The sequence below is a fragment of the Impatiens glandulifera genome, chromosome 6 (assembly GCF_907164915.1).
Source record: "Impatiens glandulifera chromosome 6, dImpGla2.1, whole genome shotgun sequence".
Taxonomy (NCBI): domain Eukaryota; kingdom Viridiplantae; phylum Streptophyta; class Magnoliopsida; order Ericales; family Balsaminaceae; genus Impatiens; species Impatiens glandulifera.
This window is the reverse complement of record NC_061867.1, coordinates 1,214,745-1,271,511: the sequence shown is the minus strand read 5'-3', so window position 1 is coordinate 1,271,511 and position 56,767 is coordinate 1,214,745. Positions and strand designations below refer to the sequence as shown.

The 56,767-nt window shown below is 31.7% G+C and overlaps 8 protein-coding genes across 15 annotated transcripts in view; 6 read left to right on the top strand and 2 right to left on the bottom strand.

Moving 5' to 3' along the window:
• Window positions 1-1,325: 1,325 nt before the first annotated feature.
• Window positions 1,326-14,430, bottom strand: LOC124941148. 7 transcript variants are annotated; one of them, XM_047481417.1, is made up of 16 exons: window positions 14,109-14,430; window positions 12,076-12,252; window positions 9,658-11,816; window positions 9,009-9,515; window positions 7,954-8,252; window positions 7,388-7,854; window positions 6,320-6,369; window positions 6,136-6,246; window positions 4,318-6,044; window positions 4,063-4,171; window positions 3,526-3,706; window positions 3,133-3,197; window positions 2,943-3,046; window positions 2,092-2,868; window positions 1,887-1,992; window positions 1,326-1,661 (listed from the first exon to the last, which is right to left on the bottom strand). In XM_047481417.1, exons 3-16 carry the CDS (start codon window positions 11,810-11,812, stop codon window positions 1,645-1,647), a joined length of 6,675 nt encoding a protein of 2,224 aa, XP_047337373.1. In that variant the 5' UTR covers window positions 11,813-11,816; window positions 12,076-12,252; window positions 14,109-14,430; the 3' UTR covers window positions 1,326-1,644. The 7 variants fall into 7 exon arrangements, with proteins under 7 accessions (XP_047337373.1, XP_047337374.1, XP_047337376.1 ...); XM_047481418.1 differs by having other exon boundaries at window positions 12,140-12,252; XM_047481420.1 differs by having other exon boundaries at window positions 14,132-14,430.
• A 7,417-nt stretch (window positions 14,431-21,847) lies between these two features.
• On the top strand, window positions 21,848-22,779 carry LOC124942498 (aquaporin TIP2-3-like). The gene is made up of 3 exons (XM_047483017.1): window positions 21,848-21,974; window positions 22,060-22,310; window positions 22,405-22,779. The coding sequence occupies exons 1-3, from the start codon at window positions 21,848-21,850 to the stop codon at window positions 22,777-22,779; spliced, it is 753 nt and encodes a 250-aa protein (XP_047338973.1).
• A 1,219-nt stretch (window positions 22,780-23,998) lies between these two features.
• Window positions 23,999-24,445, top strand: LOC124942048. The gene is made up of 2 exons (XM_047482454.1): window positions 23,999-24,185; window positions 24,286-24,445. The coding sequence occupies exon 1, from the start codon at window positions 24,030-24,032 to the stop codon at window positions 24,183-24,185; it is 156 nt and encodes a 51-aa protein (XP_047338410.1). The 5' UTR covers window positions 23,999-24,029; the 3' UTR covers window positions 24,286-24,445.
• Window positions 24,446-24,625: 180 nt separating this feature from the next.
• Window positions 24,626-26,500, top strand: LOC124942047 (inositol 2-dehydrogenase 2). Its single transcript, XM_047482453.1, has 7 exons — window positions 24,626-24,869; window positions 25,093-25,263; window positions 25,347-25,511; window positions 25,577-25,741; window positions 25,813-25,947; window positions 26,026-26,123; window positions 26,206-26,500. The coding sequence occupies exons 1-7, from the start codon at window positions 24,693-24,695 to the stop codon at window positions 26,405-26,407; spliced, it is 1,113 nt and encodes a 370-aa protein (XP_047338409.1). The 5' UTR covers window positions 24,626-24,692; the 3' UTR covers window positions 26,408-26,500.
• Window positions 26,501-27,535: 1,035 nt separating this feature from the next.
• Window positions 27,536-28,385, bottom strand: LOC124941746 (NAD(P)H-quinone oxidoreductase subunit S, chloroplastic). Its single transcript, XM_047482098.1, has one exon. It carries the CDS (start codon window positions 28,345-28,347, stop codon window positions 27,652-27,654), a length of 696 nt encoding a protein of 231 aa, XP_047338054.1. The 5' UTR covers window positions 28,348-28,385; the 3' UTR covers window positions 27,536-27,651.
• Window positions 28,386-30,375: 1,990 nt separating this feature from the next.
• Window positions 30,376-35,832, top strand: LOC124941383 (titin homolog). The gene is made up of 5 exons (XM_047481694.1): window positions 30,376-31,238; window positions 31,612-32,656; window positions 33,625-34,867; window positions 34,977-35,060; window positions 35,250-35,832. The coding sequence occupies exons 1-5, from the start codon at window positions 30,677-30,679 to the stop codon at window positions 35,766-35,768; spliced, it is 3,453 nt and encodes a 1,150-aa protein (XP_047337650.1). The 5' UTR covers window positions 30,376-30,676; the 3' UTR covers window positions 35,769-35,832.
• A 1,881-nt stretch (window positions 35,833-37,713) lies between these two features.
• Window positions 37,714-48,315, top strand: LOC124942050. The gene is made up of 16 exons (XM_047482458.1): window positions 37,714-37,802; window positions 38,900-39,054; window positions 39,158-39,254; window positions 39,332-39,414; window positions 39,489-39,552; window positions 39,631-39,748; window positions 39,829-39,983; window positions 40,056-40,109; window positions 41,750-41,751; window positions 45,362-45,426; window positions 47,090-47,224; window positions 47,307-47,344; window positions 47,425-47,475; window positions 47,547-47,714; window positions 47,809-47,921; window positions 48,000-48,315. The coding sequence occupies exons 2-16, from the start codon at window positions 38,927-38,929 to the stop codon at window positions 48,121-48,123; spliced, it is 1,395 nt and encodes a 464-aa protein (XP_047338414.1). The 5' UTR covers window positions 37,714-37,802; window positions 38,900-38,926; the 3' UTR covers window positions 48,124-48,315.
• A 4,594-nt stretch (window positions 48,316-52,909) lies between these two features.
• Window positions 52,910-56,767, top strand: part of LOC124942049 (auxin response factor 9-like) — a 4,349-nt gene continuing 491 nt past the window's right edge. Inside the window, exons 1-13 of one of the 2 annotated variants that reach the window (XM_047482457.1) lie at window positions 52,910-53,130; window positions 53,204-53,307; window positions 53,395-53,490; window positions 53,578-53,634; window positions 53,710-53,862; window positions 53,934-54,018; window positions 54,356-54,446; window positions 54,527-54,691; window positions 54,774-54,887; window positions 54,986-55,058; window positions 55,318-55,468; window positions 55,553-56,013; window positions 56,565-56,752. In XM_047482457.1, the coding sequence (XP_047338413.1) occupies window positions 53,109-53,130; window positions 53,204-53,307; window positions 53,395-53,490; window positions 53,578-53,634; window positions 53,710-53,862; window positions 53,934-54,018; window positions 54,356-54,446; window positions 54,527-54,691; window positions 54,774-54,887; window positions 54,986-55,058; window positions 55,318-55,468; window positions 55,553-56,013; window positions 56,565-56,752 (1,760 nt within the window). In that variant the 5' untranslated portion in view covers window positions 52,910-53,108. Of the gene's footprint in view, window positions 53,131-53,203; window positions 53,308-53,394; window positions 53,491-53,577; window positions 53,635-53,709; window positions 53,863-53,933; window positions 54,019-54,355; window positions 54,447-54,526; window positions 54,692-54,773; window positions 54,888-54,985; window positions 55,059-55,317; window positions 55,469-55,549; window positions 56,014-56,564; window positions 56,753-56,767 lie in introns of both variants that reach the window. The other variant, XM_047482456.1, reaches the window with a different exon arrangement.

The window sequence follows — 56,767 nt, the reverse complement described above, 5'->3', positions numbered from 1 at the left end:
AGGTTGGCTTTACTAACTTATTGGGAAAATGAGATTTTTATAAGGACCTTATACTCTTATAATATTTTTCAAACAAAGTTCATTCGAGAAAAAATTAATTTTATTAAACAAAGTATAACAATGTTCTACATTAAAATTATTTAGATCAAGTTACTATATAAAATTTCGAGAAGACGGATTTAACCCTTATTTTTAAACATAAAAAAATAGTATTATGGTATAACTTTCCTCTCTAATTAATATTTTTCTTTATCCAATAGAGTTTTACAAAACAAGTAGACCACATATCAAATATATCCGGTTGGGATGCATCTCTACAAATTAAAATATAAAGCAAAAAAATATCTAACCATGAATATTTAATTAATATCAATTTATCATTTTTATCCTTACAACTTATTAATTAATATTTACTTTAAATTAGTTATTATGAAAAAAAAAATATACATGTATAATTTATGTAAATTATAACTTAAAAACTATAATTATATACTAATAAAAATAAGCTTATATCAACTAAACAATTAAATTAATTAATTGTTAAATAAGTTAAATTTATTTATTTTAAATAGTTAATGAAATAGATAAAATGAGGGGGTTTAAGTTAGAAGTTAATTAAAATTTAGTTTATACATTATACATCTAATTAAATTATAATGAAAATAATTTTAAATTAGATAACAATAATTGACATAATAATAAATAGTATAATATATTTCATAGGGTAAAACTGTCGTTTCATTATTATATTATATCCTTTTATAATTTTTCCCACACAAAATTATAAATATATATATATATATATGATTCAAATGTATTAAGATAATAAATAAATAATATCACTAAGTTTATAAAAAAATATATATAATTAGAGGTGATTAAATGTGGGGTTATCTTTCAATTTTTAATCAAAAACACTATTTTATCACATTTTATTTTCTTTAAAACCTTTAATAATCATTCAAAACACTATTTTATAAATTTAAAAAAAAAATCAAATCAAAAACAGGTATTAAAAAAATATTTCTTTAGAAATTAAAAAAAAAATTAACCTAATCCAACCCCTTTATCTATAAAATAGGAAGAAACTTTAGAAAAAAAAAAATAAAAACAAAAAAGTATTTAATATAAAGTAAGATTTCCACAATTTGAAATATTGAGCTAACTTCTTCCAAGCAATAAACCCTCCTAATAAAATATCTATATTAAAAGTCAAATAACTATTTATAGACTACCTAAATGTAACTAAAAATAATAGATATAAAAAATAAAATAAAATAAAATAATTCATATATTTTAAGTAGTTGACCTCTTTCACTAATTGCTAAGTAAACAGAATGACATAAAATGTATAAATCTATCTTGCCACAAATTCTAATCCAAAAGTCACCAAACCCTAATAAAATGTCAGATATCACAATTAACAAATTTAACTAAGATTTTGATGTTAAAACATAACATCCACCACCACCAACCACTACACATCTTCTTTAGAAACACAGATCTAACACTCTTCTATACTATAATATAATGGAAAAACGAAACCAAAATTACACAAGGCACATCATAGATCATGTTTATCGAGGATGCGGTTGGGCTGGGCTGGCTTCTCGAACAGAATTCATCGTCTGGAAAAATACATAATCAACCATGTCCATTCCCTGTCAAATATGGAAGACTACCTAGTCAGTCTCATTAGGTCAATCAAATTCAATCGGAAATCCTGATATTACAAAGGAAGACTACCTAGTCAGTCTCATTAGGTCAATCAAATTCAATCGGAAATCCTGATATTACAAAGGAAATTATTTTTGTAGAATCGGGTCCTGTTTAGGTAGTTTGAGAGTTTAATAAAATTTCTAATAAGTTGTTGACCAGAACTATACCTTTAGAGGTAGAACCACCTCCTCTAAGATGGCTTCTGTGACTTTTATCATGAGAAACAGAAGGAAACTTTGAAACCACGTATGAGCTCTGCAATCCTTCCAACAGCTAGATGAATAATAATAGCCACATGCAAAGAAAACAAACAAAAAAGAGTTAAAATATCAACTTAAATCAAAATAATCTACACAAATCAATTGCACTTACTCTTGATGTTGGCTGAATCCTACGATTGGACCTACGAGGCTCAGCCGCTTCAGGATTTGATTTTCCATACTCCTCGTCACTTTCATTCACTTCAACTCTTCCCCCAATCCTCTTCCCTCCAAGAGGGGCAGCTTTGCGTTTATTCTCAGACCTGACACTTGATCTGTTGTTATGTACTCCTTCTGATCCGTTAGAATCACTGCCTGTATTAGTATTATCTTCTTCCGCGGTTGTTGTCAAGACTTTATTATCCTTCTTCTTGGCTTGTAACGTTCGACTAGGAATACTTGGCGGCTTTCCAGATTTTGAAGCTTTAACCTTGGAGGATTCAGCAGCTCCCTTCTTTTCCTTTTCATCAACCTTTATGTTACTATTCCATGGACGAGTTCCTCCTATAGTCTGAGAGCTCAGAGAACTCATATATCTTTTCGGGTTTTTAGTTGAATCATTAGATGATGATTCCTTGACAATCATAGGATCTTTCTGTCCAACGTAATGTTTACTGACATCCATGAACTTCCTTTTCTTTCCAGGTTTAGGAACACCAAATATAACCTTAGATCCTTCCTTTTGCAGACCTGTCCTTGCTGTTCTAAGTTTGTTGACTTTATTATTGTCCTCTACATTTTTACCAACATTGAAAACCTGTTCACTGGACAACAATGGTAGGAACTGTGGCTCCTCCACAATATCAACAGGCTCTGATCTCTTATCGTCCTCTATAGTTATAGTCACTGCGTTACCTATTCTCGGTCGCTTTGCCTGAGGTGTATCACCCTGTTTACAACGTTTGTGAGCACGAAAGTCAATAAATTGTTTAAAACAATACCCAAGTATCTATATCAAAATACCTGGGATAACTCATTATTTCCCATGGTACTGGACCACTTGTTGTCACGCCAAACAAAGGTTGGACGAATATAAGTTTCTCTCACAACCACTGTTTTTTCCTCAGCTGCCATTGGAAAGGGGGAGAATTAAATGGAATTAAATTATCCAACTTCAGAAAGGTTCATTCAATATCTCACTGCTTTTGCATACCTGGAAAACTTATCGTAAATGTTCCCTCCTTTTGGTTCTTCTCCATGACAATTCCCTCTTGCCAACTAAAACAAGATAATTAAACAACCCTCGTCAAAATACATTCCACATGCATAGTACTTAATATAATCAAAGCTGCAACTTAAAACTGTAGATAAACTTTGAGAAAAGATCAAATTATTTCTAATCTTACAATGCACAACCAAGCTCTTTGGGATTTAAAAAAAAAATCAAATTCAACAATTAACAAAAGAATTTGGATAGATGAGTTTGGACTTCAAACTTGTTATATAAAATATCTCAACTGCATTGCCACTGTCTTTGCAATTATCCTTGAACCGTTTAGTAGAGCTATGGCATCGCATGGGTCGAAATGACATAAAAAAAACTTACCAATTATGTACCCATACATCAACTCTATCTCCATTGGAGAACACATAATTCACCATGGCATCTCTGCATCTCTTCTTATCTCCTTCATGCGGTGGAACAGTTATTGGGTGGGGAATGCGTATTTTGGGTGCCATACAACCTTCACTGCTAAGTGCTATCCATTCCTTTAAAGGCCCTGAATCTGAACATGGTACATATACAGTAAACATTTGGCTGCGACTTTGAAAATAATTAACAGTTAAGTTCAAATTCACATCTTAACAAAAAAAAAACTTGTCAGCCAAAGGGTAGTGAAAAAAATTTTAAACTTGAAACTCCTTTATTTTACAAGGAGTTATAGGGACTTGGTAAATTCAAAAATATTGGCATAATTATATCTGCACTTTTAATAAAGTGGAATGTCTTTTCTATACTTTCCACAGTTCTCTATTGTATAACCAATACAAATAAAGAGAGGCTTTAAGACATTAGTTCTCTATATTGAAGTGAACCAATCAATCCCACATCACAAGGCAAGCAACCCAAGAGCTAGTTTACCTTCATCTGATTTGAGTTCGATGTGATGTACTAATGCTTTTGCATCCTTCAAAGTCACCACAGTAGCTAGGAACCAGGCTATTTTGCCATTAACACTTTCTTTACAAACCTAAAAAATATCAAACAAAGATATCAAAATTGAATAGCAATACCAGTGCAGGAGTAAAGAGCCATAAACATTCATTTAATGTAGCAATGATCACTTCTAAGTTGTTGCAAAATAAAGATTAGTCTTTATAAATATGAATCACAGACCTCTACAAGGTATCCCTCCTCGATCCTACCAATACGGTCTTTAGTCGTGCAAGAAGCCAACATTGATCTGATCCCCGATTCAGGAAGAGTAACTTTAGTACTATAAGAATCCCTATGAGGCTTAGCTGTTCCTTCCTTCTTGACACTTATATTTAGTGCTGAATTTCCATCCACAGTTACCACTTGATTTTCCATTGATTCCAAATGTATTTCTTCAGAAGTATGTGTCAATGCATGGTAAGATTGTTTCTCATTAGCAATTTGTCCATCCACTAAATGGGCACCAGAAGTACTAGGAAAAACTTTGGGAGTAACTGCTCTAGAGGGCTCCCTGTATATATCACTCACCAAGGAGACCTGCTCATGAGGCTGTTGGGGAATTCTCCAATAACCACTTGGACCAGCCTCCAACAATTGATTCAAAGGCAAAGGATCACCCATCATAATGATTTTTCCAGCTTGTGATACTGCATCTGCTGCCAGCTCTGCAGCTTTTAATATAACGTCCAAGTTTTCAGCATGTCTCGAGGCCGATGAAGCAGCTTCAATTCTTCTCCGAGCAGCTTCCTTCGCAGCAACTATGATTGATAAACTGGAAGAGCTTCCATCAGTACCTCTATTCAAAATGGCAGCAGCATCCAATTCCCCGAGGTTGTTAACAGCATCAGAAAGAAAAGCTGCACTAACTTGGCCGGAGTCCCTAGTTTCTATTGAGGACAATGCTTCATCGGCCATTAGTTTTGCTTGCAATGCAGCATTTGATGCAACCTGAGCAGCTGCAGCAGCTGCCCTTGCAACAGAAGCAGCTGCATTAATAGCAACTACAGCAGAAACTAACTTGGCCTCAGCTTCTGAAATTATATTAGAACTCTTCTGCTTGGCCAACTGATTCCAAGCACTTACGCTTTCATTAACAGCAGTGGCAGCAAGAGCGGCAGCATTTTCAGCGTTTTGTCTACAGTCCTCCACTTTAGCAGAAGAGTCTTCTGACATTGAGATTGTCTGATGTGGTCTCTTCCACCCACTTTTAGGATCAGTGATTGGTGCGGGAAGTAGAGGCGCAGCAGTGTTATCAGCAATGCCTCTTGATACAAAGTTCGGTGTAGAAATGACTAGAGATGTGGATACAGCTCCTGTATTAGTTTGAGCCGGTAAGAATGTCTGAGCAACATCCTCGGAAATAGGAGCTTTCTTTCTCTTTTTAGACTTCACTTCTCCGGAGCTCTGTGTGGATGATGCTATATCTTTCTTTAACTCAGGCACAGAAATGCTTGGCGAGATGCTGGAACTTCCCATCTTCATACCAGAAGTAACAGGTATGGAAGACTCCTTAACAGGGGTTAACTTCACAGGCTCTGTCATGGGACGACCAGACAAACGAGCATTTGCATCGAGGGTAGAAGATGATGGTTGTGTAGCCAAGGGAGCAGTAAACAGTCTCTGTGACAGCCAAGATGTGCTAGGTCCAAAACTCCTTGAAGAGGGAGATTGATAAGGATGCAAGGGAGTAGTTGTTTGATGATAATCCGGAAAAGGACTTCGTGGGATACCACTTGAATGTAAGCTTTCAAAAGGTGTAGATACATTCCACAGAGGGGATGACAAGGGAATACTGGAATTGCCGACTGAAAGGGTGTCCTTGCAACCTGTTCGACCAACAGGTGAAGGAAGAACAGTTACCTGAGGTATACTCTGTTTCATCTGTTGTTCAAGAGGTCTGGCACCTACTATTTTCAATTCAAAAATACAATTAAGTAGTTTTAGTTAGACTATATACAAAGAAAAGAAAAACAGAGAATGTAACCAATTACAAGATACCTGAATGTGATTGCACAGGGGTTTCAGATTTTATGATTTGAATTTTTTTACCCTGGAGTCTTTCAAGACTAGCACGCCACAGAGGCTCCCATATAAGCCTTCCACCATCATCTAAAGATAACGAGAAAATTATTACACAACCAAAGGAAAGTAAATATATAATAGCAATTCCATACGGACTAACCAGATGCAAATGCTGAGACCATATATGCTTCATCAGGGACAACACCTTGTCTGCAGCAAAAAGTATCAGTTGACTATCTATAACATGTATGCAATGGAATGAAAATATATTAACACATTTATATTCCAATGATGTTTGTGAGCTATAGCACAAGAAAAGGTCTATGTAGTGATTGATAGATATTGACTGCCAAAGCACAGGAAATGTCAACCTCTGAAATTTGTTCGCAATTAAATAAATATATGGTGTCTCAAGTTAACTAGACACTTCAGTGTGTAGAGAAATCACATTTCCCTATGTTGTTGTAGTTGGTACAAACCAACATGATCCAGATAAACCAAGAATATTAAATCTTCATCTAACCTCTAGTAATCCTCCCCAGATTCCCAATGACTAAGGAAGTTTTGAGTTAAACACACAAAATCCATAACGTTAAAAATATAACAAATTTCACCAGTTCCGCTAAAAACACATGAATTTTTCAATCCAAATAAAGCACCATCCCATCATCAATCCCTTCTTCCATCAAATAACAACTAAAAATTACCAAAAATTCCTTATTTTATTCTTTATAACATTTTAAAATATTAAATACTTAGGATATTGTGGTCAATCTACCCAAATAATCTACTTTTTCATCAAACAATATTTTATCCAAAGCAGACTATTTCAAGGGGACCAAACACGCCAATGACAAATGAAACAACACAGTGTTCCAGGGCCAGCACAAATAGAAAGGAGAGGTTATCAGAGTTTTGGGAACATTTATATTTCTGTGCAGACACATAAATAAATTTATGAATGCGTGACTGGATTTTCCATACGTTTATGCATCTGGATGATAAAGAAATATAAATAAAAAAGTTTTTCCAAAAGGGGCCAATGGGCTTACAGATTCGGTCAAAATGAATGCATTTTCCTATAATGTGTTTCGGTAAGATACTCCTGTTGCAATTTGTATCATCTAAAAGTTTAATGAAGACTACAAACAATGCTAAATATGATTTCCACACATTCTTCTTGGTTTTCCTTATATGTCTAAATACAGAAGGAAGAAGAGAGACTCACATTAAGGATCCATAAACAAAAATTTGTGCCCTCAGTTGCACTTGCTGCCCAACTGTAAAAGGCTGCTGGAAAGAAGAAGATGGAGGTGCTGCTGTGTTCAAATCAGGTAATTTGGAAGTGGAAACAGGAGTAAGGCATGATGCACCCCCATGTTCCACCTGCACATAAGATTTCATTCTATCAAAGTGCACCAGCGGACTACCCCCAGAGATGCTCAATTGAGCAGTGAGTGACTTGCTTCCTCTTTCAGATTGTTTGGCAGATGGAGTTTCATTCTCAACACTTCCTTTCCTTGCACCATCTTGCCCTCTGGCCTTAGTAGATCCACGCCTTGTTTTGCGTTCTGTTGTGTCTTTGGGTCCGCATAAAGTCTCTACATCGTGTCCCATAGAAGTGCCAGAAGACACGTCTGATGCCAGCTTAGAAACCATTTGGTTAACAGGTGTTGATGGAGATGCAGCAGCACCCTTCAGCAGGAATTCAACAATCACAGAGGATTAGCGCAGTTGAAAGGGGTAATTTTGTTAAAGTACAAGGATGAGAAAATTAAAGAAATTAAACTTTACCATGGATTTTTTGGAAGCCCTCTTCTTCACTGAAGATGGCAGTGTTTTCTTGTTACTTATTTCCTTTAAAGAACATTCTGATGGACTCGTCAATCCCATAATGTTTGGATCAACTTTAGAAGCACCATTATCACTTTGTTTTTGGAATGTTGAAGCGACTAAAACAGCATCTGGAAGTAAACTAATGTTATCATTGGACTCCTGAACTTCACCTTTCTCACTACGGTCAGTTTGGGAAAGGTCAGGATTATTTATAACAGTCAGCATTCCAGAATCATGTTTGCCAGAACTGTCTCCACCTAAATCAGATAAACATTATATTCAGATATGAAGAAAATTACAAGAATGTTTGCTCATAAAAACAAAACCAGTCTTCATCTCATGAGTGGAGTGCATGACACATTATAACTAGTTTATAATAAAGACCAAGCTAATAATTATAAAGTCTAAACCAATATTGACTAAGAGATTCTGAATTAGGCATCTGGCGGAGGAGGGGTGATGAGTGCGTCTGTCAGAGGTGTGGAGTCGGTTTTAATTCAGTACCCTTCAACAATATTAGTGTCGGAAATTGATTTGTCTATTAGAATTATTCTCGAGGCAGAGGAGCTGATTGAGCCATGTGGTTTTCTTGAGTGCTTGAGCTAACCATATTCATATTTGATTTGTGAAACGAGGATAGTTGAGCTATCCAGATTCATAATTATTATTTTTTTAACAAGGATAGCTATAATGTCTTGGAGTTCTTTGTAACGTTGTAAAGTTTGCTAAACACTTATTCCAATTTCATGATGTTCCTCACCATAACATTCAAAATGTCCAAATAAAATGAGTGTAACTAATAATAGATATGCTCTGAAGGATCTAGGGGAAGGGTCAAGGATCGATGTCTTCAATACTTCAACATGGCAAGCAAGTTCATGCAACAAATAACATTCAAAATAACCAAAACACAACACATGAAAAGACAAACTGTCTGATGGGGAGAAACAATGAAAGTCAGAAATGAAGGCAAATTTTGGATCCAAAAGAAACACAGATGAATACCAACTAACCTGCACAGACTGCTGATGCCACTTGATTATTTCCAGGGGAAACAGGTACTTCAGTAACAGACCCCTCCTTGACTTCTGGATCACACGGTAGACACACTTCAAGCTTGTCAGAAGAAATTTGACTACCAGTTTTAGCATCTATCAGCTGTTTATTCACATTAGCAGTATTGGAAGTGTCAGTAACAGGCAATGATTGATCAACAATGTCGTCTGCATTCTGATGTTTAATGTCAACAGCTGAATTATATGTCTTTTCAATTGCCAAATGCTGGACAACTGTCTCCTGCTTCAGTTCCCCAGAAGAACCATAAGATTGTGTTTTATCAAGTTCCAGAACATGATATATGCTGCCAACCTCTACTGGAGATGTGCAGGGAGATCCATTTGATTCCTGCAAAGCTTCAGCACCAGTCTCCTCTGCTGCATCTATATTCAAGGGTACTGCATGTAGCAAAGATGCTTGCTCTTCAGATGTTACATGCTCCACACCACTAGCAATATTAGATTCTGTAAAAGACAGGAGAGGGTTAAAGAAACAAATTAAGCATACCCAATAGTTATAATAATGAAAAACAAAAGCTCGCATTCCTAGTAACTGCTTTATTCAAGGCATAGATCTCATATTCTGACTCCACAACAACACAATTACCTGATTCCAAGGTTTTTCCATCAGGTGCGGACACAGCCCTGTCCTCACCTCCATAAGATCCAATGTGGTCAGCTTCCACATTAGTAGATTCACCAGGAGACCTGGTAATTTTCTTCTCATTAGGAGAAGTATCATCCTCCTCCACTCCAGATGAATTACTTCCTTTGGCTATTTGCAAATTTTCAGCTTGTTTGCAAAGGGAAACAGAATCTTTAGCATTCAAACCTTCCTCATGAATCCCACAAACATTAATCACACCTTCTCCACTTCCATGTACCTGCTTTTCACCAAGCAATTCAGTCAAATTTGTTGGGGCAATTGAACTCTCTACAGGGGAAGTATCATCCTTCTCCTCTCCAGATGCATTACCTCCTTTGGCTATTTGCAAATTTTCAGCTTGAGTGTCAGGGGATACAGAATCTTTAGCATTCAAACATTCCTCATGGATTCCACCAACATTAGTCACTCTTTCTCCACTTCCATGTACCTGCTTTTCACCAAGCAATTCTGTAATATTTCTTGGGGCAATTGAACTCTCTACGGGGGAAGTGTCATCCTCCTCTCCAAATGCATTACTTCCTTTGGCTATTTGCAAATTTTCAGCTTGTGTAGGAGATACAGAATCTTTAGCATTCAAATATTCCTCATGGATTCCACAAACATTAATCACTCTTTCTCCACTTCCATGTACCTGCTTTTCACCAAGCAATTCTGTCAAATTTCTTGGGGAAGTTGAACTCTCTACAGACAACAGCAAGGATGCCTTACTATCTAGTTGCTCATCTTTTCCCTGCAAAATGTGTTTTTCCTCAGCAGGATAGTTCAGGAAATACTTTGTCGACTCCATCTCTGAAGCAATACATGTTCCAGCAATTGAGTTACTGACATCAGCATAATTGTGAGTTTCTTGGTCATCAGAAGAAAATGCAGTCAAGTGATTGTCTGTGTTCTCTTTATGCGGTGTCTCGGTCCCTGCACTCTCAGTCTCTTCAATTCTCTTATAGCAGGATTGATCGGAGTCTTTGGAACATGCATTTACACCAGAGTCTGGAGTTTTCTGTAACTCGTGGTTCCCATCTAATTGTATGCAGGTTGGTTCCTCACCAGCAAAATTAGTTATACAAACTTCTCCAGAATCGCCCTCTGAAGGAGGATGAGGAATATTATCTGAAGCACACTTCTCTTTGCCAACTGCACCTTCTCTAATCGTATCATCTTTGTCATCCTCCTTATCTGATGGAAGGCATTGAGTTACTTCATCACCAATGTCACTTGATGGGTAGCATTCACCCTTAGGAAGATAACTTTCTTGGTGGTTTACCACCGCATCACTTAACAGGGCTTTCTCCTCGTCACTTGACACCGCTTTCTGAGAAGAAATCTTGCTATTTACTAGTACATCGTCTATTTCCATGTCATCACTGGGATGTTTTCCTGTTTCATCGTGAAGTAAACCTTTAGCAGAGAGTTCAGTGATGTTTGCAGTATCACATTTTGTTTCACCTGCCACATTATCCTCAGCTACAACCGTACCATGTCTTTCGTTAACTGCATTTTGGTCAAGACAACCTGAATTCTCAAGTAAGGAGATTTCAGTTTCTTGAACTTGTGAAATGCCGTCTGTGTCGCTCATTCCAGATAAATTGCCAAAAACATTGTCTGATGGCAATGCAGTTCTTGTATTTGCATTATCCTCCTCGTCACCAACTTGACTTAGATAACAGTCCATTTGCTCGGTTAAGTTATCAAACGCATTACAAGCCTCAGATTCCTCAATGATAGTCTCTACTGTGACTATTTCTTCCTGACCAACTGATTTTAGTAACATCTCAACAGATTCGGACGATGTTGCCTCAGACCACACATTGGTATGTCTCACGATGGAGCAAGATTCAGCAGCGCTAGAACCGAACTCTATTGCACCACCTCCCGGGGAGAAATCCTCAATCCAATGGTTATCTTCTTGACTCGGAATGCGAAGAAAAACCTCGTCCTCCACCAAACTGTCAAACCTTAATTGACTGTGAAGGCTTTCACTGAAATCAAACTTAGGGAGAGCATATGGCTTTGAAACAGGAGAAAATTTGGAGCTTCCTTCACCAGTTAAGTGATGATTTTGGTCTTCAAAATCATTGTCATCATAGTCCATCGGCATATTCCTGAAAAAGAGCGAAAAGTAATTGGCACAGGTGGGACTGGAAAATAAATAAATGATTATAGACACGCCATAGTGAATTACACTTGACACACTATCACAATACAGGTAGGAGAATAGGAGTCCTATATGTGATTAATTTTGCTTCCCATGTCTCCAAACTAATTTAGAAAGAAAAACAAAACTAATTTACAAAGAAAAACAAAACTAATTTGCAAGAACTTCTATATGGTACAGTGAGTGTTGCTTGCAATTTACTTTACCTTAGAGAAAAAAACACAAGGAAAATAGCTGAGAGACCAAATTGCTGTTAGAAGTCCAACAAACCTAGGCTAGAATGAGGTCATTGCACATTACATAGGCTGGTCCATCATCTGCAATGAATACTAGGCTGAACTCGCATCTCCCTCTCGCAATTATCAATCTTGGATATTGTCAACCTATAAATGCCCAAAAATTTATTCTCTAGAGTGACTCATCTTAGCCAATCTCAGCAAGTATTGCAGAATATGCTCCTAAGAATCAAACAATGTGTTAAAACCAACTTGCCAGGCCTCTATTGCCTACAAAATTTGTAAGTTCATTTTAAAATTAATGTTAAACCTGACCATTGGCCTGGAATAGGTAGAACTCAATCCTTCAACTATTACTGTTGTTTCACTTGTCTATTGGAATTATAAGCTGTTCAAATATATCTTTATAGGATTTCCATACTTTTAAAAGATCCTGCTGAGGTTCAAAATGCCATGCAACATTATTATTATTATTATTGTTTTTTGGCTTTATTCTATTGGCCAGATCTATCTATTCTGGTATGTCAGAGTGAGTTTACACTACACACATGATCCTTACCATGCTGCTAATTATTTGCAGCTTCCACCATCCAACCTAGCCAACAAATTTGTGTACCAAAAGCAGGCCACCACCCACTAACTATGTTTGCAACTATCACTTACATGCATGCTTAGTCAAGTTTGTGGTTCATAGTAAGAAAAAAATATATGAAAATAATCTTACTGGAATTATTAGAAGGACAAAATAAACCACTGTAAAAGTCTAATATCCAAATATTTCAACACTGGAACTTCAAATATACATAAACCACATTATATATTCAGAATCTAATAATATTTACATAGGATCTTCAATCAGGACTTGCAGTGGGACTCCTTCACCAAGTGCGGAAAATAAAAGACAAAAGTAGATTGTCAATCAGTCACTGATAAATACAATGAATATTTGGAGATACAATCTGTAGTTTAAGGTTGACTTGCAATCTTCAAAAGGTGCCATATGCCTAAAACAATCTTGGTGACTATTTTGATACAGAGGGTAGAACTATCAAAAAAGATAGATGGTCATATTTATTGATATTATCTATGCCATATCATCTCTTTTGTTGATGCAGGCCCTGACTCTTAACATTAAACTTAGCTAATCCTCTTCAATTTAGCATGATCAAATTGGGTTCACAAAGCACTTACCCATGAGCATAAGCTACATAAATAAATAATCTTCCATCTCTAGAGTAGTTTTAATGAAGTTATCTTTATAAAAACAGAAATAAATAATTTGGAACTCTGAGATCTAAATGGTCATAGAGGTGAATGAAAAGATATGTGTTACTAAGGAATGCTTGCATGTGAAGGTGGTGCCATTACAAACCGATACGAATAAACTGAACTTTAAAAGTAGACCAGTGGATTACTGTGATAGTTTTGGGTATGATTCGAAAGCATGCTACTCAAGGACTAATGAGAATTAACATATCTGCTCAAAAAAATATGTGAAGAGATTAATGTAGAGGAAGATGAGATGCAATAAATTTGATGAGGAGGGGGAATAGGTTTGAAGTCGTTGAGATCAACAAGAATGAAGAACATGATTCAAATAGAGATGTTGAAGGACAAATCAAAGTTAGTAATTGCTTGAAGAGAGTAACTTCCAGAGCAGGTATATCAAAAGATAAAGTGTGTGGTTTAACTTTAAAGGAAGCATTGAACAATACAGGCTCCAATGCTATATGAATCTGAAATCTAAACCAGGCTAGAACATAAACCCAAATAGAAATAGGCTCAAAGCAAGAACCTTTGTTGAATTAAAAGAATATGCAGAAGAAAACACATTTACGTCAATGAAGCTTGAGACTTTATGCTATATCCTCATACAGTCAGTCAATCCTTAACCCTATTTGCTTAAGTAAATACATATTAATCTATCAAACTTCAACATTTCAAAATACACATATAGTTTTAGTTAAAGCACATATCAGACGATTGAGAGAGATGAAAAGTACCAGAAGAAGTCTAGAGACGCTACCTCCCTCCATCCGAGATGAATCCCTAATAGTTGATCAACTAAGCCACCGGTAGTGTAGTTGCATGCTGATTCATAACCCTAGTTATCAAATTGAAGTGCGCAACAAACCCTAGTTGAGATATCCGCCGTAGAATTCAACCACGGAATCACTGAAAGCCCAGCGAATGGAATCAATGAACTTTATCGGTTCCGATTATGAAAAATTGCGCCTCAATCGAACGAATGGAATCAATACAGTAGAGACGGATTGAAGAGAGAAGAAGATGAAAGGGAGAGAGAGAGACCTACGGTTGAGTAATTACGAAGACGGTCTTTTCTTACTTAATATTATTAACCCCATAGTACTTTCTTATATATTAAATAAATTAAATAAATTTTAACAAATAAATAAGAAAATTTAAAATAAATTTAAGTCAAAGAGAAATAAGTTCATTTATTTCCTTAAACTTTTCATGGTTATGATTTATTTTTACCTTAAATCTATTTTTCACAATTATTTACATGAAACTTGAATTGTACAAATTTTCTTATCATATATTACAAAATGTCAAAACTGAGACTCCTTATTTGGTTATTTAGGACTTTTTTTTTTTTTACCAAACTAACCAGTAACAAAAACTTATTATTTACATAACATTTAAAAATAAATAAAATATTTTAGTGTCACTAATTTAAGTACCGAATTTAAACGAATTAAAGGTGTTGATACTGATTGTTCAAAATTCGAAGTCAAATTACTTTTGAAATTTGGTAGTTAAATTATGACATTTATCTTTTATTTATTTAATTGGTTGAAATGTCAAATTGGGCTCTTGATCTATGTAAATTTAGGATTTTGAATCTTTTTTTCAATCTCACAATTTAAGGTTCATTAGTGTTAAAGTTATACGAAATTAGTTTTTTTTTAAAGTTTCAAAAGTCGTTAACTTATTATCTACGTGTCATTTTTAATATAAAAAAAAATATCTATCAATTATTTAACAAGTGGTTTTTCAAGAATTAAGGGCTTGTCTACCGAATTTCAGAAAATCAGTAGATAAAACTCTAAATTTGTTAAAATTTTGTAGTTAAATTTGTGACATTAATCTTATTTATTTATAAATGATACATAGGTAATAAGTTAACGGCATTTGAAATCGTTAAAACAAAATCTCGTTTTTGTATAATTTTAACAATAGAAAACCTCAAATTATAAGGTTTAAAAAATGTTTGAAATTTTAATTGGCCCCAACAAAGAGTTCCAATTTGACAATTATGTCTTATTTATTTATAAATTAAACATAAATAATAAATTAACGACTTTTAAAACCGTTATACAAAATTTCATTTTGTATAAATTTAACAATAAATAGTCTTAAATTATAAAATTTAAAATGAAACAATTTGAAATCTCAATTGATCCATTAAGAGTTTCAATTTAACCGTTTTGAACTATAAATATTAGACTATATATATATATTATAGTTATAGTTTCTTATTTATAAAAAAAAATTACTTTTATTAAATATATATATTTTTATTTTGGCTAATAAGAGAAAATTACAAGAGTAATATAAAAAGACAAAAGTTGAGTTCCAAAATTTTTTGAAAATAAATTTTGGGGGCCAAATCGTGCAATAGTGAAAAGTTTAATTGTAAAAATTAGTTTATTTTCACATATTCCGGTACTTCAAAAAGTGGAGCGAAACTAATATCTGTTTATAAATTTGAAATGCATTTTCAAATTTGAGAGAAGTTACTTTAAATAATGTTTATATACATGGAAAAGTTATTTTAAATTTAGAAACACTTTAATTTAAAATGATTATAACTTGTCTTCTTCTTTTTTAAATAGTATTTTGTATTATTATTATTTTATTTTTTTAAATGATTAAAAATGAGAATTATATTATGCTTAACAAAATATAATATATATATATGAAAATAACTTACCAAATTAACTTTTAAAACTTGATATCAAATAAGTTCATTAGAGCCTAGAATTAGAAGGGGTTGAAATTAAAAATAAAAAATATTATATATTCAAAAAAAATATTTACTTAATAAGAATAAAATCAATAAAAGAGTATTAAGTAATTTATCTTAAAAATAATTAGACAGCTATTAGAAGTCTATACACAAGGATTTTATAAATAAATAATATTTGCATTAACATTAGATTAAATTTAAAACGTTTTTAAGTGTGAAAAAAATTTCGAGATTTAAAAAAGGGACTTATTCAAACCAATATATCAAGTGAGCAACGATAAAGCATAATAAAATTGAGTGAATATCCACGACAGATGATTGTGACCATAGAAAACATTTTGAAGTTGAAATGATTGTGGATAACAATATTTTATTTATTTATAAACGTTTACACGTAAATAATAAGTTAACGATGTTTGAAATTGATAAGACAAAATTTTGGTTTTTATAACTTTAACCATAAAAATGTCCAAATTATAAGATTTGAAAGAAGATGTTTGAAATCTCACTTGGTCATCAATAAATAGCCCAATAACACGTATTTTATTAAAATTCGGTAAAATTCGGTAGTTAAATTAATGACATATATATTTTATTTATTTATATATTAGTTATCAAATTAATTTATTTTGTCATTTTTAAAACTTGATATCAAACAAATTGAAAAAATAATTTTAATCATTTATATATATTGATTTACCCAATTTGCTTTACCCTGTGTCAATTTAAGTAATTGATTTTGTTTAGGATTATTTATGCATATAATTAAATATAAAATTATTTAATAATAATAAACAAATAACAATAAAAGAATATCATATTTATATAATCAATTACATTCATTAAATTATTTGAACAAATAATAACTTTTTTTATAAATATAAATTTATTTATTTTGTTATGTAAAATTGTATAAAAACACAAAATTGAAAATATTTATAATCTGTAAAATTTATTACTATAAATTTAAAAATTTGACTAATTTAAGAGTTTATCTAAATCAAACTTTTTTTAATTTAAAAAAAAATAAAAAAGTATATTTATTTTAATTTCTTAGTTAATAGTCTTTCATTTTTAATCTAACTTTTAGGCTCACAATCCAGATCCAGTATTTTAGATTTTTATTTTTTCACTAAGTCTAGACTAAAGTATATAATATTAATTGTTGCTACATTTTTTTAAAATTCAATGATATATTGTGATTTTTTTCCTTATAAAATTGATGTTTAAAATACAATCTAATATTGATATTGACATATTGTCATAATTTTTTTTAGTTAATCTTTATTTATTATGATTAATTATTTTCCAAAAACCAATAGTTAAATAATAATTCCTTTTGGGACCTCAAGCCTACGGCCATACTCTCATTAAAATAGACATAATAGACTGAAAATTTTACATGATCAATCATCATATATAATTTTATTTTTATTATGGCCATATTGATAGAAAATAAATCATATAATTTTAAATACATGTAACCATTTTGAATCGCGGAGTAATATTCAATATACAATGGCGTTATCATAAAATCGTTATCATAAAATATTGTACTTAGACACAATCTCGTGTTTAGAAACGAATTTAACAAGGTGCCGAAATGGGCTTAAGCCCACCTCTGACAAAAATAAAATATAAAATTTATTATTTTTTAAATTAAAAATATTATATATATATATATATATATAATAAAAATAAATAAAATTTCCAAATATATTAAGTATATTTATTTCAATTTTTTTTCTTCCCTAATTTCAGTAATTTATTTTTCAATTTTCTCCACAAATTATTTATTAGCAAAAATATATTTAGATTTTAATCTATTAATTCTAATTCCTAAAGAGATAAAATTCCTTTATTTTTTTTCTTCTAATTCTCTTGTTCTTAAATGATATTATTGTCAATTTAATTATGTATATGATATTTATAACTGATTTTTTTTGTAAATTTGATTTTGTGTAATTAAGAATTTATCGTGTTAGTATTATTTATTTATTTTTTCTACTTTGTTTTCATTGTATTCTAAGTCTCTACGATTAAACATTTACTTGATTTTTTTATTTTTTTTAATGTTTTTTCAACTTTACATTCCAATTGTTTGATAAAATATTCAATGTGAAAAATTATGTATAAGTATATAAAAAAATAGAACATGAATATGCTGCAAAAAAAACATTGATATCTTATTTTTTATAAAGTGAGATCGTAAAGCTACTTAAACTTTTTCAGGTACGGTTTCTAACAATGGGTACCCGTATACTCGATACCCGTGGGTACCCGATGATCAGGTTCGTATTTTAAATCGGGTTCGGGGTTGGGGTCAGGGATTGAGAGTGAAAAATGGTACCCGATCGGGGTCGGGGTCAGGGATTGAGAGTGAAAAATGGTACCCGATCGGGGTCGGGGATGAAGAGTGTTGAAAACCAAAATCCGATACCCGAATATATTAATATTAATATATATATTAATAAAATTTAAATGACCTATCAAATTTATTTTATCATTTCCTATGCACATCAGGCTTAACATCATTTCCTATGCACATCAGGCTTAACATCATTTCCTATGCACATCTCGCTTAACATTATTTCATTCATTTATAATAAGTGTTTTTCTCTCATAGTATCTTCATTCAACCTTATTTCAAGAGTTCAAGTCTTCATCTTCTATCTTTTTCAACATTCTTTTAGTTTTTGTTCAAAGTCTCCAATAACAAAAAAAATGTTATATTTTTCAACCACTACCACATAAGTTACATAACTATACAAGTTAGTAATGTTTTCATCTACCACATAAGTTACATAACTATACAAGTAAGTAATGTTTTCATTTAATAAAGTTATGCATGTTCTTCAACTTTTACAATCTTATATTTATTTATTAACTTAATTTTCAATCTTTATTTTGTAGTTTCTTTTTTCGTTTTAACAACAAAGTTGATTTTTTTTTTTTTAAATTTTACAAGTAATACTTTCATTATTTTTTAACTTTTTGTTTAATAGGTGGAATTTCTTGATTACTAGACATTTTTCTATTACATATATAGGCATAATTGATATATGCGCACATATTTTCATTGTATATATAATATGTCTATCAGTTATTTGACTCAGATTAAATAAATCACATTAAACATTATATAAATTTATAAGTGTTAGAAGAATTTTCACAACTCACAAATTAGGGTTGTAAATTATAATAGAATATTAATATTATTAAATATTTTTTTATAAAATAATATTTAATTTAATAGAGTAATACAATAAATAAATTAATTTTTTATAAGGCAAAAATAAAAGGTCAAAAAGTTTTGGAAGGAATATTAAAAGTTCCTTATATTTAGTTCAATATATTAGTTTAAAAATAAAAGAGTTTTTTAAATAATATGTTTAACTATATTTTGGAAATAATATTTCAATATATTAGTTATTTATTATTTTTGTTCGAAGATTTGGAGTTTGTTATTAGTTAAATACTTTAATCTTAATTCTATTTTTTGTATTTGTTAATGTTGATTTTTTATTTATTGATTTTGTAGGTTGTAATTTACCTGTGTTGTGTTGAAGAAGTGTATTCAAGAATGATGTTTTTTGTGATAAAACTAATTTGATGATTTTTGAAGTTATTGTGTTTAATTAAGAATTATGTTCTATCACTTCTAAGTTTATTTGTATTTTTGTAGTATGAATGAATTTATATTATAGAGTGTGAATGATTTTCTATTTATTGTTTAAGGATATAATATTTATTAATAGTTTTAGGTTAATTATATTCTTAGTAACATATTATATTTAATTTATATAATTTTAGTTAATTAAAATATAATTTTTTAATATTTAATATCGGGTAATGGGGGTACTCGTCGGAGATCGGGTAGTAATTTGAAAATTGGATTCGGGGATGGGTACTTTACTACCCGGCGGGTAGGGTACCCGTTTCCATCCCTAGTTTCTATAATACAAAATCAATATAGTGAAAGTTTTCAAATTTTTTATTTTAACAATGAACATCATTCATTTTTTATTTGTATTGAATGAGACCCGAGAAAAATAAAACACTTATGTGAATAAGTGAATATGATGTTAATGTACGAGATGAGATACAACACTTATGTGAATAAGTGAATATGATGTTAATGTACGAGATGAGATACGATGAGATACGTCGTTATAGATACAGAATCTATTATATGAGTTTGATGTAAAATTTAGTTGAATTCAACTTATTTAAACATTATGATATTTTTAATATATATTTATATAATTTAGTACATTAAATTGCACTCAAACTCTAAATCATAAATATGTTGTTGTCCGTGTTTATCATATAAAAGAAAATCCTAAGCAATACATAAGTTAATTCATCAAAATAAGTATCAACTAATTTATTTAATTATGAATCTTATATCTCTAAATACAACTTAAGATAAGATAGTTTTAGTGATAATCGAAATCGAATCTTTTAATTTTTAAACTCTCAACAATTGAACTACGTTTGCAGACTCAATTTTTAAAATAGCTTACAGGATAGGATAACATAGATCAGAATGTGAGTTGTTTGTAGGTATATTATTAAGCAATAAACATAATTGTCATTATGCTAATTATTGATATTATCTCAAGTTTAAGGGCGGTGGGGGCGGCTATATAAAATTCTGTTAATTAAAAACCCCAAATAGTTTAATTAAGTGCTCTATTTTTTATTTAAAAGAAAAATAAATAAATTATATAAATAAGTATATCCACAATAAACGGAAAAAAAAAGCTTATCACATAATAAACTGTTTTGAATACTCCATTATGCCTTTTATTTTACATACTTTACAATAATAAATAAATTGAAACATGGTTAATTATTCACATTATCATGTTTAAAAATTAAATCAATTTGAGATAAATTCAAAAGTTTAATTGTGTTCTCTTCTTTTATTTTATAATTTGTCTACTCCAAAAAATAAAATATTACGGTAGAAATGTGACATAATTTCATAATTTTTTAAATATTTTTAATTTAATTTATTATTTTCTTCTTTAATTCATTGAAAATTTGATAAAATTTATATTTATTCACTTGTTTTATTCATAATTTTCATTTAATATATTTTTATATATTTTTTTTTATGTTCGTGGCCTTATATTGCTTTAATTCATCATTTTTTTCTTTTATTATGGTAGATGTGTGACATGACTTCTTAATTTTTTAAATTTAATTTATTAATTATTTTTTAATTATAAAAAAAAGCAAAATTAAGATTATTTACTAGTTTTATTCATAATATCTTTAAACATACATCCAATTTGTTCAAACCTAATCGAACTCTAATTCCTAAATACATTCATAAACTAATCGAATTGACATCAAATCTGTTAAAAAAAAATAAAAAATGTAGTAACTTTTACCTATAACGAAAATAATATTTAGAATTTGGTCCAGTTTAACCTATTCGATTTAAATAAGTTCAATTGGGTTTGTTTATTCAATCATTCCCTTGTCCCTTATATAAGTATATCATGTATTAGTTGAATTTTATTATAATGTTTTAATTATTATTGTAGTTTGGAGAAATTAGTCTATGCTAATTATTTTATTGGTTGTGGGCCAAGGTCGGTGCATTATTTTGTGAATCCTATTATCCTCTTCATTATATAAACCCTAGATTCTAATCATTTTCATAAGACACCAATAAACACAAATTACTAAATTAAGCATTCAATTTATCTCTCTAATTTAAATTTTAATCAAGAAATGGGGAGATTAGCTTTCGGTTCAATTGGCGACTCTTTCAGTGTTACGTCGCTAAAATCCTACCTATCTGAATTTATAGCGACGCTTCTCTTTGTTTTTGCTGGTGTTGGCTCTGCTATTGCTTTTAGTAAGTCACAACTCTAATAAGTTTTTTCTTTATGTTATTTATTTTAAAACACTTAACTATAATTAAATGTTTAATTTTTTTTTAGATAAGTTGGAATCTGATGGAGCATTGAACCCTTCGGGTTTAGTTGCGATTGCTGTTGCCCATGCATTTGCCCTGTTTGTCGGGGTTTCTATAGCGGCTAACATATCGGGTGGACACTTGAATCCAGCTGTCACACTCGGATTGGCTGTTGGTGGCAACATCACCATCATAACTGGCATCTTCTATTGGATTGCTCAATGCCTTGGATCCATTGTTGCATGTCTACTCCTTAAATTCGTCACTAATGGTTTGGTATGCACTCTTTTAGTCTATAAACTCTATACTAATCAATTTTTTAGCTATTTTTTTTTGCAAAAACATGAGGTTATAAATTGGAAAATGACAGAGTATTCCAACACATGGGGTTGCTTCGGGGATGAATGGATTCGAAGGCGTGGTAATGGAGATCGTGATAACATTTGCACTCGTTTATACTGTCTATGCTACTGCTGTTGATCCAAAGAAGGGTTCTATTGGAACAATTGCTCCAATTGCTATCGGGTTTATAGTTGGTGCTAACATATTGGCTGCTGGACCATTTAGTGGCGGTTCGATGAACCCTGCTAGGTCATTTGGACCGGCTGTGGTTAGTGGTGATCTGTCACAGATTTGGATCTATTGGGTTGGTCCACTTATTGGTGGAGCCCTAGCCGGTCTTACCTTTGACAACATCTTTATCGGATCGCAGAATGCATATCCGTCTTCTAATGACTATGCATAAAAAAAAGTCAAAAGCGAACCGGGATCGATTTGTGCTTATAATTCTACTCTTTTGGTTTGTGAATTTGGAGGTTTGCTATTTGTGAATGTTAATAAAAATGTGTAATCACAAGTTATGCTCAAATTAATGAACAAATGGATCAATTTGCTTAGAATTGGGAATATATAGCTAATAACTTGTGTGATACAATATGTGTGACTCATTTCATACAACAAAAATCAAATGTCACCTTAAAATGCCTTCGGCCAATATTCAATTGCACAACCATTTTATCAAAAATAAAATAAAAATTATGTATATGATTTTCCGTATAAAAAACGATTTATTAACGTCTAATATAAATATAAAGTCTACTCAAATAACTAATTAAATCGCCAAGTATGATATGATCAAATTAATATAGGCGAATTTAAATTTACATTTAACTCTCATTTTCGACTCCTCTTCAAACTTGTGTCGTTTTTATCAAACAAGACTCGAGCTTTGAATGTGCCTATGGAGCTTCAACTATCACAATTTTAGCGATTTAAGTTTTGTCACAAACAAATAAATTTCCGTCTTCTTATTTTAACATGATATTTTTATTTTCTTAATTAATTTATCACATTTGTAAACCAAAATTAACAATTATTTTTTTATTCGACTCAATTATTGGGAAATTTGAGGAAATGACATGGGCCTAAATGAGGATAGTGTGAGCGCATAATTTAAATAACGCTGGTGACCCTCTTTTTTTAATGACAATTATATCCTTGCGTAACACAACTCCAGTTGCATGATACAACCAATTATTTTTAAATTATTTTTCAATTTTTTTTAGTCTCGCGATTGCGTGACGCAACTGGGCATTTTCGTCCAAACAAAATTCATAATTAAATTTTTTGAAAAATAAAAAATTGCGTCACGCAATTTCAAGTTGCGTCACGCAATTGACACATTTTCGTCCAAAAACAGTAAAAAGGATCGCCGAACCTTTTTTTATACTCTGCACTTTCCTGACCTCTTCAAATTTCTCAATTATTCCCACAAATTAAACTTTTTAAAGGCGTTTAAATCACAATTTTACAATTTTGAATATACATCCTCAAAAAAATGTTAAATTTAAAATACAAATACGTACAAATTTATATGTTCGACAATTTCAATATAAAACAATCCAAAATTTGAGCGAAAACGAAACGAAGAATTAATCGTGGATCTACTGAAACGAGAGTCTGATCGGAGCTCTCAGTAAGCACATTTGATTTACAATGCAGTTCCATGGAGCGATCGAGGTGCAGGCACCGAGTCCACTGAGGTACCTAATCGGAGCGGCGATCATGATGATCGGAGTCGTATTACCTGTCGCTTTCATGATTTTCCGAAACAAACGATCTCCTTCTTCTTCTTACCCCAAACAGACGTAGGTATGATTTTCCATCAATCTCTTTATGTCATCGTTATACATTATTATTGTTGTTGTTGTTCTTCTCCATATTAGTTCTTCCTGTTGATATGATGATGCAGGAACAAAACTTTTATATAGAGATCATTCTTGAGGATTCAGATCATTGAATACACTCCAATGTATTGACAGATCTAGTGTTTGAATCTCTAGTTTAGAAATGCAAATGCAAATTTCTTGTGTGTATTTCCATTCGTGTTCTTGTCCATGATCATCAGAAAATCATTGGAGGTTAGGTTAATTAGATGCTTCCATTTCAACCTACAGTTTCAAATTTTCAATCATCATGAAATAATAGTTCTCTTTAATGAAAATATAAGGTAAAAGTGGATCATAATTCAAAGTTTATGGATATAAATGATTTTTTGTTTATACTTGTTCTAAAACTAGTGAAAACATCTCGATTGCTCATACATTTGAAGCAAAATCTAAGCGTGTGGATGAATAAGGGATAGATAGATAGTTGAATATGGAGAGAATAGTAAAATATGGAATCATAGGTGCGGGAATGATGGGAAGAGAGCACCTTATCAATCTGCATCATCTTCGTAACGAAGGCGTAGCCGTTGTCTGCATCGCAGATCCACATCTTCCTTCTCAGCAACTTTCTCTTCAATTAGCTCATTCATTCGATCAGTCGCTCCAGGTAATACTTCGTTCAATTTCGTATGATTAGGTTTAGCTTCCGTAACTGTTAGGGAAAGAAAATGTAATTACTGATTTAGTGATTTCTAAAGTTAGTTATCCATGGATGTTGTTCATCTTCATCAATGATTCAGTATTTCAGTCATACAGTTACAGTTATGGAAATGAATCAGGTCTAGTCTTGACCACACTGTTCTTATTATTACATGATCCAATTGTTGAAGGTTTTCTCTGGGCATGAAGAGATGTTAGATAGTGGAATGTGTGATGTGATTGTTGTATCAACTCCGAACATGACTCACTATCAGATCCTGATGGATATAATCAGGCATCCAAGACCCCATCATGTGCTTGTTGAAAAGCCTCTTTGCACGACTGTCTCCCATTGTAGAGAGGTTGGTTACTTGGTTCTTGTTCGTTTATTCGCTTATGAGTTTATCTTCTATCTGAGTATTTATCATAAGGATTGTGGAATCAGGTTATGGAGGCTGCTAAGAATAGGCCAGACGTTCTGGTGCAAGTTGGATTAGAATACAGGTATATGCCACCAGTTGCTAAGCTGATAGAAATAGTCAAGGAAGGGTTATTGGGTCGGGTCAGAATGGTTGCAATTAGGGAACATCGATTTCCATTCTTGGTTAAGGTAATAATATACATGTTCAATTGTCCACAGTTTATAGTAACTTTACTGACAATGATCCGCCATAGGTGAATGACTGGAATAGGTTCAATTGTAACTCTGGTGGGACGCTTGTTGAGAAATGCTGCCATTTTTTCGATCTAATGAGGTTATTTTCTGGTTCAAATCCTGTTCGTGTAATGGCCTCTGGAGGGGTTGACGTGAACCATAAAGATGAAATTTATGATGGCAAGGTGATTTATGAAAAATAGCTCTCGAAACTATATTTATTTGGCTAAAAGATGTATGGACGTGACTTTCTCAGGTTCCTGACATTATCGATAACGCCTATGTGATTGTTGAATTCGAGAATGGTTCTCGAGGAATGCTTGATCTTTCGATGTTTGCTGAAGGAAGCAAAAATGAACAAGAAATCTCTGTTGTTGGTGACAATGGAAAGGTTTATTCGTTATTATTTTTTTAGAACCACTGCATTGACGAAATTGCTGTTATTAATTTACTTTATAATGGGTATCAGGGAGAGGCTTTGATACCAGAGGGTATTGTTCGTGTGGGTGCTCGACTGCAGGGAAGGGACGGTGTCCAGACTTTGAAACCCGAGGATAATAGGATAAAGTATTGGCTATGTTCTCCATTTGTGGATTCCAATTGAGGGTAAAAAACTACAGGCGTAATCTAATGACTTTTTTTCTTAAAGGTATGAAGGTTTGCATCATGGGTCTAGCTATTTGGAGCATCTAAACTTTTTACATGCGATAAGGTCTGAAGGTGCCAAGGCTCCCCCAGTGGACCTGGTCGATGGGTTGATCTCGGTTGCTGTGGGAGTCGCAGCACAGTATTCAATTGAGCAAGGACGGTTTGTCACCATTGAAGAAGTCATGAACGAAAAACGCATTTAATATTTTTATCCAATTGTAAGTATCGTGTAATGTAATGAGATACTGCAATATTATCTCTCGTTTATTTATGTGGCTTAATCTGACTTTTCTATATTTACCTCGTTTTGTTTCGTCGTTGTATAAGCCTTCTTCTACTTAGGTCTAAAAAGCTTTTAGTTGTAGAGTTATCTTCTATACAGGTTTTCCTCCTGTCTATGATTGAGGTTTGACAACACCATCATCTCCTTTATCAAATTGATTCGGTAATTTCTTCCCCAACTCTATCCAATTGTTTAGCCTTATTTCTGTTATTGTTTCTCTTTGACATTCATAACGAGTAAATGTGTATCTTTTCTTCATGTTTACATCTTCTAATAGAATTTGAGATTGTTGATCATTGCATTGTGTCTGGGTCTTCTTCAATTCAAGGTAAGCCTACAATCCCTTGTTGTAAGATTATTATCTATTTGGGCATTAATGTTATAGCATTTCTAATTACCAATGTCAACTTCATTTTGTGCAATTTTGAAATATTAATGTGCTAAACCATTCTTCAAGTTCTTCTGTGTATCCCAAATTATTTTTTTACATTTTACATTTTGTCCTATTCAATACGTTTTTGACTCGTTTAACACGTTTTTAACTCGTTTAACATATTTTTTTACTAATTTAATACGTTTTTAACTCGTTTGAACAAATATCTGTTTAATATATCTTTGAGCCGTTTGACATGTTAAATAATTTTAACCTGTTTATCCAATTTTATGTCTTTTTGACATGTTTAATACAATATTGATCCATTTAACCTAATTTTTATTTATTTAACATATTTTGACTTGATCTCCTAAAGTTAAGGAGATTGGTGAATTTTTTAATAAAGATATTTTATTTGGGTAACAACAACCTAACCCTAAATAAACTAAACCCAAACTAAATTATCTTACCCATATTCATATTCTAGGTTTGACTTAGGGTTTGGGTCAAGCCAATATATGCTTACCCTATCTACAAAGTAGGAGAATCTTTGATTTAGTATCTAACTCATGTTGAGATTGAATAATAACTGGTTTATGATTGAACATACAAGTTTTTAACATATATAGTTAGCTATGAAGTGATTAATTATGTGTAATAATCTTGCTCATCATGTTCTTGTTTCATTGCAGTTTCGCCATTAGAATTCATTTCAGAAATCAAAAGGTCTCAATTACAAATCGCAGACAGAGACAGACATATATACATGCACCAAACAAAAAACAAAGAGATCACGAATCCTTTTCTACCAAACCTTCAAGAATAACCGACCTAGGATTGACTCCAGGTGGACCCTTTTCCCTTCGTTCAAGTTCATCAAGCCTAAACGTGATCAACCTATCCCAAACCCCTCCTTCCAAAAGCACACCAGCTTTCCCATCAGTTATCCTCTGCACAATCCCACAATACATGTAATATGGACTGTTAGAATTCTTCACCAAAGCAATCATTCCAGGCATCAACAATGGCAGCTCCGGTGGTTTTGGTTTCTTCACTTGACTTAGATTGATCCCAAGTTCTTGAACAGGTGGTGATGATTTCTTGGGAGGTGGGTTTTCCTCTATGAATTTCTTAAGTCCTTTTTCACCACCTGGGAATCCACCTGTTAAACCTAACATCTCCTTATCAAATCCATCTTCTGGGATATTAACATCGGTTGATTTTTCTGATTTATCTTGATCTTTGGTTGGAATTTGTTCTATTGGTCTTTTGAGCTCTTTCTGGATGCCTTCTTCACCATTACAGAGACCTCTCCCACCCATGATTTCAAAAAGGTTGAATTTTGCATTGGGTTTTTGGATTATGTTTGAGGGTATTTTGGGAAAGACAACATGGGTTTGATGATTGTTGGTGAGTAGGGTTTTGCCTATAAAGGATGATCTTTGAAGGAGAGAGCCTTGAAGAAGAAAAGGAGAAGAAGAAGCCATTAATGGTGTTTTAGTTTTGGTGTTGACAATAACCAGTTTCCGAGGTAGAAGAAGGGGAAGGGATAGGAAGGTCTTTTTGTCCTTGGAATTATGGCCACATGTAGGGATTCCCTATCTTTCTTCATTTTCAACTTCACCAATTATATTTTGACACCCAATTTTCTTTATATCACTTCATTTTCTTCTACATTAATTTCAAATAATTAGTCATATAAAAATTATAATATATTCTTTTGGTGAAGTCCAGGGTATTGATGAGAAGGGAAAAGTTTGAATGGATAATATTTGGTATAATAATAATATATATTTGATTATTTATAAGGTTATTATTGAGATGTTTTCTTATATTCGTTACGAAAAATCGATGAAAATGGTTGATGAGTTAATCGTTTTTTAACCCACTATAAGGTAGTTCAGTGGTAACAGTTAGTTTAAAGGACTAAAATGTCACGGATTTAATTCAATCTGGAAACGCTTTGAGTTGAAGTTAAGTGTAATGACGATGGAGTATATATTAGTTCTTTTTAATATAAAAAAAGGTTAATCGTTTTTATGTGAATATACAAGCTCGATTGGGTAATTTGATTGTATTTGTTTTTTTATGTTTTGTCGTTGTGTTTCAATTCTCGATAATCTACCACCTTAATAACTTATTGGATAATGTGATTGTATTTTTTATTTTTTTTCGTGTTATTCTTTATTGTTGTGTTTAAATTATTCTTTTTTATATATATATATAATTACTTATTTTATTTATATAAAATAGATACTTATACAATAATTAATCAATATTTTTTTCAAATAACCCAAAGATTGTACATAAAATTAAAATCAAACAAGTCCTTCTCAGTGTTATTTGAATAAGCAAATGGATATTCCAAAATAATAAAATATTCTTTTGAAAATTGACTTTTTTTTATATAAATTTTGTAATGATTTTTTTACATATTTATTTTGATATTTAAAATGACCTTGTTTGGTGACTTGTCCCAGTAAAATACATCTATTTCAGTCAAATATTGAAACAATCCTTTTAAATTTCTTTCATTTTGCATTAAACAATATATATTTATAAAATCTTAGTAAATCAAACAAGTTAAATATTACTGTAATATTTTATCTTAATATAATGAAACCCACTTTACACGCATCAATAAATGTCATGGGTATCTTTTATTAAAGTTTTCAACATGTATTTTGTAAAGTACTGGTGAATAAAATACTTTAATAATAAATCAAGACAGTTTTTTATTATTTTTATTGATATTATATTTACTAAATAATAAAATAAATCAATGGTCATGTTTGAAAACACTTAATAGAGTAAATGGAGTTGAATTAATCGAATAAATATTATTAATTTTGTTAATATATACATAATTAAAGTATATTTTCAGAACATTATTTCATCAAAATTAACACCCTAGTACGATATTTAAAAAATTAATATTTTAAGTAAATTAAAACAAAAAATCAGCAAAACTCAACTCTAGTTCCGGAGTTCTAAACAACCCCCAATTGATGAAAGATCTAATTATCAAACTAGGTTCCCTATCAGGACCAATTGACATCTCAAATCTCGTAATTTGAGATTTCTTATGAATCGAGATTTTTTCTTAAGAATTTCAAACACTGTTAACTCATTATCTACTTGTCATTTATAAATGACACATAAATAATGAGTTAACTACGTCGTTAAAGATAAAATCTTATTTTTTATATAATTTTAAAAATAAAGAACCCTATCTTCGTAAGGTTTAAAAGAAGATGTCCGAAATCTCAATTACCCAAAACCTATATTTTTTTTTTGAAATTTATAAAATTATATGGAAACATTAACTCTCGTTGCCAATAGAAAACCAACAATTTGGAGTTTTTAAATAATTAATTTTCTTAAAAAAATAAAAATCACAAATAAAAAATAATAGTCAAAAATCGAATTTATTTGAAAATTGAAGGGTCTTTATCCTGATTAAAATATCAACCATCCGCCGTCGAAAAGAAAACCCCAATTTTTAGCAAATACCAATTTTTCATCATCAACGGCACCGTCGCCTCCGTCTTCCCGTCCGACCTATCTTTCTCTCTCTAACTTCTCTCTCTACATTCTCCATCGGCGAATCATCCATTTCTTCATTATCCATTCAAATCTTTCTCAAAAGATTCTCATTCATCGTTGTTCTGTTCTGTTCTTGTTCGTTTTGATTCTTCGATCTGATCGGATACGTATTGATTCTTGCAATTTACGTTTTGGTGACAGAAGAGGTATTGATTTTACGAATTGAATCCGAATCTTGATTCAATTTGACAGAACTAGGGTTTCGGAGTTATGCCGCGAAGTTCACGACACAAATCTCATAAGCAGAGTAAGCATAAAGAGTTGTCTGAATCTGAAGAGGATGTTAGAATGAAGTATATGAATGGAAAGGATGAGTTTTCAGTTGTCGAGAAGCGGAAAGTGTCTGGAGATTCAATGATTGAGTCTGGTGTTTTGAAGAGGAAGAGAGAGAAAACTGAGTCTGGTTCTGCTACGGATAGATGGAATAGTGGTGGGGTTGATGTTGATAAAAACTCTAGGTCAAAAGTTTCGTCTGATTTGAGGAGTAAGAGTACAAGAAAACATGAAAGTGGTAATGAGAAGAAAGAGGAGATGGTTGAAAAGGAAGAAAGTAAGACTGGTAGTAAAGTTGAGTCGAAACGGAAATCTGAAAAGGATCAAGGGCGAAAAGAGGCTCAGCAAACTAAGGATGTGAAGGAGTCTAAGGATAGAGACAAAGGGTCGGAGAAGAAGGTGGATAGTATACGTGATTTAGAAGTTTTGACCAAGCAGGGATCTCTATCCATTGATCTTAATGGGGAGAAGCAAGTTAAACGTGGTAAAGAAAATGCTGGTAGGATCACTATTCTTTGTTTGCAGATTCTTTGTTTAATAGAATAATGGGCATGTTGAACTAGAAACTTATGTACATTAACTCAAACATGCCAAGGATAAACAGTGGATTTGGCCAGTAAGAAGAGTAGGATTTCTTGTTTGCTACATGACATGAGTGCATGGATTGTTATTTATCATGGTTCTATGCTTGTTTTCTCATTGATTTATCTGGGTTGAGTTAAGACTTTAGGATCTTTAGTTTTGTTGCTTTTTGGTTTAGTTGCTGAATTTCAGTCAATAGGTATACTGTAGGATTTATTGTTTACTCTGTCATTCATAGATTATGGCTTTGTGTTGAAGAAGTTGTTAACATGAATTTATTTTTGTTGCAGATTTGGTAATACAAGATGACTTCAGGAATCCGGAGTTGGAGAAAGAACTTGAGAAGAGGATAAGGAGGAGGTCTGATAGTTCTAGAGAAAAGCATCAAGATGACCATGTCAAGGATAGTGAAAGTAGAAGAATTTCTTCTAAGAGTGACCATGCCAAGAACGGAAGACATAAAGATGAGAAGCACAAAGATGGAAGCTATGTTGACAAACAATCTGAAGATGGTGAAAAAGAAAGTCGTTATAAGGAAGATAAGTATCACGAAGACCACGAGAGAGACAAGAGAAACAAAGATGGTAAGCATCGTGATAGCAAGTACCGTGAAGATGTTGATAGAGAAAGTAGACACAAGGAAGATAAGTATCGTGATAGTGGTCACCGAGATAGTCACTATGAAGACAATAATCACCGTGAAGATGGTGACAAGGGTAGGAAAAGAAGAGAAGCTAAGTATCTTGAAGATGACAATGTAGATAATAGATACAGAGATGACAAACACCATGAAAACAGTAATGGTGAGAGTAAAGACAAGGATGATAAATACCATGATGACAGGCGTAGGGATGATAAGTATCATGAGGATGGTAGACACAGGGAAGAAAGGCATAGGGAAGATGTTGACAAAGACATCAAACACAGAGACGGGAAACCAAGAGATGATAATGACAGAGTTAAACGACTCCGGGACATTAAGTATCGGGATGAGGGTACTAATGATAAATCTGATGTAAAACGACTGAGAAACGACAGTAATGCATCTGAATGTCATAAGAAATCAACAAATCAGGATGTCTACGATCACAGTAGACGGGATAAGGATGACAAGGAAAGGAGGAGAGGAACTGATAAGGATTACAGTGATAGTAGATCCAATAATACTAAGGATCAAACTTCTGAGGCAGATAAGAAATATGGTGGTGCTAGAATAGATGCAGTGAGTGACCAAGGAAAATCTAGCTCGCGTAACGCTGATGGGGAAAGTTCTCCCAGTCGGAGTAGAAGGAGGTATCCCCCTAATTCTGGTGCATCTGCCAAAATCCAGAGCAGGTATGTTGATTTACAAGTTCTGAGATTTGACATATGTAGTCTATGTTATAGCTTTAGGTACTTCATACTTGTATTGTTCATTGTTCTGCTGGTAGTGATAGTAGGGCACCTTATAAGTTTGCGACCTTTACCTTTGGTTGTTGGTATGAGTAAGTAGATTGGGATCTGGGTATAACAACTACATTTTTTCAATGGATTGTCATTCAAGACACATCTGTTGTTTAATACTGGCATATTCAATTTCATAATCATCATAAGAATGGTTTCCTGTCCGACAATAGAAAATGGAATCTGAAATAATTATGTTATATGAGATGGTGAGAAACTCCTTTCCCCGAGTTATCTGGAAGTCATATAAACACAAATTATTCAGGGCATTCACCTACAAATCACTGCTAACATATTGCTTTTTCTGGAATGCTTATTAGTAATGTTGTGTACTGTTCATCACAAATGATTCATAGTTCTCTAATGAAAGTCACATGCAGGCCAATCAATCCTCAATAAATAGGAAGGTTTGCTGGCCTGGTTTCTCTGATAGCTTATTTCACATCTTATTGGACTTGTAAGAATTTGCTTTAGAACATTGACATATTGGGTTTTTGTTTGATGGGAGCTGGATGTGGCTTAAAAAAACTTTGAAATCAAACTCCAGAATTCTTTTCGTATGCGGAACTAGCTATATTCTCATGTAGCCAAAGCGGAGTTTTCTAGATACTGATTTTGTAGTTAGATCCTGAATGAATTGTGTTATTTTGCTGTAGAAGGAAGAACCAAAGAACTGAAATATGACTGCCTAAGATCTTTATTTCCCCCTCTTTTATATAATCTAAATCTAAACATGGCTTATCCCATTGCATTTTTAACATTCTATGTTGTTCTTGTAAAACCCTGTTTTTTCAGTGAAATGGATTCACAGTTTGCCAATAAATCAGGTTTAATGTTTCATGTGATTTCTTGTTTTCTAGGACTTCAATACAAGAGGATGTGTACGAGGAGAGAACTTGGAACAGGTCATCATCTAAAAAAGAATTCGGTGGTGCAGTTGAGAATGCGCCTATTTCAAGGTCAAATGAAAGATCAATAAACAAGGATGATCTTCATTATCAGGAATTGTCTGTTGAAAGGCGTCAAAAGCTAGATTCACCTTTGCAGCTTGCGGACAAATCACCATCATCAGCTAGTACTGAACGCCGACACTTCAATAGATCAGATGCAAGGAGGAGTCTGGACATTGATGATTCAAAAGATTATCCTAGTAAGGAAGGCAGAGGAAGTCGAGATCCAACAATGGAGACGTTTCCTGGAAATGATGATACCTTGTCTGTCTCTTCGTCTTTCACTAGGAGCAATAATCATACCTCTCTTCTTCCTCCGCCACTCTTCAGGAACGGATCTGACAACCATACTGTTAATGGGTCAATGGAGGAAGACAGTAGAGGTAAGTATTACAATCGTCATAGGAGGGTTGGTGGTGATTCTAATAATATGGCTAGACCCCCCCAGGGAAATAATAATGCTTGGAAGGGTATCCAAAACTGGCCTTCTCCTGTAGCAAATGGTTTTATGCCTTTCCAACATGGCCCACCAACTCCTGTTGGGTTTCATCCAATGATGCAGCAGTTTCCTGGACCTCCAATATTTGGTATCAGGCCTCCAATGGAATTAAATCATTCTGGTTATGGCCGTCCTCTTGGCTGGCGTAATCCTATGGATGACTTAAATAATGCTGTTTTTAGAGATGAATCTCATATGTATGGAAGGCTAGGTTGGGATCAAAGCAGAGCTATTGCGGGTGGTGTGGGTGTTCATGCATGGGATGCTACACGTCAAGATTCGTGGAAGGCAACTGTAGAGAATAATAATATCCAAGGGCCATCAGATGAAGTTTCAGCAATGCAAACAGAGAATGATCAAAACTTGCAAAATGTTAAGGCGGTGGATGTTGTTGATGTTACTCAACCTATTGTGGTTGAGAATGAGGATACTCTAGCGACTAAAATTAGTTCCAAGGAGATTCAGAAACAAACAGAGATATTGAAGAAAAAGGATGTTTCTCTTTCTCGTACGATTTCTTACCTTTCGAAGATGGATGTTTCAGTGGATCTTGCTGTTCCTGACTTGTACTATGGTTACATGAAGTTTATGGAGGAGGACTTGGATGAGAAACCTAATTCTGATAAAGATGTTTCAGTAATCCTTTATCTGGAGGTAAATTCGGTTTTCGTATAGTCAAACTGTAGTAAGTAGTAGTCTTCTTTTCTCCTCCTTCCTCCTCCACATGTTCTTATGAAACTCGTTCTCCTTCCGCATGTGACAGGGTTCTAAGCAAAACAGAAGCAAAAGTTACGAACAAACTTCAAAGAGTTTACCAATACCGGCCACAAATGAAGCTATATTGAAGGTATATGTTATGTTATTAGCTTTTAGTTACTTGCTTGGGCTTCCCAAGTAAATTTGGTGTTGCATAGTTGTCGTTAAATCTGAAAATTCATTCCAAGAAGTATATGAGAATCACAAAAAATGGCTTGCCCTTGTTTTCTGGAAATTTTGACAAGTTTCTGACAGATTGTGTTGAATATATTATATGCAGAAAGCGATGTCTGTATATGAGAATCATAGTGAAGGGGGGATGTATAAGGTGCTGCAACCTAATAATAATAATAAGGAGAAGATGAATGTGAATGTGAATGATGCTGATGAGATTGTTTCGGAAGATGACAAGCCTAAGCTAGCAGAGGCAGAAGAAGTAGAAGAGACCATTCAATTGCAGGACAACATCGAGAAAGTAAAAGTGGAATCACCATCGTCATCTCCCTCTAATCAACACAAGGACATGTTGCTGGATGCTGCAGATGAAAAAGAAGGTATTGCAGATATGAAGATTGATGAGGGTTCGAGTCTGAACAATGATGATGATGTGATGAATAATCTGGAAGGAGGGAAAACTCCTACTTCTCCCGGGTTGGAGGGCGAGTCATTAATTTTGTCTGATGTTGATGTTGTTGTTGTTGCTGTTGCGGTTCCTCCATCGGATTCAGATGGTGTAGGGTCCGAGTCAGTAAATTTAAGTCATGGTCGGATACATCAATCATCTGAAAGTACACATTGAGACAATTTTATTCTTCTCCCTTGTTTTAATTCCAAAATGGACCCTTTCGTTTTTCCCCTTTCAATTATTAGTATTTCTTCTAATAATCAAACTGTTGTTTATCTGCTTGCAATGATAGACAGGAGTTAAAGAGTTGTGATTCTGGTTCACACCTCTGCTTTCCAGCCTTAACCCGGCGAGTCAGGTATGTATGTACTTCTCTTCTATTGGGCTTGAATTGAAACGTATCGGATTAGATCCGATTTAGTTTCGGTTGACCATGTTCTAGGAAGAGCCATACTTGAATTGAATCTGACCTATATGATTGCTGTTGGTAACTCAGTAAGTCAAACAGTTTGGTTTGTCAAAATAAAAGATATACTTAAAAACAAGTAGAGTTTATGACTTTTTTTTTAATAATTTTAATGATAACTAATTATATTTTATTATTTAATATGAAAAATAGTAAAGGGATATCCAAATATTATTTATTTTATTTTATATAACTTACAATGGAGTATTTTAATACAATGAACAAACTTAGTAAAGAAAAATTGGAAACAGACAACAAAGTGGAAATAAAACAAGTTAATTTGATCTCTAACAACTTTATATTTTTAATTTTTTTTAGTTAATAGTGAAATAATTTGGTTTAGTTGATTAGTTTGATGAGCAAAGGAAAAATATATTTTTAAATTATTATTATATACATAAATGTTTTTTAGGAGACCCTGCTATTAAGAGTGTGAGAATGCATTATACTTTTACGGAAAAGAAGGATTAAAGACTAAAGAGTATTTGATAAAATTATATAAACAAAAGTTTTAATATTATATAAATTATAATATATTATTATAAAAAAATAATTTAATTTTTTTATTAAATAAAAAATAATAATTAAATATATTTGTAATATTATGTATTTAATTGTATTTATTAATATTAAGGAAATGTTAAATTTGTACATAACGAGGTAGATGTAGGGTGACTTTATGCAAATGATTAATCACTTTAGACCAATCACCTTCGCAGCTTGAAATCGGATACCGGGCTAGGGCAGTCCACAGTGATATCGGTCTATTTAAAAAATAGTTAAATTTACTATTTATTTAAAAAAAAATGATTAATACAAGTGGAGGATGAAAAACAAAATATTTTATTTAGTTTTGTTCAAATCTTATTTAGAAAAATGTTTTTATCAATTTTAAAAATTAAAATTAGGTTAGTCAAACAATAATTCATGTTTTTTTACATGGACAGTCTAATTCTCGGGATCGGCACTGAAAATAGTAAGTGAGTTCCCCGCATACTCGATATAATCCAAGTGTCCCTGTGAAAATTCATCAAACTCTAACTATTAAAGGTAAATTTTGTGAATCTTACACTAAATCAAGTTTCAATAAAAAGATGAGATGTTAGTAACAATTGGAACTCATGCACAATTTCCTTAAAGAAACATGGAGTAACAATTGTCCATGTTTTAAAAGAGTTCAAGTCCAATCACCAAATAATACACTATTTAGGTCATAATATACTTTATTATTATTATTATTATTTTACATTAGTGTTAAATAATTATAATATCAGTTAATAATGAGAAATGATTAGGTGAGAGAATTTGGTGAGGGAATTTGGTGAGGGAATGACGTGGCATAATTTTATTCGCTGAAAAAATCAAATAATTTCTCTCTTTACTCTCTTTCCTCTCACTTTTACATTTCCAACCAATGAAGATGATGACACGTCATTCCCTCACCAAATTCCCTTACTAAATTCCCTTACTCTATAATTCCTCGTTAATAATATAGTTAATAATATAGAAAACTGATTAAATTTTAAATTCTAAAAAAGAAAAAAAAAGAAACCCATTCCAAATGCGCCGGAGGAAATTGCAAGAAACACGCGACAAATAAATAAAAAAATAAATAAACACAAATAATGATTTGGCCATAGGAAGAGGAAGGAAGGAAGGAGGGTCAAATCACTTTGGCAAAGCAAGCAACTTTATCCTTCTCTTTCGTCTCCCTCCGGCACAACTTCAAGTCCCATTTACAGGTCTCCATCTTCACTTGTTCTTTCAATTTGATCATATGCAGTAGTGATCCACTGTTCAAATTCACCATGTTCTACAAGTTTTCAGGGGCTAATTTTGCTATTTCGATCAAATTCTATTCAATTCTTCTCTCTATATAGTTTCTATCTTCTTCCTGCTACTTGATTGAACATGCTGTATATCATTTTGACCTGCACCCTTTACTGTTTTGGGAATTTCATGAACAATTAACATATGGGTTTTCTTCTATGTCTGAATCCTCGAAATCATCACTTTGTTTGTTGGGATTATCTTCAGATTAGCTTGTTTGTCTTCTCTATTTGATACTGTCAAATGGGTTTTTGTTGTAAATTTCAGATATTAAACTACTACCATATATATAAAAATGTGGCAAAAGGGTTAAGCTGATAGTCTCCAATCCATGTACTCTCAAGGAGGCTGGGATATCCACCTCTTGTTGAACTAGAGGAGGGTTACCAACAGGGGTTAAATATATAGCCCGTAAACACCTTAACCATTTATATATATCAGTAGTCTAAATAAATAAAAATGGGACAACGGATTGAGTATGTAGCCCCCAAATACACTTAACCATGCGCATAACTTACCGCCTGACAGACTCGAATTCAGGAACTTAGAGTTAATATTCACTCAAATACACTTAACCATGCGCAGAACTTACCGCCTGACAAACTCGAATTCAGGAACTTAGAGTTAATATTCACCTTTTATTGCCGCTAGACTAGAAAAAATGATTAAGTGGTTTAAATAGTAAGTAGTAAGAACAAGCTTTGTTGGTTGGGATTATCTTCTGATTAGTTTATTAGTCTATCTGAGTTTTCTTCTCTATTTGATCTGAGTTCTTTTTGTTCCAATCAGTCAAATTGTTACTGTCAAAAGGGTTTTTCTTGGAAATTTCAGATATTAAACTACTACCATATATATATATCAGTGGTTTAAATAGTAAGTAGTAAGAACAAGCTTTCTTGACATTATATATGTGAAGAAACAATATGAATGGTGAATCCTTATATCACTGATGATGTTCCTATTCAGATTCTTTGTATTCGTGTTTAACCTTAATCTTCTTACTGTCCAGGATTTGCATAACTTGTCTTCAATCTTGATGGGTGATGGTCCTCGAGGAATAAAATTCATTTCAGATCACTTTCAAGTTTCATCATCTAGTGTGGATAATACTGTTCAAAGGTCATCTTCCAAAGCGTCGTGCCCCAGCTCTAGCAATTCTACTAGGTAAATTTCTTTCACGGGCAATAACAACAAAAGTGAATAAGAAATTTGTATGTCAATTGACCTAGTTGATCGGTTATGATATTTTGTTTTTGTATTAGAGTAGGTCGAACAGTAGTTATTGGGCTAGAAGAAAATTAAGATCTGCTGCATCCATGCTGAATTTCTTCAGCTTACCATGGGGATCTGGAAGCCAGGAAAAGGTTATTAAATCTATCAACAATCTATATTTAGTGTTTACATATATGAAATGCATCTTAATCTGGAAACTGGATTGCAGGTTGTATTAACTGCTTCGGAAATTGAATGTCTTAAATCCGAGGTTACTGATTTAGAAGAACGAGAAGCTCTTTTGAAAGCTCAGTAAGTTAACATCTAGTCAATAGAATTACTTCAGTATTCTTCTGTCTCAACATAAAATCGTTATATATATGCAGATTGCAGCATCTGGATGAAATTTTACGATCTGCTGGTCTTTCAGGCTATCTGTTCATCCGCAGTGTACTATAAACTATCTCCTTGTCGATGTATTTTTCTGATACTTCACGTATTAAATCAATTTTATCATTCTTTTGACAGAGATGGGCGGCTTTACCTGGAGAACCTCCTCCCCTTGATGATTTAGATGTTGATGATTGGCTTCCCCGTTTCCTTGTTCTTCATGGTCCATGCATATTCTTCTATTTGAAGTCCATAGGTAACTTGAAAAAATTACAATAAATAAATTTGATGTGATTAATCTGAATGATAATCTCTATTATCTATACTACATTTCAGATATGAGTCCTCAGGATTCTACCCTACTTGCGGATGTGACTGAAATTGGTCCTCTTCCGAGTTTTACAAGAGAAGATGAGGAAACTCGATATTGCTTTTATATTGTAACTCGTCATGGGCTACGATATGAGTGTGCTAGCGTTTCCAAAATCCAGGTACACTTTGATGGTTTGATTATTTTGATCTGAAAATGGATGTAACTTTGAAGAATATATTGTAATTTTCAGGTGGAAATGTGGTTGGACACTTTGAAACAAGTATGCAAGTTAGAAAGTAATGAAGTGGCTTCAAATCATTCAATAGATAATAATAATAGTAATAATTCATGATGTTTGACTATATGTAAGTTGTGAATATGTGTTAGATTGGAAAATGTAGAAAAAAATTAATCTCTGTGACACTTCTTTCATCCTAATCAATATTTTTTCATTTTCAATAGTATATGAATAACTTGGATGATTCCTAATAATATTTTGAATTCTTTTTGGGTTGCTAGCATAACTTTCCACTTACCCTTTTTAGATAAGAAGTTCTTAATGGAATCGGTAATTGAATCTTAAATAAGACCTTTGCCCAAATTGAATTGCATCAATCGTTTTTTTTCTAAAATCAAATAAGAACGAACATTTCGGTGGATCCGACTCCTTCGCATCTGAGACCAACCATTTACTGACAGTAAGTCTATACTCATTATAATATAGAATCAGCTGACGTTTTATCGCTTATTTGTCACTCGCTAGTACTGCTTTATAATAACATAATTTATCCTTTCTTCTAGTCTAGCGGCAATAAAAGGTGGATACTCACCTAAGGTCCTGGGTTCGATCCGTTAGGCTGTAAGTTTCTGCGCCTAATTAAATGATTTAGTGTGTTTGCGGCTGACATACTTAATTCGTTGTCCTATTTTTTTTTTTTATAATAACCGAATTTTTAAAAAAATTAGCATAATCTTTTTTTTATAACATAATATAATGGATTAACACATCCAAATTGGAAGGGTTGAATGTTTTGGGTGTGGTTTCATTCCCATCATTTATTTTTCTAAATTTAACATATTAAATTAGAATTAGTAATTAGATTTTTTTTAATAAAAATAAATTATTTTATAAATCAATTACAAATGTCTTTACAAATATGGAAAGTGACAAATTAGAAATGTCAAAGAAAATATAATAGAGAACATTGCAATGTTTTGATGTTTTGCGATCCATCCAGTGATTCCAGTTAACGAGACGATTAATTTCACAGTAACTAAATTAAACTTTGCAAATGATGAGAACTTTGAGTTCGGAGTTAAGCGCGAGAAGATGACAAATGTATTCATTTGAGTCAGATTCAATGAGAACGTTGATCCAAGAGTTATTGATTCAGATATGGATAACCATTTTTTATGACTTCTGTTTGCATTCAGGGCCGATCCTTGGATAAGCCCGTCAAACCCTTAGAATAGGGCAGCTAATTTAATAAAATATATATGATATTTAGATAAATTTATAGGTTTTTAAACATTTTATAAAATGTTGTAACTGAATAGTTCAAGATACAAACTTGTAATGCGGAATTAAACAATGAATAAAACACTATATTATTCTTATTTATTATAATATTTTATAAAAAAAATAACTTAATTTTTAACCCCAAAACAAAATTATTTGAAAATAATATATTAATTATTCATATAACCCAAGATCAAACAAGGTCTACAGAGTCTGTAATCGTCTTCATTCTTCTTCTAGGGTTAGAAGTTTGAACTTGGAATTGTTACTAATTAGAAAAACTTTATGGTTCTCGTTCTCTAACTAAAGGAGATAACTTTCTTTAATCTTTAGGCCTTACGTTTTGAACTTCAGTGATCAGTGTTATAAGCCAATGGTTAATTCTGATGATTACCAGGTTCAGATTCAAAGTCTTCTTTTCAAAGAGGTTGTTAATGGATTCCTGCTTCCATTCTTTTTCAGTTGGTGGGTTCAAACCTAATTTAAAGAAGCTCAGATTCAGTGACTCAAGATTACTAATTTTGCTATCAAACAATGATCTTGAAGAAGCCCGCCACATGCTCGATGAAATGCCTCTAAAGGGTTACTCCAGCCTTGTTGTGCGCTGGACTTCATTGTTATCAAATTATGCAAAAAATGGGTTTATTATAGAAGCTAGAAAACTCTTGGATATCATGCCTGATAGGAATGTTGTGAGTTTTAATTCAATGCTCTCTGCCTATGTTCAAAGTGGAAGGTTGAATGATGCTCGTCAACTGTTTGATGTAATGCCAGAGAAAAATGTTGTGTCTTTTACATCGATGCTTTGTGGGTTAATGAATGCAGGGCAGGTTGATGAGGCATGGGCATTGTTTAATTCAATGCCAATACGAAATTTGGTTTCGTGGAATTCGTTGATTGTTGGGTTGATTAGAAACGGGTACTTGGATGAAGCTCGACGAATTTTTAATGAAATGCCTTCGAGGAATCAGATTTCGTGGAATGTTATGATTTCAGGATATGCTGAGAATTCTAGGATGGATGAAGCGAGAGTTTTGTTTGAGAATACACTTGAAAAGAATGTTGTTACTTGGACTAGCATGATAGCTGGTTATTGTAGGGATGCTAATGTTGAAGAAGGGATTAAATTATTTGAAAGAATGCCGGAAAGGAATGTTGTTTCTTGGACAGCTATGATTGGTGGATTTGCTTGGAATGGGTTTTTTGAAGAGGCTTTACGATATTTTCTCAAAATGAGAATCTATGATGATGTTATACCGAATGTAGAAACCTTAATTTCACTTAGTTATGCTTGCGCAGGTATGATTGTTCCTACATTGGGGAAACAAATACATGCTCATTTGATTACTAGTGGTTGGTTTAGTGCTGATTATGATGGAAGGCTGGTTAAGAGTTTAATTCATATGTACGCGGAGTTTGGTATTATGAATGATGCGTATCGTGTTTTTGTTGAATATTCTTGGGATTGTGATGTTCAGTGCTGGAACTATATGATCAATGGTTATATTAGAATTGGAGAAATGGAGAATGCTGAGAATTTGTTTGATGAAATGCCTGTGAAAGATCATGTCTCATGGACTTCAATGATTAGTGGGTATTTAGCTGTAGGAAATCTATCGCAAGCTTATGATATGTTCGTAAGAATGCCAAACAAAGATTCTATTGCATGGACAACGATGATTTCAGGGCTCACGAATACTTCACATTTTGTAGAAGCAACAATCTTGTTTATGGAAATGCGTAATCATCGAATTTCATCTCTAAACTCAACTTATTCAGTTCTTCTTGGAGCAGCTGGTGCATTGGCTAATCTCGATTTCGGAAAGCAGCTACATGGTTTAGTTTCGAAAACATATCGCGAAAACGACGTATGTCTTGACAATTCGCTTATCTCGATGTATGCGAAATGCGGTGAGATTGTGAGTTCGTGTAATGTATTCTCGAACATGAATGTTCGAGATTTAATATCGTGGAATTCGATGATAATGGGTTTTTCTTATTACGGTTTAGCTGTTGAATCGATAAAGCTGTTTGAAACTATGCTGGAACTAGGGGTGGTTCCGAATTCAGTTACATTTTTGGGAATTCTGTCGGCTTGTAACCATGCTGGTTTTATTGGAAAAGGGTGGGAGTTTTTTGGTGCAATGAATGAATTATACCGTGTTAAACCAGGTTTAGAGCATTATATTTCGATGATTAATCTTCTTGGTCGTTCTGGTAACTTAAAGGAAGCGGAGATGATTGCGATGAGATCGAGTTTTGAGTTTAGCGAAGAGATTTGGGGTGCATTGCTTGGTGTTTGTGGTATTGTTAAGAAGAATACTCATATTGCTGAAAGAACAGCTAAAAAAGTGCTTGAGCTTGATCCTGTAAATGTGCCTGCTCATGTGGCTTTATGTAATATATATGCTGCAAATGGGCAGCATGATTTAGGGCAAAAATTGAGGGAAGAAATGGGATCGAAAGGTTTAAAGAAAGTTCCCGGTTGTAGTTGGATCTTGGTTAAGGGGTCGGTTCATGTCTTTTTCTCGGGAGATAGGTCTCACCCGAATGATGGTTCGGGTGAGGTTCTTCCTTTCATGTTTGGCATTATGAATGAATCGAAATTGGAAGTAGATATTTTCAATATAATCTTTTAGTTTTTGTTCTTGTAATGATTTAATGATTTTTTTATTTAATAAAAATAGCTATATTCAGATTAATTTGTTTTAAAGTTTGAGTCTTGGCATCTAACTATTTAAAAAATATATATTAATTAATGTCTAAAAATTAGTTCCAATTTGTCATGTGCATTCATATAACCTATTCAAATAAAAATTTAAAAGGTTTTTTTTTTTATGTTTTTGGAAAGTGATTTTAAAAAATAGTCAAAGGAAAAAGTAAAAAAAATGAATTAGTTGATTTTTTTATTAATAAAAGTAGATGAAAAGGGTGATAAATAGATACAAAAAATAATATTATAAGTATTTAGATCATATTATATAAAAGCTTTTAGATAAAGATTTTTTTACTAAATATTTTTTTACTTTTTTAGAAGTTTGATAAAAAAAAATTTGATATATAACTATTATTGTTCTTATCACATAATATTAAATTATTTTTTTTAAGGGAAAGACCTACACACCCTACCAAAAAAATTAATTCAATTGTGGTTTTGACCAATCAATTACTTACCTTTTTTATTTTGTTGGTGGTTGGGATGGGGATAATTAATATTATTTTATTAATTAAATTATTTATAAAATTATTTTATCAATAAAATAACCTGGTTTTTTATGTTGATTTTTCTTTTCTCTTTCTTAAATTATTTTTTAAAATATTCACAAAATATAATAATTCATTAATTAAATATCAAAATAATCTTACTTTACTTTTAACAAATTTATATTTTAAATATAATTTTTTTTTAGTAATTTCTTAATTATCAAATGAAGGCTCTTATCAAAGAATAAATCAGATTTAGACATCTTCTTTTAAATCTTATCATTTATCTCTCTTTATTCTTAAAATCATACTACAATCAGTTTTTAACGATTTAAAATATTGTTAATTTATTATATACATGACATCTATAAATAAATTATCACTAGTTTAACTACGGAATTTCAAAGAAGCGAGAATTTAACTACTGATTTTATAAAATTCAGCAATTAAAATTTTTAATTACCTTGAAATTCGATAATTAAATTTATGATATTAATATTTTATTTATAGATGTCACGTATACCATAAATACTAACGTTTTAAATCTACTAAATCTAAAATTGTGGAAGCCCAATTTGGTAATACGTTTCCAGTTTTAGGGTTTCATCGAGAAATGGGCCGCTCTTTCTTTGGACATGGAATTGATGATAATTACGAAAACGTCCCTGTCTTCGCTTTTAGTGTTAAGAACTCGTCACTGTCCTCAGTCATCTTCTTCTCCAAAGTTCCTGGTTCTCATTCTCTCTCTATAATCAAAGGAAGGAAGGAGAGAGAAGAGAACTGTCATCTTTTGAATCTGCTTTATTTGAAAAGATGAACTCTCAATTCTACAGATCTGCTTCAAGAGCCGTCAGATCGTTTGTCTCTGCTTCCAAACAGAGTTCTCGTGTTCTTACCGGTATAATCTCTTTCTTCCTGTCAACTTTGGTCGTTAATTAGACGATCTATCGTCTTCTCCATAGATTTATGATGTATTTGGATCTGTAGACGGAAAAATCAACTTATATATTAGGTTTATCATGTCTCTGATTGTACTTTTAATCTCTTTTATTGAAAAATAATGTACAAGGCTTAATGCGTATGGAGATTTCATTAATTGAAAGAGGATTATCAAACATCTATATGAAGATTCCATGAATTTTGAGTGAAATGATAACAAACAGTTATACTAGTATCATTTTGGTATAAGAAAGACTCTGATAATGCAGATTGTGTATCCTTTCTTTCTGCTTTTCCAGCATTTCAAGTTGAGATTTCTTCATCTTTATGCACTTTTCTGCTGTGAATTTGACTTTACTTGGAGTCATTTAGTCTCGAATCTGCCTTATTTAGTAATTTCTATGAAGATTTCATTAATTGAAGGAGGATTATCAAACATCTATGAAGATTCCATGAATTTTTGGTGAAATGATAACAAACAGTTATACTAGTATCATTTTGGTGCAAACTATAAGAAAGACTCTGATAATGCAGATTGTGTATTTTTTCTTTCTGCTTTTTCAGTATTTTCAAGTCGTGATTTCTTCATCTTTATGCTATTTTCTGCTGTGAATTTGTTTTTTACTTGTAGTCATTTAGTCTTGAATCTGCCTTGTTTAGTAATTTCTTTCATGATTTGATTCATAGCTTTCTTATCTATGAAGATTTCATTAATTGAAGGAGGATCATTAAACATCTATGAAGATTACATGATTTTTTTGGTGAAATGATATCAAACAGTTATTATAGTATTCATTTTGTACAAACTATAAGAAAGACTCTGATAATGCAGATTGTGTATCTTTTCTTTCTGCTTTTTTCAGTAGTATTTTGAAGATGAGATTTCTTCATCTTTTTGCTCTTTTCTGCTGTGAATTTCATTTTTACTTGTAGTCATTTATTCTTTAATCTGCCTTGTTTAGTAATTTCTTTCATGATTTGATTCTTAGCATTCTTATCTATGAAGATTTCATTAATTGAAGGAGGATTATTAAACATTTATGAAGTTTCCATGAATTTTTGGTGAAATGATAACAAGCCGTTATTCTAGTATCATTTTGGTATAAGAAAGACTGATAATGCAGATTGTGTATCTTTTCTTTCTGCTTTTCTGGCATTTCAAGATGAAATTTCTTCATCTTTATGCTGTTTTCTGCTGTGAATTTGACTTTTACTTGTAGTCATTTAGTCTTGAATCTTTTCATGATTTGATTCATTGAAGTTTTCATTAATTGAAGGAGGATTATTAAACATCTATGAAGATTCCAAGATTTTTTGGTGAAATGATAACAAAAGTTATATTAGTATCATTTTGTACAAACTATAAGAAAGACTCTGATAATGCAGATTATGTATCTTTTCTTTATGCTTTTTCAGCATTTTGAAGATGAGATTTCTTCATCTTTATGCTCTTTTCTGCTGTGAATTTGACTTTTACTTGTAGTCATTTAGTCTTGAATCTGCCTTATTTAGTAATTTCTTTCATGATTTGATTCTTAGCTTTCTTATACGATCAGTTTGGATATCAAAACACAACCATATTTTGTATTGTTTACTCAAGCCATTTGATGTTTATTATACAGAGGCCCAAGTGACTCCTGCTGCTGCAGCGGTTTTGTCACGAGGAAAGGTTCAATCTTTAGCTTCATTTTGGAGAACTGGACCTGAAAATGCATCTAAAGGATGGATTTCTGGAGCATTCGCCCTTCCTGCTGCAGGTTAGATGAAAACCAATGAGATTCATGGAAATATTAGTATTAGATAAGAGTTTTACTAAAACCCTTCTTATTTGTGATCCAGTTTACATGCTTAATGAGCAGGAAGTAAATGCTGCAGAGGTGTGTATTTACCTAATACTCCTTACACTATTTTATAGTTTTTATTTTTTGTAATGTGATTTTCTTCTACTTATTTCCAGTTGGAGCGAACTTTCATTGCTATAAAACCCGATGGAGTGCAGAGAGGGCTGGTAAGGACCAACAACCATATTCTTTGTTATTAGAATGCTAGAGTTTGACATTAATGTGTGTATATCTCCAGATTTCAGAAATCATTTCTCGTTTTGAACGAAAAGGTTTCAAGCTTGTAGCAATCAAGATAGTTGTCCCATCCAAGGAGTTTGCACAAAAGCATTACCATGATCTAAGTGAGAGGCCCTTCTTCAATGGCCTTTGTGATTTTCTTAGCTCCGGCCCTGTTGTTGGAATGGTAAGAGAACCCGGATCTAAATGAGAAATATTATTGAATTTTGAGGTACCCGATAGAGAAAAATGTGTTAACAATTGTCTCGTTTAACAAACAGGTCTGGGAGGGTGAGGGTTCGATTAAGTATGGTCGCAAGCTTATTGGAGCCACTGACCCACAGAAATCAGAACCTGGAACCATTAGGGGTGATCTAGCTGTTGTTGTCGGAAGGTATTTAAGAATCAAATGAACATTCTTACGTCGATTTTCATTTATTATAGTTCGAATCTGATTTTCCTTTCATCGTAGAAATATCATCCATGGAAGCGATGGTCCCGAGACTGCTAAGGACGAGATTGCATTGTGGTTCAAGCCAGAAGAGTTGGTTAGCTACACTAGCAACTCCGAGAAGTGGATCTATGGAGACAACTGAGATTTAAAAATGAAAAACAGTTAGATTATGAATAAAATGATCATGTTTTGGTCATTGATGATTATGATGATAATAAATACTAATAATCTATTTGACATTCATTCAAAGAGGAATTTTCTTATTTAGATAATCTTCTTCTCAAGACAGACATTATTGTTTTCCCATTTTTATGGAATAGTTGAGGTTATTATTATTCATATTAATCAAACTTATATTTATGTTTTATGTTTTATGTTTAATGATTGTTCAATTCAAATAAGAGAAATAGATTAGTTTAGTTAGAAGTTTAATAATTGATGTGTTAGGGATCAAAGCCTATGGCCTCTAAATTTATTTTTTATTTGTCCCAATTTGTAAGATCAAAATTGTCTCATTTTGTTTTAGTTGGTATTTAAAGATTTTTTTTTGTTTATCTCTTGATCGAGATTAAGGTTAAAAATTTTAGTTAATTTTTTAGAGTATGTTAACGAGTTTGATTAAAATTTACGTTTTAAATTTAGAGAATAAAATTTTATAACTTTATAAATAATTTTAATTTTATGATTATATACAATTTTATTTTAAAAAACTGAATTTATATTTATAAATTATAAACATTTATTATTTATTCAAGAATTAATATAATTTATTTTTGTAAATATAACTACCTTATATTGTCATTTACTTTTTATTTTTTAATTAATTATATATATTTTTTGAAAATAATCAATGTATAAAAATATGTAATTATAGATATAAATAATAATAATATATAATTAATATTTTTTTTAAAATAAACACACAATTTTACAAGTTTATAATTGAATACGATTTAAACTATTTTGATGAAGACAATTAATTTTTTTAATTAAAATTATAAAATATTAATAAGATAACTTTGAATCTAACCTACGTAACTCATAATACAAGTTCAAGACATTGGATCCTCGAGCCCAAAACAAAATAAAGAAAAAAAAATGAATAAAACTTCCCAAAAAATAAATAGAACAAAAGTTAGACTATAAGGGAGCAACATCTTTAAAACAAAAGCACACACCACATGAAGAAAAATCTCAATTATTAAAATAATTTTAAGAACCAAAATCTTTTAAACTTAGTCTTTCTTTTGATGAAAAAAAAAATTATACAATTGATTATCATATTTTTTTCCTTTCAAATGTGATGTATCGAAGGTAGTTTAAACCAACATGCAATGTGATTTTAATCAAATAGTGCAATAAACAAAATAATTTTCCAATAGAACCCTAAAATTGACCATTGCACTAGTTAGTCTAATTGAGTTTGAATTTGAATATAAAAAAAAAGAGTGATGTTCTTTAGGCTTATTAGGTTGGAATCCAATTACCTAAATAAGCATTTTCTTAATATTCTCCAATAGAATATAAATATTATTTAATTAAACCCAATTGCATTAGCTGCCTTTTCTTTTCCATATATTAATATTAATTATTCTATTTATTTAACTTTAATTTACACCCTCACCTTTAACACAACACTCAATTTCCCCCCTTTTCTCTCTAACCCTAATTGGTCTCCACATGGGGTGGAGGAGGGAACCAATCACATTTCATCTAAAATATCACTCCAATTATTTGACATCTAACAAAAATAAGATCCCTTTGAGATCCACTTATAATCACAATTTTGTTTTTGAAATATTTTTAATATGATTAATTCGTCAACAACACATTTTTGTATCTAATTCGAATAACAACGCAATAATGTTTGACTTAGAAACCCCGAAATTTAAGGATATACATTAGTCCATGAAAACTCTTTTCAAGGAATAAAAATATATTTTTTTAGCCTATTTGGGGGAAGAATAAAGAGCTTTTTCTTTGGTGATGGTTGATATAATTTATTTATGATTATCACTAAATTGGCTCATGAGATTTAGCTTATGAAGAGGGTCAAAGGTCACTCTATTTGCACTAATATAATTCACTATATCTTATAATATATAATAGTACTACTAACCAAACTATTATTATTCTTAACTATTAATGAAACAAAAGTACTCAACATAGGATATACATAAAATTCCACAATTGGCTACTTTTTGTGAGTTGCTTTTTTATTTTGGGAAAAGAATATTAAGCATAAAAAAATGTTATAGGCATAATAACTCATTTTCACAAATTTTATACCCAATGTTTTTTTTTTCTTTTTTCTTTTTAGTTTAAGAACTAGCTTGACTTCAATTTAACAACGAGCATTTTTAGTTGGAATCAATTTTTTTGGATAAATTATTTGCTGTATTCTTTTATTAATGACATATTAAAAGGTATATTTTTTTGGTATAACAAAGTAGGTGATTTTGTAAGATTGTTAGGGTTATCAAATGTGAATAAATGATCTACTTAGCATAAGAAATTTAAATGGTTGTTGAAATCGATTTTCTTTGACTTTATGTTTTTAAATTAATGTATTGTCTTGATTCAAATTATGTATGATCTTAAGAAGTTATGAAATGTAATGACACAAAAAAAAAAAAAAATACTACCAAAATAATACAAGAAAAAAGGAAAAGTGAAAATGGAGTACTAAAACAAGCCAAACAATTAATTTATTATAAACTTGTCAAAGAGAAAAATAAATAAATGGATGACATTTTATTAATAAGAATAGTTTCATGGATAAGTTTATGATATATATATATATATATATATATATATATATATTATTTAGAAATAATATATCTTTTTCAATATTATTAAAAAAAAATACTTAATTGCTACTTATTTGAATAGACAAACATACTTACATAAATTTTAAAAGGAATGCATGATTGCTAAATGTTACTAATGTTAATCACATAATATGTATATAAATATAAAAGATTGAATTATCATCTAACTATACTCAAGTTTCAATATTCTTCCACTAATAAATATATGTTCCTATTTGGGTAACATGTCATATCACACAAGATAACAACTCAGTTTAAAATAACAATAAGAGGTTGTTTGATGTGAGTTATTTTAATATTTTTAGTAGGTAGATTTTAGATTTTAATTTGTTAAATTATTAGTAAAATAAATTATATATATATATATATTATATATATATATATATATATTTATATATGATGGAATAATTAAGTTATGAGTAAAAATCTAAAAAAAAAAGCTATAAATAATTTGTAATTAATTTAATTTACTTAATAAAGTTGAAAATTGTATTCACACATAAAAAGTTACAAATATATATATATATATAGACATGTATTTAACATAATTTTAAATTTTTTATATTATTTTTTTTGTACAAAGGGTTATTCATGAGACAATGTAAGGGATGAATCAAGCTTTTTTTTAATTTAATATCTTAAGAAAATTGACTTATTGGAAAAGTTGTTGATATAAATGAGGCAAAATGATGATGACTTCAAGATTTTATTAAATTTCAATTAAGACCTATTTTAATTTTTTGTGGTCCAAGATGAGTAACACCAAACATATATAATAATTGTGTTCAACTATTTGAAACAAACTTTTATTGCTTATATTCTTTTGATTTTACACCAATTATGTCTATTTGAAAATATATTTTATTTAGCTCACATACTTAACAAATAAATCAAATATAAATTATTTAAAATATTTTTTAAGTATCTAATTTAAATAAGATAATATTTTAAAATATATCTTAACTATATTATATATATTAATAAATTAATTATTATAATTTAAATAAAGTCAAGACAAGATTCACAACAACATTGGAAACCCAACCTATGCTGTTTCCCAAATTAAGTTGGATTTTTATTTTCCTTATTTATGTAGTGGGTGATCTGTTTCTACACCCTCCACATAAAATACATATTCATATAAGTTTTTTTTTCTTAAAATTATTATCTAAATTATAAGAACTCTTTTATTTTGTCATTATCAAATTATATTATTTTAAATTATCAAATTATTTATTTAATTAATCAAAATACTAACTTAATACAAATCTTAAGTAACCTAACCACTAAATTGTCAAATTAGACCATGATTTCATACATTTATTTTCAAACCTCACCGATTAAAGTTTTATTGATTAAAATTACATAAAAACAACTTTAACAATTTTAAACGTGGTTAACTTATTATCTCCTTTATTTATAAATAAATAAAAAAATAATTTTACTAATTTAAATATTGAATTTCAGCGAACTAATAGTTTTGACTAACTTTTATAGTCAAAAACTCAACTAAAAGTTAAATTAGTAATATAAATTTTTTATTTATAAAAGATACGTAAATAATAACAAGTTAACGATGTTTGAAATCGTTAAGACAAAATCTCATTTTGTATAATTTTATTAATAAAAACTCAAATTGTACTCGAAATCTCAATTAACCTATATTAACTACCAAATTTTAATTAATGAAGAGTTTTGACTATTAAATCTAAAAAAAATATATTAGTGACATAAATATTTTATTTATTTATAAATCTCACATAAAAATAAATTAACAACATTGAATCCTATTTTTTCTTTTTAAAATATATCCAAATCTCAATTTAACCTAAAAATGTAATCAAATTTAAACTTATTCCTTTAAAAAATAAATAAAATATATTAAAAAGAAAAACGTGAAAAGATCAGATGACTTGTATAAATGCGGGACCACCGGACAAACTGCACATCGTCACAGCGTAGTGGGAAAAAGTTGGTTGCAAGCATTTCCCGCGTGTAAGTGGACCCCCACACCACTGTATAGCGCGTGCTCTACACTCTCTCTAATCTGAAAAAAAAAGAAAATAAGAAGAAGAAGAGTCATCAATGGCCAAATGGCAATAAAGTAATTTCCTACTCTCTCTCTCTCTCTGCCGGAATTTACTCTATATCCAAAACCTCTTGCCTGCTTCGAAGCCGACATCCTCCATCTCACCGCTCACGGCGACCGGCGACGGCGATTTCTTCCGTTTATCATCAAGCTGTTCGATCTCTGTTTGATGATTTGATTTGATTTGAAGACTACTATACTTCAATCATGACGAATTCCTCACATGAAGGTGATTACTGATTCAGCAACTTCTTCTGTTGATTAACTTTCTTCTTTACTGATTCAACATCTTCTTAAACTAGATAAGTTATACACGGAGCTATGGAAGGCGTGTGCAGGTCCATTAGTGGAAATTCCTCAGGAAGGAGAAAGAGCATTCTATTTTCCACAAGGTCATATGGAACAGGTTAGTTTTAGTTTCATTCTTCAATATATCTTGTTTTCTTTCCTTTTGATAGAGTCTTACTTTTGTATTATATATCTTTTGCTTTAGTTGGAAGCCTCTACAAATCAGGAACTAAATCAAAGGATTCCTTTGTTTGATCCTCCATCGAAAATTCTTTGTATTGTTTCCAACATTAAACTTATGGTAAGTAAGTAAGCTTTTATATATCCAGTTTCCAAATTAATGTTCTGTTTATCTTTAAGATAGCTTAGATTATTTGCTGTGTTCTAGGCTGAACAAGACACTGATGAAGTTTATGCACAGATTACTTTAATTCCAGAGAAAAATGTAAGACTGACCTAAATAGACATGTTTATAACATTGAAGTCAAGTTTATACTGATTTTTGATTACATATGTGTAGTCTCCTGAGCCAAAAAGTCCTGATTTATGTCCTGCCGAGCTTTCAAAGCCTACGGTTTATTCGTTCACGAAGATTTTAACTGCATCTGATACGAGTACTCATGGCGGATTTTCAGTTCTTAGGAAACATGCTACTGAATGTCTTCCTCCCTTGGTATGTTCTTCTTCTCATCTGTTGATTTTAGCTGATTCGTGATTTCTGAATTCTTTTGTCAATCGATTTAGGACATGACCCAACAAACGCCAACACAAGAATTGGTAGCAAAGGACCTACATGGTTTGGAATGGCGATTTAAGCATATCTATAGAGGTTATTATTGTTTTTTGGTTTGCTTTGTAGTAGTACTTCAGAGGTTGCTCGGGACTTCAGATTTGCTAAGATTAGCATGAAGTCCCTAGTAAGCGCCAAGATTAACCTTCATGGCTTGGAATGGTGACTCAATATTATTGCTTTTTTTTCACAAATGCTATGATTTTGTCGTTGTGCTTAAACGACTATCCATTTTATAATAAAATTGCATGGATCATTATCAAAACAAAACAAAAAAAAGTACTTCAGAGGTTCTTTTAGTTAGGTTTCATGTATGCAAAAAGAGTTAAACTTTGCACATTGTTGTATAAACATGAAGTGGTTTATAATTCTGCAGGTCAACCTAAGAGGCACTTGTTGACAACAGGATGGAGTAATTTTGTCACCTCTAAGAGATTAGTTGCTGGAGACACTTTTGTGTTCTTGAGGTAATTTTGTCACATCCCAAGAAAGATAGACTAGTGATCTTTGCGAATTTCACCATATTGTGAATTGTTCTCTACTATAGGGACGAAAATGGAGAACTACGTGTTGGTGTTAGAAGAATTGCTCGTCAACAAAGCTCTATGCCATCTTCTGTGATTTCAAGTCAGAGTATGCATCTTGGAGTGCTTGCCACTGCTTTACATGCTGTTAATACTCAAACTCGGTTTGTAGTGTTTTACAAGCCAAGGTAGGAAATATCTGTTTACTGTATGTTCCACTTTCTTTTTTTACTTTTTAACCTTGAATTCATGTATTGCCTCAATGATCAGGACTAGCCAATACATCATAAGTGTAAACAAATACCTAGAAGCTGATAGTAAAGGATATGCAATTGGCGTGAGATTTAGAATGAAATTTGAAGGTGAAGATGCACCCGAGAGAAGGTAAATAATAGTAAAAGAATGGCAGTGGGTCAATAATATCTTCATTTGCATGTATGATGAAAATCTCTTCCTTTTTTCCTTCTCTTTTGCTTTCTCAGGTTCACAGGAACAATAGTTGGAGTTGAGGATTTTTCATCCCATTGGAAAGGTTCAGCATGGCGTTCGTTAAAGGTTATATTGGACTTTTGACTTGGAGCTTCTTTGATCTTGAATTATTTAAAAAAAAAACTTTTTTCACATCATCTATCATTTCAACCATCAAATAAAATACCATTACTTTATTGTTTATGCAACAATTTGAATTTCACCCAAAAAAAGCCATTTTTTCATCAAACAAGATTTCATAATCTAGATTTTCCCCAAATAACCCCACATCCTAGATTTATCACATTCTGGTCCAGAATTAACATTTTCTTCTTTTGAATTGCAGGTTCGATGGGATGAACATGCACCCATCGCAAGACCTGATAGTGTCTCCCCATGGGAGATAGAACCTTTTGTCCCATCTATTCCTTCACACATTCAATCAAATTTAACAAAGAACAAAAGGCCACGACCGTCAAATGAGATCTCAACACATGGTGAGAAGAAATAATCTTATAAGCTTTGTTGTCCATTATTAGTTTGTTTATTTAATTTCCTCAATGTTTTACTATTCGTAGTAGACTCAACATCTTCGACTACACCAGTTGTGTGGAATCCTTCTCATCATCATCATCAGGAAGTACCCATAATAAACAACTGTAAACTGAGAACTCACACAGATGGCAGCTGGTTGTCTACTTCACACATGAATGTTCCTAGAAACATTAATAATTCCATTGACACAGAAGATCATAAGAAAACAAACAAGAGCGATCAGAATCTTGAGACACTTACATGCCTTCGGTTATTCGGTGTGGATCTGAAAAGTTCTTCAGTTGAAAAACCACCTCTGAATCCAACAAATCTGTCTAGTGATAAAATCGATGAAGAATGTAGGCCAAGTAATTTATCAGCTGTGGAAACTGGCCCTGAATCTGGCTTGTCGTCTAAGGATGATTCCAGAGAGCAAAATCAACAACAGTTGCAAGTGTCTGTAAAGGAGATTCAAAGCAAGCAGTTCTCCTCTAGAACCCGAACCAAGGTAGGTACATCATTGTATTTGATCTGGGGTTTTAATTGATTAAGAAATTGGTTATTTTCAAATAAATCTTGCCTTCTTGGATATGGGTTATTTTAATTTAATCTCAAATAACCCACTATCCATCATCAATTATATAATACAAATTATTAACCAAATACCACATATTTATACTCTTAATGTCTTTTTACCCAAATAACCCTCAAGAACAAGGTTACCCAAATAGCCCAAGAACAAAGAAGGCCCAAGTTGGATGTAAGTTATGAAAAATTATGTTATTTGGGTTTTAAAAAAAAAAATTCTTGATCACATCATCTATCGCTTCAACTATGAGATCACTTAATTCATCAACTCAAGTACTCAATTTTTCATCCAACATGATTTTGATTTCATAATTTTATAAAAACCCACATAATATTATATATTTTTTGAATAGAGGGTATTTTAGTTTGATGATTTGAATGATGTGGTTGATGAGTAGATTGTTGGGTTATTTGAAAATAACTCGCATAAAAAAAGGCTTAATCATCAGATTTAATTGGTGGTTGGTATAGGTCCAAATGCAGGGAATTGCAGTGGGGAGGGCAGTAGACTTGAGTGTTGTGAATGGGTATGAAGAACTTATAAATGAGCTAGAGAATATGTTTGAAATAAAAGGAGAACTTTGTCCTCGAAATAAATGGCAGATAGTCTTCACCGACGACGAAGGAGACATGATGCTCATGGGCGATGATCCGTGGCAGTAAGTAATTCTTAA

What these genes read in the sequence shown, in the direction of transcription:
- LOC124941148 (XM_047481417.1), bottom strand. Translation starts at nt 11,812, where the DNA reads ATGCCGATGGACTATGATGACAATGATTTTGAAGACCAAAATCATCAC. An exon ending in CCCTGTGCAATCACATTCAG is followed by an intron (nt 6,045 to 6,135) that starts GTATCTTGTAAT and finishes AATTGAAAATAG; the next exon opens with TAGGTGCCAGACCTCTTGAA. An exon ending in CGAACTCAAATCAGATGAAG is followed by an intron (nt 3,707 to 4,062) that starts GTAAACTAGCTC and finishes TACCATGTTCAG; the next exon opens with ATTCAGGGCCTTTAAAGGAA.
- LOC124942498 (XM_047483017.1), top strand. Translation starts at nt 21,848, where the DNA reads ATGGGGAGATTAGCTTTCGGTTCAATTGGCGACTCTTTCAGTGTTACG. An exon ending in TGGCTCTGCTATTGCTTTTA is followed by an intron (nt 21,975 to 22,059) that starts GTAAGTCACAAC and finishes ATTTTTTTTTAG; the next exon opens with ATAAGTTGGAATCTGATGGA. An exon ending in AATTCGTCACTAATGGTTTG is followed by an intron (nt 22,311 to 22,404) that starts GTATGCACTCTT and finishes GGAAAATGACAG; the next exon opens with AGTATTCCAACACATGGGGT.
- LOC124942048 (XM_047482454.1), top strand. Translation starts at nt 24,030, where the DNA reads ATGCAGTTCCATGGAGCGATCGAGGTGCAGGCACCGAGTCCACTGAGG.
- LOC124942047 (XM_047482453.1), top strand. Translation starts at nt 24,693, where the DNA reads ATGGAGAGAATAGTAAAATATGGAATCATAGGTGCGGGAATGATGGGA. An exon ending in ATGAAATTTATGATGGCAAG is followed by an intron (nt 25,742 to 25,812) that starts GTGATTTATGAA and finishes TGACTTTCTCAG; the next exon opens with GTTCCTGACATTATCGATAA. An exon ending in TTGTTGGTGACAATGGAAAG is followed by an intron (nt 25,948 to 26,025) that starts GTTTATTCGTTA and finishes AATGGGTATCAG; the next exon opens with GGAGAGGCTTTGATACCAGA.
- LOC124941746 (XM_047482098.1), bottom strand. Translation starts at nt 28,347, where the DNA reads ATGGCTTCTTCTTCTCCTTTTCTTCTTCAAGGCTCTCTCCTTCAAAGA.
- LOC124941383 (XM_047481694.1), top strand. Translation starts at nt 30,677, where the DNA reads ATGCCGCGAAGTTCACGACACAAATCTCATAAGCAGAGTAAGCATAAA. An exon ending in ACGTGGTAAAGAAAATGCTG is followed by an intron (nt 31,239 to 31,611) that starts GTAGGATCACTA and finishes TTTTTGTTGCAG; the next exon opens with ATTTGGTAATACAAGATGAC. An exon ending in TCTGCCAAAATCCAGAGCAG is followed by an intron (nt 32,657 to 33,624) that starts GTATGTTGATTT and finishes CTTGTTTTCTAG; the next exon opens with GACTTCAATACAAGAGGATG.
- LOC124942050 (XM_047482458.1), top strand. Translation starts at nt 38,927, where the DNA reads ATGGGTGATGGTCCTCGAGGAATAAAATTCATTTCAGATCACTTTCAA. An exon ending in CCGGCCCTGTTGTTGGAATG is followed by an intron (nt 47,715 to 47,808) that starts GTAAGAGAACCC and finishes TTTAACAAACAG; the next exon opens with GTCTGGGAGGGTGAGGGTTC. An exon ending in CTAGCTGTTGTTGTCGGAAG is followed by an intron (nt 47,922 to 47,999) that starts GTATTTAAGAAT and finishes CTTTCATCGTAG; the next exon opens with AAATATCATCCATGGAAGCG.